Genomic DNA, 72,089 nt, shown 5'->3' on the forward strand with positions numbered 1-72,089 from the left:
TGTCAGCAGTTGATGTGGTTGTGCGGCGGCGTGCACATTCCCAAACGTGTTAATTAAATGTGCCTGGTTCTTGTAATACAGGCTAACTGGGATTTGCTCTTTTCTCAGGCCGATGACATCGCCGTCTTTGAAGGCCGCGCGTATCTGGCTCCGGTTATAACCAGCTGTTAAGATCCTTTTGTGATTAAGCAGCTCTCGATCAATCCAATGATCTACTGACTGTACTGCTAAATGTGATTTGCCATTAGCGTGGTCATACTGTAATTAGATCACAGAATGAGAGAGAGCTCTGAGCTTTACGTGATGTCAAACACATTTTTCTCCGGATGAAAACGCACAAGGTCCGACGGCTCGAACACACAGAGCTTGAACATGGCGACTCCGGAGAAAACCTCTGCAGTTTGTTGTCGTTCAGAGTCGCTCTGCAGCATTTTGCCCAATATCATTAAGACTTAATGAACAATATGGTGATTGAGATCATGATGTTCAAAGTCACCTTTCCCCCCTAATCTGTAGGAGTGCCCAGCCAGCATCCAGGACTCAGCGATGGAGTGAATCTAATATGTGACCCCCCTCGTGACACTTTGTTCATCTTCTCCGTCTCCCACTGCCACCGCTCTCCATCTATGCCACGTTCCTCTCCTTATCCTCCCTCTCCATAGCGTCTCAGTGGGAGTGGGACTGTAATTATGCAGTCAGACGGTGTTTACAGACGCAAAAGCGCTTTAATTTATTCCAACAGTTAGCAGTAATTCCCCATTTTAATTTATAGCTCCTCCACCCAGTGGGAAAAGGAGAGAAGCAGATAGCGAGAGCGAGGAGGAGGGGAACATATGGACTTTATATTACTGAGTACAGTAGAGTACAACTTCTACGCAGGCATACGCACATGTAATAGCCATCACCACGGGTTTTACTGCACATTCAAGTTGTTCTTTTCCAGTCAGCATCGGATTGTGACTTTTTGCATAATGGAAGGAATAGGAAAAAAAATGCCTGTATCATTTGTAACTGAAAGCCATTGCAGTGTTAGTGTTTGGTTATAAGTATCATCCTGCTCTTTTATAAATAAATAATTTCTATCAATCAATAATTCACCATAACATGCGTGTTACACTTCTCTATTTCTGGAAAGGGTTTGAGCCTGTTTGGGCTGATTTACACGAACACATGGAGTCGCTGCAGCCAAATGTGCATTTACTCCTGTGTTTTCTCAACTTAGGCCCTAAAGCCTTTTGTAATGCTGTGAACACTGGTGGGAAAAATGGCATTGATTACATGCATAGCGCCGCCTCACAACAGCCTCTGTGGTTCTTATTGACTTGCCATGTGAGGTAAGTACAAAATCTTAATGACCGCACAGAAAAAAGATGTATGCTGAGATACCCTAAGACCTGCAGTGGCTGCCGTGAAAACAACATGCTGGAAAGTGCAGTATTGACGGTAGTTTGAAGCAGGAGCAAGTCAGAGGGCCATCACTAAAATTTGAAAGCGAGAAACCTTACAGGAAATGTTTGCTGGTGCAGTCACTAGTAAAAACTGTCTATTTGGAGTGGTCCGTTTTCATTGTCCTGCGTTTATGCTGTAGAGTTACTTCAGAATTCTTCCTCGTCATTAGTGAGTCCTCCTCAAACAGTTCTACAATATACTGTCACTCTTTATTGTTTTTGTACTTGACGTTGTGTGCAGAGCTTTTTATAAAACAGTCTATGGTATTTTTTGTATACATTATATGTCGGCAATTTCAGAGGTCTGTTACGAAATCGACACATCTTCAGACCCAAGTTCACAACTTAAGGTAAAAGCTCTGTAATTCAGGCCCATATAAAGCATTACAGCGACAAAACAAAGCAACAAAACAAAGCATTGTGCTTTTACTTGCTGAAGAGGAAGTGATTCTTGTTGTTGCCATGACAGAGATCAGCACCCATGGCACCCGTGGCTGTCTGTGTCAGTCCAATATAGAGAAATGAAAATGATGAGGCAATAAAGTTTGTGAAGACAATTAGATAAACTGTTGGCAAAATATTCATTCCACAAACAGACAGGGAGAGGTTTGTTTGATAGAGACACTAAATGTCAGAATCCTGCACTGTATCCTCCCCTCCATGATCCTGTTTGCCATCATCATGCAGGAAACAAATACTGATAAATCTAAATGCATCCCCGCAATAAACAATCCTGATTCGCCTTTAATCATTCACCTTAGGTTTTCATACATAAAGCAAATTAAAGCGTAACGCTAGAATGAGCCTAAACTGCTGGAGAGCCAAACATTACAGCAAAGCATTAATAGGACCATTAGTAGGAGAGCAAGAGTCAAAGCCACAGGGCCCCCGATAATGAACGTAGCAAACCCACGTGTGGTGCCAGAATGGTCAATGCAAGAGGGAGGAAGAGGATTTATTATGTACAGTGGAGTGGGGAGGGGCGAAGTTCAGAGGAGAGAGGACATGTAAATATTGGATTTTAGGTGAAAACAGAAGATGCTGATTAAGACCATGACGCTGACTCCACCAATGATGAACCACTAATGAGGAGCTGATGTGGCGTTGGGTGGAGCCACGGTTCTGTGGCCACAGGGGGGAAAACAAGCGAGAGAGAGAGAGAGAGAGAGAGAGAGAACTAACCAGAGAGCAAACGCACAAACAAGCTGGAGTCTGCATCAAAATAATTAAGTGCACTTCAGCAAATAAGCTGCATCTGTCACGGGTCACAGCAAAAACCACTCCACACAGGCAGAGAGTGAGCACGCCTGGCAAGTTTCTACAGTGTTTACGGTGAACTGCATGATATCAGTGGGTCGTCACGATGAGCCAGTGGGCAACACACACACACACACACGCACACGCACACACACACACACACACACACACACACACACACACCATGTAGCTGTGACCTGCTTTAAAACCGACTGTGAACTTGTCAAATTTCATCTTCCTCTTAAAGAGACCAGGGAGAACAGAACAAAGCGTGTGTTTATTTGTGTTTATTAAAGACGCTGACAATCCAAAGTGCTCCATAACAAGATTTTAAAAACAGACTCAAGATACATTTTATATATAACAATTGTTTTCTATTCCCAAAGGACTCTCTCACTCTGTAACGTCAACTTCTGCTCGTATGTGGTTGATATTTATTGCAGGTAATTTGCAGTAAAACATTTTAAATTGAGGCAAACCAAACGGAGCTGTCAAAAAAAGATCAGGGATGGGATGTGGTTTGTTTCTATCACTTAATTTAAGAGTACTGATTCACCCATTATATTTCCACAAAGTAGCAAAGTATACGGAATCAAACATATTGCTCTCCACTTTAAATTTCAACCCGGAGAACCCCTGTTTCGCTCCCAAAGAATATCATCATGATGGACACCAACATTAAACACAACTCAACTTGATTCACTCCACAGATTTAGGTATTTTACGCTAAGTAGCAGCTAAAAGCCACAAAGCCTCCAGCAGAGATGAGGAGCGAGCTACAGGCCCTTGGCACCACCTCACTCAGATTTCCTTTCATTTTCAAACTTGAAGTCTTCTATCAGATGCACACTCAGGTGACACAGCTTGAAGGCATTAATCGGGGGTTTTTTGGAGCTTTATCCGGAGCCAAAACAAAGCTTTGGGTAACATATGTCGTACTTATTACTACTGTAAACACACGTTGTAAAATCAGCGGATTTCCCCCTCATGCGTATCCATGCACCCGTTATGTATACAGCCTAACCTTTTGTGGGCCGGGGGGGGAGACAATCCCAGCTGACATTGGGCGACAGACGAGGAACACCCTGGACAGGTCGCCAGCGTATCACAGGACCAACATACAGAGACAAACAACCATTCACACTCACGTTCACAGTCTCCAATTAACCTAACCCCGAATAACATGTCTTTGGACTGTGGGAAAAAGCTGGAGTACCAAGAGAAAACCGACGCAGACACGGGGGGGGGGGACATGTGAGCTACACACAGAACTACTCAAGCCAAACCGGGTTTTGAACCAGAAACCTTTCTGTGCTGCCCTCATGCACATTCAAGGTGACATTTCAGAAAATTAGGCACATGAACTGAGCACATGAAGGTCACAAACTGAAACTACCCTCTCTTCAGCCAAAAGAAATTTTCAAATACACACACACACACACACACACACACCAGTACTTTTCATAAAGCTCCTGCAGTCTTTCTGTGTTCTTCTTAAACTCTAAATCTGCAACAGCCCGCAGCCTGTGCAGTGACATCCTCTGCATAACCTCTAACATTTTACACAACAAGACTTGTGTCACCAAAATGCTCCCACCCATTTGAATGAATTATTGCACAACACAGTTTTAAGAGCTATTTGTCAAATGACTTGGAAACCAAATCTAACGGAAGACACACACTGCAGCCATTACTTCACTCAATGCCGTGCGGAGTCATTTGAGGACGATTCAGCTCTGAAACTTTGCTCGTCTGATGAAGACCCACGTGACCGATGACAGTCACTTCCTGACTGTAATGTTAATACTGATACACTGCAGTGATAGAGTGAGATCAGTCTTATGTCCAAGTTGGGGAGGATTTTTTTGGGGGATGCTGTGGCTCTTAAAACTTTTACAGTCTTTTAGAGAAACCCAGGAATGGAATTAAAAAACAGGTATAAATCACTGCAGAATATTTCCACAAAAACCTCAAGACCCAATGCACAGTAAGTAGCTCATAAAGCACGATCAAAGACTAATGTGTGGATAATAACTTCAGCGTTGCAGTCTGCGAAATTTGCAACAGTGGTCCACGTCGCAGCCAGTTCTACTATAAATGGCTCAAAGACTTCTTCATCTTTAACACATTTACATATTTGGAATTTAATCAGTAGAAAAGATTAAAGAAAGACAGAGCAGCATTTTCTCTAACTGTCACATCACCAAACTTTAAAAGAGTGAGGAAAGCGTGTGGCGTTCAAAGGACTCCTAATAACTGCCGGAAAATTCTCACTCATGTGAAAGTAAATGGGTTTTGTGAGAACCATAACAGTGTTTCAGCCATACAACCTTTCTACGGAGCCTCAGCCCTTAAACACGTCATCTACACAAACATTTCAGTGTTCATCATCCCTCTTAACATTTTCTGTCTTAAGCAATGTGTAATCAGTACTTGAATTAGAACAAAAGGATATTTTTTATTCTCATGTATAGAAAGGGGTGAAAAACAGGCGCGATGGGAAGGAAAGAAAGAACTGAAAAACAAGTCAACAAACTGCACTCCAAAAGGAAGTGATGCATAAAAATAATTTTGACTAGATGAGCAGATTCAGACCGCTCAGCTAAATCCGAAGCAGCTGTCGAATTCAACATAAGTGACACGAGCCACTAACCAATAAATCCTCACTGCTCTGTAGTTTTCCTCCGTCCTTGTGGGTTATTTTATAATATTTATAAAAGGGATGTTGGTCCCATCTATTACGTTCGTCCTTGTTTCCCCTACTTCACTAAATACTCCTGGGATCTTCTCCCTGCCAGTGTTGTTGGGGGGGTGGGAGGAATTACTGTAATGCTGGACTCTTTCAGATTGCAGCGGGAGTCAGCACTTCAGTTATGTTGCTATATAGACCAAGGTAACCCCGGCTCCCTCGCTCCCAGGACTCACCAACCAAATATTTACAGAGGCACATATTTTAAAACCCACATCGCAGCCATCATTCGTGCCCTGCAGAGGCAGATGTGAGGTATTGTTGGCACGGAGCAGGTTGGCACAGCGGGGCGAGCGAGTTAGAGGGGAAATGAAAGGAAGGGTGAGAGAGACTCTGGGTTAAGGTGTTTGGGCACAGCGTCAAACACAAGTCTGCGGGGTCAGTAGCAGCAATAAGTCAGTTTTTATTTTGCTTTCCTTGTTTTCAGTTAATCCCATCCAAGCACTAAAAGCAGAAATGAATTGATCAAACTCACACGTATTGCCTGAGCCTGATCCATCGTATTCCCTTGTGTCTTAACACAGTGTGTGCTGTCAAATCCTATTGGAAATGCCGCTGTGAGCTACACTGTTGCACTGTATGACATGTTCCTTCATGAACAAGTGGACTGTAGCTTATATTCAATCGATCCCACTCACACTGTTCTGTGTATATCCGGCTGCAAGTTGCTTCGGATGAAAGCCTCTGCCAAGTGGCTAAATGTCAATGCAGATGTGAATATACGCAATAGGCGGGGAAATGGTGTGTGAAATGGATGTATACTGGGTGACTGACTGGTGATGAGGTGCAGGTCTGGTGAGTGCAGTGGCGGGAAACTGAACAATGGGAGGAAGTGAAGCTGGAGTCCAGTGAAAAACAAAATCAAACAGGAAGTGACTAAAACGCATGATCGGTTGTTTTTTCCTTCCGCTGTTTGTAGTGGTCACTCGTAACGGATCACGCTTGTTCATTGTCATTTGATGCGTAACATGAATAGAACTTTGACACATCACCTCGTCTGTGAACACCATTTGCATTAGGTGGATTTTCTTCGGCAATGGTGGTGAAAACAACAACTCCCATTATCCCACACTGCTTCATGGCATCATCAAACCAGGTCTTTTGTTATTGTTTTGATTGAGAGACGAAAGGAGCCTGTCCTGTCTTTATGCTAACAATGATATACATATATATATATATATACTGTATATATATATATGATTCTTACCCTCTTTGTTTAGTTTTTCCATGAGCTTTGACAAACAGAATTAACATGCCAGCCTTCTACTTTACTACCTTTAATAGACTACAGAGGGTGAGTAATTTGCAGTATAAAGCTCATCCAGCACAACCACTGAAGATTCACTAAATTACTTATCAATGATACCGTGTTGATGGTTCCCAATTAATGATCTAATTTTCCACACCGCTGGGCTGACTTACTGTGTCCCGCAGCATAAGGGACAGAAACACTGGAGGCAGGGATGATCAAATCACCTCAGATGCATATTCTTGAGGGGGTGTGAACGAGTATGGAGAGGGATCCTCTATCCTCTGTCCTCCCACCTCACCAGTACCTCCCTTCCATGCACAGTATATTGTTTATAGTTCAGTGTGAACATCACAGATTTAAGAGGAGATTTCAGTCATGTACAAAATTACCTTTGCAAATGCATATCTGGCTTTTTACTGCAGACAAAAGTACTAACGTTCAAATGCCTGCTACCACGTGCTACAAAGAGCGTGTGCTGGTTCAGAGCTGTTTCAACCTGCAAACCTTCAAAGAACCAGTTTGCTTTTCCACGGGCTAGAGCCGGCCTAGAGCCAGGTCATTATGTCACCGTATACATGACTGTCATGTCTCCACGCCTCAACTCAAAGAACTGGTTCCAGATCAGGCACTCGCTCCGACCTGACCCTGGAACTACCTTGTTGGAAAAGGCCCTTAGGTGGCGCTTTTAGGGGCAACTGCATTAATTTGGGGCCCTTTTATTTATTGATTTTAAAATTGTTTTGTTATTGTTTATTTATCCTGTGTAAGGTTTTGGTTTTTGAATAAATGTAAATTTTTTGTAAGTTTATTATGAGGAGCTCTATTAGTTTTGATGCAGTGCAGGATTCACAGCTAATGTCATATTTAAATAAATGAAAACTAAAATCCATATGCCCTCCATACCTCCAACAAGAGGAAATCAATGAAACCATTAATCCAACATTTGAATAAAAATAAATTGATTCAGATTTGGAAACATTTACAACAATAATGCTGAAATATTCGCCAGTAACAGCTTCATTCATGCAAAGACTGATTTTCTGTTTTGTATTATTCGAAAGTGAACTTGTTGAGAGCTATGACCATTGACTGAGGCACATTATGTCTCAGATATCACTTGAGACTGTTGACTTGTGAAAAGCAGGGTAAGGGTTAGGGTTATGCCACTAGTTTAAAATCACTTATTCATCAATACAGAAGCCCAAACTTCTAACTATCTACATGTCACATAACAAATCAAAAGATCTAATTCAGGCACGCAGATATAAATATCAGTATGATGTATGCCAACTGATACTGTGCTATATATGTATCTGCTATATATCTCATTTGCTGAGATGTGATTGTCCTTTTGTGATTTCCTTTGTTGCACAACAAAATATGTTAGTTTCTATTTCTAAAGTTTGAATTTGAGTCTTCTTTACACTTTGGCATTTGTAGTTGAGTACGAATTAAGAAGCGATTTTTGGTCCAGGAATCCATAAAATAGCCCCAGCCTATAGTAAAGTGAATGGCAATAACCACCCAAGAGATAATAAATAGGATTTGAATGTGTTAACCTGAAAGACATGAGAGGGTGCAGGTGTAGCAGGAAGCTAATAACTAAGTTAAATGAAAATGAGTCTTGGGTTGTGGGGTGTTGAAATATACGGTCCCTTTGAAACTGCTTTAGTTGAAGGAACAGCTTCAGTTACAGCCCTCGCTTCGCCAGTGAGAGCCACGGGGGGGGGGGGGAGAAAGTGAGGGCAGCCATCGATCCAGTGATCTGCTCTGCATCTGGAGAGTCATGAGTGCAACACAGTCCTTTATTTCCACTAACCTACATAAAACTGTTTTATGGCATGGAGGCACAAAAGCCCCAGAGTCTGCACGGAGGTCAGAGCGGCGTCCAGCTCCCTGGTGCAGTAAATGGCTTCATGCCAACGCTGGATGCTGCTGCTGCTGTTGATTTTCTGTCACACCTTTCTCATCTGTCCTGCCCAGTGCGACATCTGCCACATCTTCTGCTCCGTCAAAAAGGTCACCAAGGACAGATGTTCCCCTTTTCAATACCTGAACGTTTACAGCAAATGACCTTTGTGCTCAAATTGTCGTTTCCGACTAAACTTTTCAAATTAAATTAAACATGACCTTATCTAAATCAAACAAGTTTGCCATATCCAATCATGTTAAAGGATAAGGCCGCCATCTGACAGTATCTTTCAAGTGGTCAACAAATTCCATGAAAAGACCAAAACCTACAATGTGTTGGTTCATCTCTCGATACTTTTCCAACTCCCCTTCTGTGTCTGTGTCACTGAAGTAAGATATAAATCTGTAAAAACTTCTCTAACACATACACACATAGTGTTGTTTCAAAAAACTGAGTGCTGTAGTTGTAGGTTGGGATTACTCAAATTAAATGGTATATATCTGGGGACAATTTTCAGCTGTGGATTTAAACAGATTTGGTTTGAAGCATTTTTTTATATTTCCAACAGGAAAGTAAATGTGGGAGTTATTTAATATAAACTATACAGTCGCCATGGTGATAATAATTCAACAACATATCATCAGATGCAACAGTGATGTATTCTTAGACGGCAATAGAATGGAACAGACTAAGGATTACACAAGCACTACAGGACGGCTTACCAGGACATTTGGTGGAAGGATGTGGTTTGTGTCGGGGAAGAACCCATCAAATTTTGGTGTGGCTCTGGATCCGCAGGCAGAATTCATTTAAATGTTAATCAATCAGACTTTTATTTGTGTTGCGTGAAACAGAGCGCGTCAAGAAAATGAAAATATTAACAACATTCATGAGAAAAGAAAGTGTCCACATTGAGGTGGTATCAACTTTTTGTTCAGAAGAAAATGTCTGACAGAGATGAAGGAGGCAGTAATGACAATTGCAATGAGAGCTGTATTACCATTTCATAATGGGCCTGTAGAGCCTTGGCGGAGGTATGTGCTCTACTGAGTGCCATTCTAGTTCTCTAATAACGAAATGCAATGGCTCTGCATCAATATCAAATGGGTTCTTCCTTGACTTATACCGAATCCTTCCCCCCCAAGTTTCATGTAATCTGTCACAAAAACATAAAATATAAAAAATATATGTCACTGGAAACATGTTATTATTATTAAATATATAAATATATATATATATATAAATATTTCTAATTTCATTTTGTTTTTCATTGATGAACAAATCTGAATATTACAATATCAAAGCTGCTCCACTTCATCCTACTGAAAACTAAACATACACCTTCATCCTGGATGCCGGAAAGTTCACTACACACACGCGGTGTACGTATCATGCATTTGTACAACCTGTGCATGTACATCCAGGAATGAAAACGACTGTGAGATATCGCACGAGGACAAACTAAATTAATAATAGAGCTACCGCAGCACATCTGTATCCCCCCCCCCCCCACCACCTCAACAGCTCGTCCTGCACTCAGCAGACGAAGCCTCTCAGTGGTATTTATTATGCCTTGCTGCTTGTGCAAAAGGACAGGAATGCATTTCATGTCTCCTTCAGCAGCTTGTGCCCGTGGCAGCACATATGTGACCCGCGAACGCATTGCTGCTGCCGTGAGGCTTGAGTGATAGCTGCAGGCGCTCTGATAGCTGCTGTACATTTGTACGCCTCAGCTATAAGAGCCATTTAGCAGGCCGTTAATAAGAGCAGCACACGCTCCACAATAGGCTTGATTGTGTTTCCTGTGGAACGTTGGCCCTGTGTACCGCATGTGGGTCTCGCATGTGCCTGTAAACACACTCATGCATTACAAGGGCTTGACCCAGATCACAGATAGACGTAATAATGCATGACAGGTCGTCCTTTTGAAAGCCCCGTGTCCTAAAAGGCAAGGCTGGCCATTTACAGCCTCCATGTCTGATACCCTGACGACAAAAGGAAGAGTCTGCTGTGAGCTCACTTCATGTTTATTTTAAATCTATAGCCTGAAACAAACCCACACAGTATCAGAACATGCCTTTTCCAATATTCATCAAGGCTGCAGTATGTGATGCTAACCGTGGGTGAAATGTTCAAACACCAGATACCAATGTTTTTTTATGACTGGACCCTTCCAGCAAATGGGAGCAGATTAAGAGGTTTTGTGAACTGCACGACACAAATCTCCCTACTGTTTGTCTGTTTGTCTCTTTGTGGAATGCATATCTCGCAAACTGTTCATCTAAACGGCTTCACACTTGACATGTCTAAAGTAAGTTGCCCCAGAAAGTGCAGAGCCGATTTGGTTGCGATTTGGACACAGGATACGTTCAACATTTATAAAAATGTAAATAAACACCAACCAGTGCTCTCTAGCAGTCAGTGGGCCTTCAGCCTGTGGACGGAGTTGAACAACCTCTTCTACGTCCTCCGATGAATAATAGCAACGGTCGGCAACTGGGTCAAACTGCCGGTAAAAATCACAACTGGATCGTTTTGATTAGCAATTTTTTTTATTTCAGCAGTTTTATCTCTATCATGACATCAACATATTGCATCAATTCCTGTCTGGCAATTTGTCTTCAAATTGCTATTTTCCCCATTGTGGGACTAATAAAGGATTATCTTATCTTATCAAAGTAAAAGCACAATGTTCATTTCGTCGCTGTGAAGTTTTGATCTTGGTTCTGAAGATTGTGTTAAATGATTAATAGACCTCTGAAACAGCCGAAATGAAAAGTATAAAAAAACAACAATGAAATCGAATCTTCATTGTAAATAAACCAGGTAGGATGAATGACAAGGAATAATGAATTAAAGTCCTGAGCATTAACAAGCCATTCCCAACAGGCTGGTTCACAATGGGTACTGTTCCTATAAAATCAATGTACATAAAGATTGCCTGTTCAGCATCATTCTTTTTTTAATCATACCTTAAATCAAGCACTGACTTAGAGGCACGTGCGTCTCTGACTTTGCACATGTGAGCATCATATGCATCAAAAACCTGAGCCAAGATCTCATTCCAGTCATTCCACAAGAAGCTCTAAAACTACTCTTGGTATGTGCTCACATGCCAGGATGACAACTTAAGCACAGTTTCCATGGCATCTCCGAGCACATTCCCATTATATTTATTCATTATACATGGGGACGTGTGAGCGCGACATTAAAGATGCATACAAACAGCTCATCCCAGAGACTTTAAAGACGCTCCTCGCCAAACAAACAAAGACAATGTATTATTCAGACATTCCCGTGTTGCGAGACTGTACCACAAATTCTTCTGCTTCCAGTTGTGCTGCGTTAATGAGGCTGAATTTATCCTCTGCGCCGTGTCACCTGAAGGACACACGCTCCCGTGATGAGAGGGGGGTGACAGTTCATCCTGGTAGAACACGAGATGATGAGTCGAAGTGACCTCAAGAATGGTAATTTCGCAGTTTGGCTCAGGTCGGTGATCTTTAGCCAATGCGATTTTCCTTTATTCTCATTGTTGTGCAGTTATTAATGCTGCCAGTGGCATGAGCAGGCCCTGCAGGGCACGGAAAACCGGGGGCTGGACCCCTCCCCATCTTCCACTGCGAGCATGCTAGAGGAAAGTATTCCACTTGAGTGTTTTTCTCATTTCAAATTCACCTCTCAGAAACGCAGATGGTGAAAAATGACAGCTGCCCTAATTTAAGTTTGAAAGAGGTGCATCTTCCCCTCATGAAGGAGCAGTACGAGCCTCATATTGTTCTGCTGTTAACGAGCTCGCTAGAAATGTATCCACGACGGTGTCTAATGTTCTAGTTGGATCTATAGTATGTGCTGGTTAGCATTCATCTCTCTCCATGGTTTTTGCCCGTTAGCGCTTCTGGCTGTCTCCTCTAGCGTTTAACCTTGTCAGAGATAGGCTGGGATCCATTAAGATTTCCTGAAAGGGTTGAGCATCACGGCCTCATTTAGAGTGACTTCCATTTTTAATAAACTGCTCACAGCCCCTGCAGATCAGATACCGAGGAGGTGCACTTAACAATGCCGGAGAGATAGATATGCCTCATAATTTATACGACACAAAAGCTTAGGAAATCATACCCGTGCACCATCCATGGCTTTCCCCCCCCCTCTTTCATTTTGCTCCTTCCTCCTCTTTTGTGGAAGCTCTTTTCACGCCACGCATGCTTAGTTTGACACATTCAGCGCGGTTAAAAGCTGCCTCGTCATCTTTTCACATTTGCCCCGCTGATGCTCTGGTGTGATTTCTCTTTATACGCTGTAATAATGTTTACCTTTTTTAATAGACTTGGATTATTTGTTTGTACATGGCACCGCCGCTGCCAGCTGAATCTATAACAGTCTGAACAGGCTTATTAAAGTGGATCACTGGCAGGGAAGCCATCCTGTGGATATTAACACTGGCGATTTAAAATTTTTACAACCCACCGAAGATCACAGTTTGTATCACTGCACAATCGGGCCTAAAGATGGACGTGCACGGAAAGGTGATGATGGTGTCTCAGCTGGAGCAGAAATGATGGGAGGAGAATAAAGCGAACAGGGTTAACAGACGGTGAGAGGGGTGATGGGTGCCAGAGGGGAGGGTGAGGTTAATGGAATTGGAGGAGTAAAAAGTGTCGGGATGGCTGTTTAATTAGTCCATGAATAGAAAATGGCTTTTCAGCTGTTGAATCAATACAGAGATTCTTTTTTCTTCTGATAACCTGTTGGTTAGTGAAGGTATTTTACCACTGAGGTGAGATAAACATGAATTTAACACCTTTTTATCCACAACGTGCCTGAGACACATTATCATATTCATAATTAATCTCTTTTAAAAAAAAATTGTATTGAGTGATGAGGGTGTGAATACAATATTAAAACAAAATGTCATCATGTCACATAATCTTCAAGTAATCAACTTTCATGATTTACACCTATTTGAGAACCACAAATTACATTTTCACATACAGTTGTGATCACAAGTGCAATTGCCCCCCCCCCCCCCCCCCCCCAACACTCTCATACATGTACACACTTATCACATACTCACGGACACACACACATGCATGCACACATACACCCTTACACAGGTACACATATATCACACACACACACATACATTCTTAGCACATACACACTTATCACACACGCATCGACACACACACAAACACACACACACACACACACACACACACACACACACACACACACACACACACACACACACACACACACACACACGCACATAGACACATAGACACACACGCACACACAACAAAGTAACATACAAGACAAAGCTTGCCTTATAGTTTTTGAAAGCAGGGTGAATGTACTGTCCCTCCTGTGCTACAGAGGTTTGGAGGCTGTGCTCCAAATGTGAAATTGTTGTTTTTCTTTGTTGCTGCCCTCAGACATTGTCTTCTTGACATTCAAGTACTATTTCATTCACGTTTTCCATTTTTGAAATGCTGGTGCTTTCTTATTTTTCTAGTTTTGTATTATGAGCTTCTCATAAATGGAAGAAGAAAAAGTGATTTGCCATGAAGTCAGACACCTTACTTTTTAAAACATTTTGAAAAAGGTGAAAATGTAGCTTTACAGTCACCAATTCTTTTCTCCGTCCCTCAATGTCTTCCCGAGTTTTTCGAATTTTCTCAGAAGGAATGAATGAGAGAGTCTCTCTGAGTGCAGCATTTTAAACCTATCTGAGGAGGTGGCATCAAACCTTTTATATCTGAGTTGTAAACATTATAAGGGCATTGTAAAAAAAAAAGTTTTCATTCATAACAAGTTATTTTTTTCTTTCTAAAATCTAAAGATGTTAACTCCAGTGATATCTATCAATACATTTTGCAAAAAGAAAAATGCTGCTGGAGAAATGGAGAGTGGAGGCAGCTCTGTGTGCACCACATGAGTCAGTTTTCTGAGATCTATTCCCGGATCTTAGGTCCTGCTAGATTGAAGTTGCTTGTGTAAATGCCACAGAGTCAGAGGACAAATGGAAGAGGGAGGACGTGGACATGCACAAGGCGGATGGCCAACGGAGGAACTTGCAGCCATGTTCCTCAACAGTGATATTAATACAATGAGAGAGAGATGTTTTCCCTCGTTAGCTGGAACATATTAATTAACTTACTGCTGTTAAGTTACAAACTGTTTCTGCCAGGTGAAACCTTTTAACTGGTTATTTCTAACTTCAATTAAAGTAAGCTGTGGGCTTTGAAAACATACTGACCGTCAGGTTAATGAAGCCTCTTCACACCAATCACATAAGGTCCAGCAGAATAATGCAGGTCGTCCAGTTCAAACCTTCATCCCTGACATCACGGAGATGAACAGGTCGTGCACAAAGCCCAGTTTCATGTTTAATCATCCCTCTCGCTTGACTGATAAAAACAGAGAAGAAGGACTTTTGTCTAGAGAGCCATCACACCTAATTAATATTTCCCCCTTCTTGTCCAATGGGATGACCTGAGAGGCGGACCTTCTGTGGTGTTGACACCAAGTTAACAGTTGCTTGGAAACAACAACCACCAAGGAGAATCAAGTGGTTGAAATAATGATACTGTCCAGATCTGTTTACTCTGTTACAACATCGCAGTTAAGGCAAAGGTCAGGTGATTTAAAAATGTCATCATGACATCATCAGATGATGAGTTTTCCCCTCATGCTTTAAAGGTCCAGTGTGCAAGATTTAGGTGAAAGGGATCTATTGACAGAAATTTAATATAAATAATCCTAGTGATTTTTTCATCTAAATTATACAAATTGCTTTATTTACCCTAGAATGGCCCTTTATATTGAAATATTTACATCAGGGGGGTCTTCTCTATGGAGGCCGCCATGTTTCTTGTAGTAGCGCAGACTGGACAAACTAAACACCCTTTGAGTTTTTATGAAAACTGAAGGTTACCACAGGTTTTCTTTCATGTTTGGAAGGGGAGGGTGAGGTGAGGGGTGTTCAGCTGCAACATGTAACTTCACCACTAGATGTCACTAAATTCTACACACTGCAACTTTAAAAAGATCAGAGCAACATAATATATATATATATTTCTGAAACACATTTTATCTTATTTGTTGAAATCCTCTTCAGGTCCCGACAGCCATCAATAAATAAGGTAATTTAATATAAAAAAGAAAAATGATCCAGTGTCCCGGTCTTCGCAGGACTTAAACAATAATAATAATAATAATAATAAATAATTTCATTGGCAATAACCTTCCTGCATCCTGCCCGTGCTCTCACTGCGCATGACCAAGGTCTTCACAATCCAAAGAGACATACACTGCTGAAGCCGAGACGATATTCAGAAGTTAGCAAGCAGAAAGTCGTCCTCTAGCAGTTAGCAGTCAATTCAGGTTCATGTGTTATGGGGCCTAGCATTGATGAGAGGGTGGTGGGAGGGGAGGGGATGTGTCAGTTGCATTTTGACAAAATGTAGCCTGCTCTTGCTGGATTTTCCAGGATTACCAACCCTAGCTTTAACATGCCGGGCCGTTCTTCTAATGATGAGTAAACTGCCCTTTATGGATAAAATCACTGGAGTGTCACTTTAAATATCTCCTTGTCCCATGAATCTTACATTATAATTAATGTACACGTTGTACCACAGAGCAGGAGGGTCCTGATGCCCCTTACGTCCCCATGGAGACCAACTCAAACACACTGAACTGTTATGACTTCATCTCTGCAGTGGAAGCTCATCAGCTGAATTCCTGCAGCACGGTGGCAGCACCAGCGAACACACTTCTCTGTGTGTGCGCTGCTGACTGAAGGAAGCGCTCTCCGTTCTTGGGTCACTTCCAAACCGTGCCGCTCGTAATTGATGACACTGAGCCGAGTGCTCCTTCCAGATCTGTCTTTGTCATGCTCAATATATTACATTCGGCCTGTGCAAATCAATCGCCCGGGCATTGATTTGATTAATGACTCAATGACACATTATATTCATGTTATCCATCGCTTCTCAATTGGTCATTGTGGTTCTGGTGCTGTCAGTGCCAAGCCCCCTACTGACCCCCGGTGGTGTGGAATTTATAGTGCAGTGCAGGACCATGGACAGCGTCAGAGTTCATGGAGCTCATCATAGTGCACCATGGGATCTGGATCAGCAATATTTAGTGACTGTACATATTACCATGATCCACATATTTTAATAGGCTGTTAAATATTTCATTAAGCACTCTCATTTTGATGTACAGTTTTTTATCATAAACCTTCCGCTAGATCGCTGTACAAGGGCGGCCGTGGCTCAGTAGGTAGAGCGGGTCGGCCACTAGCCAGAGGGTCGGAGATTCGATTCCAGTCTCTCCTATTTCGTGGGTCCTTGGGCTAGATGTTCAAACCCAAATTGCCCCCTGATGGTTGTGCTGACAGTGTGTGAGTGATAAAGAAAGGGATGCGCTGTAGAAATGTGTGTGAATGGTGAATGGTAAATCTGTACTGTAAAGCACCCTGAGTGGAAAGACTAGAAAAACTCTATATGTGATCTTGTGATGTCTATTGCTTCTACTATCTGTATCTTTATTATTGTTATATTTGTTTTGTTATAAAGCACTTTGCTCCTTGTATTGAAAAGTGCTATATAAATAAAGTTGTGATTATTATATAAATACTGACCAATTACCATAAGATAAACAGCCGTTCTCCCATACTTATTCTTTGAAGATGCAGGGTCTCAAACATTAAAGAAAATGAGCTCAGTACAAAAACTATCCACAACTGTATTGTTACTGCAAAGCATATAAAAGTTTTCATTGTGCTTTCAGGAAAATCTGTGGAGCTGTTAATGTGCTTAAGATAATGTCTTTATTCCACCTCCTTATAAATATCCAACCCCTATATGACCACATTTTGCTGGCTTTCATTCTGGTTCTGTATGACAGTGTGATCTTTTACAAGTAAACACTTGTTCCTTCCTGCAGAGACAAAAGTCCTGCCCTTCAGAAAGTGCAGCCATTTGTAAGCGATTTGGCGCCGATAACAGCGGGCTGTGCTGCGGCACACAATCTGTAGAATACGTGAAGCAAAGAGTTTGATTGGCCCAGAGGTTCAGCGGGGGGATTCATCTGCTGCCAGCGATCAATGAGCAGCCTGCGAAGCATGCCAATCACTTTTATTGGTTTCTCCTTGCTTTTGAGTTATCACATGCATCGTCACCACTGCCACTATAATACAAGCTTTTGTGGCTCCAAGGGTGGAGATGTATGTTGTGTCAATACACCACTTTTGGTCTCGACTGAAATATCTCATTAGCTCTAAGGGATTTCTGTGAAATGTCTTCATGGTGCAGAGGCTGTTTCCTTGAGAGCTACCAGCAGGTCAAGATTTCTGAGTGATATCTAAACATCTTCCAGATGTATCTGCACAGCCGTTCACCTTCAGGTCATAGTGAGACACTCTGGCCTGCGTAGTGCTACTTCAGGTTTGTTTTGGTCTGCACTGGAATCCATCTTCCCACAACGCTGACAATTTAAACAGTGAAAGCTCTAAGTCCCCCGATTCTACCTGTGAAGCAAGGAGAGAGCCCTGAGAGCATTTGTATTAAAAACAAAAAAAGACAGAAGTATAATAAATAAAACATAAATGTGGAGATTATTACATATTATATTATTTATATTTAAAAAAAAAAAGTTTGCAATGACATGGGATATTTTTTGTATTTCTATATTAATATTATAAATTGATTCATTTCTGCATTACCTCATATCACACCAACTAGTGTTTTCTATTTACAAAGGTTCTACTGCAGGCCTTATATTTCCCTTTATTTGGCATTTGCTGCATGGTTGGCTACATTCATGTCAGGCTTAGGTGCGACTGGTTACAAGTAAACACTCTACCTGCCAAACAGAGATGTTAGCATGACTGCAGACCTGTTGTACAATACCTGCCATCGTCTAGTTATGAGGTTGTGTTATTGTTCGTTCTGTGTTGTTTGTTAGCAGGATTACACAAAAACAACTGGCTGGATTTCCACAAATACTAGTGGAAGGATGCGGTATGTGTCAGGAAGGAACCCATTCAATTTTGGTGCAGACCGGGATCAGGGAGCGGATCCATGAACTGCATTTTACTTTCTTTAACATTGTGAGGTAGAGCGTTTTTCAACATTATTGTTGATTTCTCAAAGAATTTATAAAATACAATAGCTACAATGGCCCTGTATTAAACAATTTCCTTACTTCTGCATTTCCCAGTAGCAAATAAGATAAAATGTAAACTATATAAGAGAGGGTGTAATTTAGTTTAATGAATGTCTTGTAATATTTCGTTGACACCGTGTCCTTCCCCGTCCTGCCCTGTGTCGGCTGGTCCTTGTGTTGATTTATGTCTCAGACATTCATGCGACCTCGTGGACCTGATGGGGACATGTAGCAGGAAACAGCCTGATTCAAGTGGCACTCACTTGTATCATATAACACGTCATTTAGATTACATTCACCGAAAAATCAAGTAATGCCATTTCTGGCATTTCAGAAACAGCACAAAATTGATTTTATGTTGAGCACACTGGCATATTAATATCTTCCACTTTAGGAACGAGATGAGACCAGGGACACCTGACACAGGACAAGATGCAGGGACAGATAAAACAGGACACTGAGGACACAGGACAGCACACAGAAGCCCCCTAATGGTACGATAAACCCATTACACAGTGTGGGATATTGCAGCACCCTGCAAGCAACAGAGAAATAGAGCTGAAGGGTAATTAAGCCGTGTGTGTACGTGTGTGTGTGTGTGTGTGTGTGTGTGTGTGTGTGCAGAGAGATTATGGATTAGAACCTAAAACAAATTAGAAAGTCATCTTTGGTGGAATAACATGAGTAGGGGAAATAACATGAGGAAAAACAACAGTACTAAAGATTCAGTACAGTGCAATATATGGTAATAACAAGTACTATAACTGAAATGACCATCTACCTTTGCAAAACAGCTCGGACGAACTCTAAGGTCAGTGGGATGAGCAGTAACAAGAAAACGGAGCCATTCTATTCACTGACAGAAAGTCGAACAGTTAAGAGACTCAGGAGTTTCAAGGACATCGAGGTCAAGTGTAAGAACAGAAGCACACAGACACTGAATAAAGCTCGACGCTATGCGACAGAGCTGCCTCTTGTCTGCAGGGTCAAACACCCCCGTGAAACTAACTTAAATCATCCCAATCGTTTTCTGGAAACAGATGCTGTTAATTCGAGTGGGGAATTAAAGGGGAATTTCAATGGATTGAGTTTATGAATGGTGATAAAATAAAAAAAAATCGAATTACATGTGGTCACACTTCTTGTCCTGGCAATTGTACAAGCAGCATTTCAGAAGGAGCTGATTGAAAACTTCTCACGTTGTTTCGACATTAATTAAAGCATCACTAGAGTTAAATGAGAATGTGTCTGTTTTTATGAGCAGGTTTATGTTGGTATTACTTAAGTCACAAACAGGGAGTGGTATCTAATTTGCTGTGTAATTTGATGTGTTTGCATTAAGTACAAACTTTCAGCTGTCTGCGCTGACAGTGCTCACATTACTGAGGTCTCAATCACAGGTGGCGGCCATTTTCCTCTGATGTCTCACTCATGCTGGGAAGCTCAAATCATTATCAGAGAAATACTGCACTGCTGTGATCCAGCTTTATAAGTCATATAAAAACAGAAAATCTGACTAAATGTTTTAATATGACAATAGACAGTTAAAATATAAAGAGACATAGGACATTTTTGAAGGTTCAAGTTTTAAGCTGGCTTCCATTGGACAACAGCTAACATTAGCTTTCAATCACTTGCTTGCCAACATCAAAGACATTTTAATCCGGAAATATCAATGCACGTCTTTGGACACAATTATTAAAGCCTATAAGTAAAATTCACTGGAGTCAACCTTGCAAGCTAGATCCAATGCTAAAGGGCTTGAAACAATTCACAGAACATGTGACATAACGTTAGCGACTTAACCTGAATATTGGCTAGCTAGGTTAACGTTAGCTTTTGTCTTATGTAGCTAAGGAGCTATTAAATATGTTTAACCTTGAAATATGGTCCCATGTCCCAATTGTAACATGTGAAATTAAACCAGTTTGTCAGATTCTCTGTTTAAATGACTTATAAACCTGGATCACAGGTTATTATTCTGAATAGTATTTGCGTTTCCCACCCTAAGCGTGACATCGGAGGAAAACGGCCATCGTGTGGTCTATTTAAAGAACAGTTGCAACACTCGAAAGAAAAAGAACACAAAGCCATCTATTTAAAAGTAATGTTTATTTTGCACCAACCGAAACAAAATCCTGGTGCAAAAGATAAATTCCCAGTTACGACATCAGTGACAGTGCAGCTCAGTAAAATAGTAAATCCTCAACAAAAGAAAAAGGGAAAAATATCATTTACTACATCAAAAAGAATATAAACACCAATAAAAGCACAGGTTCATAAGTAAAAATTAAATGTTCAAACACAAACAACCAGTTACCTTAAAAGAGACAAAGGCGGCAAACGACAAGAAAATAAAACCGCAACTTGCAATAATGCTTCATCTGGTATAGAAAGAGCAGAACAACCAATCTCCCAGTGACACACATACATACACACACACACTAACACACACACACACACACACACACCCCCAAACAGTGCTGGTTCAAAACAGGAGCCGAATGATCATAATCCCATTACCACAGCATTAAAATCAACTACATGTAATAAATATCAGTAAAAGCACCTTTAAAGCTGAAATGTGTTTAATTGATCATCTGACTGTGCAACAAGTAGAAAAAAAACGTCCAATAAAAGCATAATTACATCAGGAGACTGATATATCATTTAAACATTTTTCAAATCATAACATACATCGTTGTGTTTTTTGCTTTAAATCAATGATGAGTATTTACACAACAGACCTCGCAGGATGGTCTGAAAAGAGCCATTTTATTGTTAAGTCTTTATTAAACGTTTCATTCTGTAACACAATTTGAATTTCAAAAGCTATACGACGTTTTAAAACCACTTATGTAAAAAGACAAATGGGTGACGTTTGCAGCCCAAGCTGAGCTTAATCGACGGGAGCAAGTAATTCACTGTATCGAATAAGATGGTATTAGTGGGAGCGGCATGTGGTGCTGGTCTGACGGACCAGCGGAGAACTGAAACACCCTTTTAAAATTCACAAGCCCAAGGCGGTGTACACTCAGGATCAGCGAGAATGGATTTTACTCCACTAGAGCTGCACTTCGTAGCATTAAAAACATTCTGGGTAACATTTCCTTAGTAAGCCCGAGATACCAAAAAATATAGAAAAACATTCTTATAGTTGATCATCACGAGAGATTAGCATGCTAGACCAGCACGATGATGCAAGTAATTTACAGCAAAGTATGACAAGGAAAATCACACTGTAGATTCAGGACCGCCTCTGTGTGTTCTTACAGCTGCTACTGTTGGACACCTGGTCGGTTCTGTGAAAACTTCAAACTCTGATGGTTTATTGAAACACTAACCATCTATCATTGCGTTCAGTGGGAGCTGCAGCGTTGGTCGTGTACTGGAGGTGCAATCCTCTGGACTACAGATCATCACACATTGGAATCTGTATCAAATACTAATAAGAAGACTTTGACTATGATTTTTTTGCATCCTGCCAAATCTCTAAAGGTGTAGACAGACCACAGGGATTTCCCTCTGTGCTCAGTCCTTCCAGAAAATTGATTTTTTCTTTTTACAATTTGATCCTTTATATTTACATCCTCCACAAAAAGTGCTATATTTATGCCCAAACTAAATAAAAAGCAACTAAACAGTTTTCACAAAACTGTTATTTGTTGCAGAAGAGTGCCCACATGAGGCACACCACATTTTGCTGCCGATCAATGTATGTGTGGCAAAGTTAAAAATACAATCAAGGAATTAGGTTAGCAAATTCCTGGAAGGACCGCTTATTTGCTTTGTGCAAATGCATGTGTAATCACAACGGCTCAATTCATATATTCACTGCTTCGCTGCTTAAATATGGCTTCTGCTCGTTTATGGCTCCTTTTTCCCTTTAACCCTATAAAGCCAGGCACTGTTTCTTACCCACAGTGAAAATAGGTAAATGTCTCGTTTTTAACTTTTAGTGTGTGATGTCACCAAATATGGTGAGAGAATACTGAATAAGTGTAAATTGGTCAAAAGGCCACAGATTTCTGTATATCTCAAAGATAGAAAACTAGACCTCTAAAATCTCCTCTAACTTCTTCTCCGTCCACTAGAGGACAATACATGCTCGGTTTGGGGAAAATATGACACTGGTAAAATGTGGAATTCAATTCTGTATTGAAACCTTAACACTAACCTTAACCAGTCTTTTGGTTTTATTGGTATGTTTTCTGAAAGCGAGTGAGCCAATCACAACCGGAGGACTTCATGTCGTTATTGTAAACACATACCGCTTCGTTTCCCAGCTCTTCTCTCTGCTGCCATTCAGGCTAGCTCTCCTTCGGGGTCACAGTTTGTTTTGGCTGTACTTTGGACGCCGTTGCAGCGGCAGAGGCAGTGGCAGAGGCAGAGGACGACGTGGAAGAAGAGGAGGAGGAAGAGGATGAGCTCCATCGGGTCTCGACGCCTGTACTCGTCATCTTCAGCTTCCGTCGTTTCGCGAGTGGAGCATTGTCTACGCTTTTCAGAAAGAAGCCCTCTCGCTTACCGCGGTTGAAAGCCTAGTGAAAGAAGAAGATGACAAAAGAGGAGGAAACAACAGGAAGAAGAAGCACATGAGGGACGGGCACTAACATCCATTCTTACGCCCCTCTCCACACTAATGTGGATATTTTGCAAAACAAACATTTTCCTCTGCATTTGGGCCCCTCATCCACAAGCAAAAAGCATTTGAAGTCATTAAAACTGTCATTTTTACAAACACCTTCAAGAGTGACGAATTTCAAAAATTCTAGTTTCTGTCTTTCTGTGTGTTTAAAAGTAGATCGAGTAGGTGGAAATATCTGTTAAATAATATCCATAGTAGTGTAGACGGGGCTTAAGAGTTGTTATAAATGTAGCATGATGCTATTACCTTGTAGGTAGCATTAACATAGGTGCGAACGGTGGGCCCACTGGACTCCAGCACATCTGGAGTGCACAACGGAGTAGTGGACATGGATGCGCCACCCTGCAGCCAGCTGTTCTCCTTCAGATCAGAAAGTTTGAGACGACTCTCTGGATCCACTGTTAATAGGCCTTTACATCACAGAGGGAGGCGAAAACACAGAAACAGGAGAACAAGATATTAGGGACTCAGATAAAAAAAAAAAGAATAAGTGGTGTAGTGAGTCTCGAAACCATCCGCCATCTCATTCTCATTTGTAGCATGTACTAGTGTTAGTCATGTAACGTCGCCCTGTTAACTGAATCAAACGTGTCACTTAATTCACATACCTTTAACAAGCTCTTTAGCGTCTTCTGATACACCTTTCCAGGCCTCCCCATCCAATGAGAAATCGCCTTCTTTTATTTTCTGCATGATGTCAGCAGCGTACGATGACGTCATTCCCCGTTGCTCACTCTGAAATGGCACCTGGCCTGACAGCATGGTGTACTGTAGAAAACATGCAGAGTCAATAACACTTCACTTGATTGATGGTGACAAGAGTTTGAGGCTGAAATTACCAGGATGACTCCAAGACTCCAGAGGTCACAGGACTTGTCGTATCCTGCGCGTTCAAAAAGTTCAGGTGCAGCGTACTGCAGCGTGAAGCAGGGGGTCTGCAGGGGGGCGCTGCCTGCAGGGCACAGCCGGGCAAATCCGAAGTCTATTACTTTCAGCACAGAGTCTTCCCCCTCATCGGCAAACAGCACGTTCTGGAAGGTAAACAAGAAAACATGCTTGATCCACTCTCTTAGTATACCACTAGTCAACAGAACTGCTACTACGAAATACTACAGGTTGGTGTGTTCCTGACCTTGACATATGCATTTCCCATGTTTGTGCATGTGGCCAAAAGATTCACACGAGGCACCACCATATTTGGCAATAATTAGATAAGATGCCAGGAGACAACGATCTCTCAATGATACTCACACACTATGAACTGTCGAACTAAAACTTAAAATTTTACTATGTGTCATTAACAGCTCTTTCTTACTATACAAGAGTGAATTATATCCCACAGCCATCTGAAAATGGATGCATGTGTGATAAATCTGCAGCCTTCAAGTGCTGAGCAGCAACATTTTGCTCCGTTAACTGCTGTGTTCACTTTATCTAAAACATGTAGAAACATTGCTGCAAAATGATCACAGTGATGTCCACATGCATCAAAGTGGTCTGTATTCTGCCAGTTTAAGCGAGACAACCTCATAGGACACATGCACTTCACTGAGACGATTAAATATTCATTCTCTTTCTCAACACATTACTGGAGCCAATAAAAAACACACATTACATCGTCATTTTTAACTTCTCTGGCACAGCTTTCATCTTTAATTATTGAAATTAATTTCAAATTTCAATATGAGGTGTTTTAGTAGGATTATCACTCTAAAGCTGCTTTCAGACATGGCACTGCACTCCGGATCACCTCCTGAAATGATCCACATGAGGTACATGTGAGAACCGGGTCAGAAGAACACAGAACACAGCAGGAAATATATGGGCCAACGCCGGTCTCAATATACTGTAAACAAAAACATGCCTCATGTCCTCGGCTGAATTAATATGTTATATCCGGCCTCCTGCATGCTGTACTATTTCTATTTCTTTTTATTGCTTGAACACTCCAGAGACTTTTGTGTTGTTGTAAACGCCTCTGTGAGGAAAATCCCCTGCTACTTTCTTTATTTTGAAAGGCAAACTCTAGAGAAGTTCATGTCTGAAAACTCCTAATAGTGTTTGACTTTGACTGACTTTTATATAAGCATCATCATACTACATTGCTACATATACTGTATTTCTTAAGTTGGAGATTCTGTATAATATCAGGATATAAATCAAGTCATCAAATCACAGCCCACCTCTGGTTTGAGGTCTCTGTGCACGACTCCGGCCTCGTGCATGAAGCTGACAGCTGAGACCAGGCTCTGTAACAGCTGACTGGCCTCCGCCTCCCCGAAAAGTTTCTTTCTCTTGATCCTTTCAAGCAACTCGCCACCTCGCAGCAGCTCCATCACCAAGTATGTGTGGTACTGATAGAGAAGCACAAAGGGAAAGACAAATGTGGCTTATTATCCAGCATTAAGTGCTTGAAAGTACACACAGTATATACACGGTTTGTTGTGCTACTGCTATGTCAGTGTACATGTCATCTTTCCTCTATTGTACCTGATCAGTAAAGACGTCATGTAGCTTGACAATGTTGGGGTGAGCCTCACATTGCCTTAAAGCAGCAATCTCCCTCTGAGTGTTTGCCTCCATTCTAAAAAAAAGACAAAAGGAATATTAACACGCACATTCTGGCACTTAGTGATACAAATATAAACAAAGAGCACAACAAATTAAGCACACAAACAAGGCTGTTACAAAGACTGTGTAGCAGCATCACATCTCCACTCACCTGCGGCTCACAATCTTCACGGCATACTCGTTTCCACTTTGCTTGTGTCTGCACTTCCTGCACACAGAGAAACTACCCTCGCCTAAGGGTGGCCCGTGGAGACACAGCTCATAGCTGTGAAAAAACTGTGATTCCTAAAAAAAAAAAGGACAATAGCGTGAGTGACACTGAAAGAGATTTTTTTGTTTTGTTGTCCTTGTACAAAGGCACATTTAGGCTTAAAGTATACATAGATAAATGGGGAGAAAAAATCTGTCTGTACCCTGCATTCATTGAATCCGAACTGAGTTTATAAAGACAGAGGAAATGAAGCAATATCACTGGAAAATATTAGTCGCCAATATTTCAAGTAGGACAAAAGCATAGAGTCTAAACTGACCCTTAAGTTTTCAAACACACTATAATACTGTATAATGATATTACAACAAGGTATCCTGATGTTGTTATGTTCCTCTATATTGCTGAGTGCTTGATAAAATGTGATAAAACCTACTGTGAAATATAGTAAGCGAAATTTGGCGACGAATATGCGCTAAATAAGCTAGTTTCTCTTCCTCTCCTTCTCCCTTTCCTGTGTCTTGATTAACAAACTTTGCAGAGCATTTTCCAATGTTATTTAACATCTCTAGATTACAGTAGGGTGTTTTAAAAAAACAAGACAAGATACTTTATGTCACAACGGTTATATCGCAGTGGTTTTGGAAGAATGCTTCTCCGTAGCTAAATAAAGAACAACACTAAGATAAGTTTCAAACGCAACCACAAACAGATTTATAAGCAAAGATCCACTGTTTGATGATCTTGAAGAATCCGTACCTCTAACATCGCACTGCGCTGGACAGAGGCCGACCCTGGTCGATCAGCACCAATCTGGCTTTCGACAAAGTCTCCCATGACTGCGTTTTTATTGAAGAGGATGGATGGAGCAATGAAGGAGTAGCCCTGAAATAACAGACGAGAGAATACGTTTTGAGCTGTTTGGTTTGAGTGAGAGGGAGAAAAACACTGGCTGAAGAATTGAGTTAACAGAAAATAAACATATAAGAGATCTAAAGTAAATTCATACTTTACTAGTCTACTTGATCCAAATGTAGTTTTTTGAGATAGGGGTTCCAGGAATTGCATTTTTATAATACTAATTTTATAAGGGTTATGGGTGAGACGGAGGACTGACCTGGAACAGGCGGCCCGTGCTTGGTGGTGTGCTCGCCGGGGAGTAGACAGGATCCATCCCAGTGAACTCCTCTGCAAAGTTTCCCACGTCCAGTTCACTCTTCAGCTCTGGTTTGAATGGACTTGGCAACTTCTTCTCTGCTAGGTCAGCCCAGTTCAGTCCCTGTTGGAAACAAAAGGCATCTGGGAGTTATGGCGGAATGAAGAGAGGATATCATAGTAAATGGAAGCTGAGCAGAATAGGACCTTGAAGAAGGGATGTGCTTTAATATCATCAGCCCCTCGCGGCCCGGAGCCCAGTCTCCTGTGGGGATCTTTCACCAACAATTTCCTCAGCAGATCCTGAGCAGTCGATGCGATCATCGAAGGGAACGGTGGATCACAGCGCAAAATACGCCTTGAGTTTAGATAAAGGATAAGATAGAGAAAAGAAAAAAATTCTAATTAGTCTTTAAGGTGTTCACCAATGATCATTTTCCTAACTGCAAGTTAAATGGCATCTAGAACACAGTGGCTAAAGGAATGTTTATGAATTGGAGAATTAGCCTGAGATTTAAATACACATTCTTTGTAGACTGAATCAGCAGCACTCACTTTGACACTTCACTCTGGGAGTTCCTCTCTCCCTCTAAGGTAAAGGGAGACGCTCCTGTCAGCAGCTCAAACATCAGGATCCCAAGGCTCCACCAATCAACCGACTTAAGTAAGAGACGTGTTGCAAACATAAAAGGAAAGAGAACAACATATGTTCAGACGAGGTACTCGCTGTGTATTAATTCTGCCAGTGCTGGGATGTCTGTCGTGATACTGAATGCAAGAATTCACAATTGAAATTTTGATCTGATATATGGTAAATCAAAGTGTTAGCCAAAGTTACCCAATGCGCTGAGACTTCCAGCACTTGGTATTTAACCTCTAGGTAAATGTTAAAGCCGTAATGGATCTCAAACATCTAGATATAAATAAAATGTTATTTGATCATCACTTTACAGTTCCTGATGAGAGACCGTGAAACTCTTATACCATTACAAAATGATCTGAACAATGAACACCAGTGCTTGCTGCTTTAGAGCAGGCGAATGATAACGTATAACCGCTTGCTGAATGTGGGCAGTGCAGGATGTGATGCACACGGAAATCAAATCAGTTGTGTGATCAGTTCGTTTGAAGTTGTCTGACGAGAAGGTTTTTGAGTTGAAAGAAAACGTGCAGTGAAGAACAGAGAAAGATGCTGGCGTTGTTGTTGGCGAGAAGGAAGATCGCGTGTGTGCGACTGTGACCTGACTCTCACATATCTACCTTGCCATGCCCCGACTTGCCCCTGATGATTTCAGGTGCCATGTACTCAATGGTGCCACAGAAAGAGTAGGTCCTCTCCTTCTGTAATTAGGAGAAAGGGGAGTTTGAGCTTATTTCTAAAAGAATATTCTCATATGAACAAAATACTGTTATAGCATAACAATACACACATTCCATGTAACATTTTCCACATTCATACCTCTTTCTCCAGAAACTCTTTGCTGAGTCCAAAGTCTGTCAACACCACGTGGCCTTCATTGTCTAGAAGAATGTTTTCCAATTTGACGTCTCGGTACACGATCCCAAGCTGCACATGTGAACAGTATGTGAACACAGAGGACATCCAGCATATGCAGTAAAATGTTAACATTTTTACATTCAAAGAAGATACAAATGACCTCTTTTCAGGTGGTTATTTACAGTAATCACAGCACCTTTTAAGCCCATTCACTAGTTCTAATTATCCCTAAACTTGTCACAGTAAACAAGTGCTCAGACAGCAGCGCAAAAAACACAAACTAATTACAACAATACCTCAGGAAATGAGAATACTGCTCACCGAAGGTGTTATTGCGTCAATGGTTTTTATCTGATGCTACCCGAGAAGAAAAACTCAATAAGTCAACATAATTGTTTTCAGCCTATTTGAACAATTTGTTTGAATGATGGTTTTTTTCCATAAGCAGCCAGTTTTCAATTATTTCAATGCAGGATTGTTCATCTAGTCTTAGTCATAACTTTTCAATAACACAAACCTCATCAGTGTACTCAAAATGTTCTCCAAACAATTATCAATATGTGCACACAAACTTTCTACATCCCTCTGTGCAGTGGGTTTGAGCGCATGCTAGAAGACATACGGATCTTTCAATGCCTCAGTTGTTTGCCTGAGAGCAGAACAAAATCTAGTGTTGTAGAGAGTATTTCAAGCCCTTCCAGCCCAGCACCAAATCACAGACACATAGACCCCATTCAGACATGGTATTAACATTCGTCCTGAGTGATGCGATCACAAGTGGTAAACACGAGTACAGGCACCAGGAGGTGTGACGCACTAAAATGCATCCTGAACGTGTCTTGAGATCCAATCACTCAAACCACATTTGAAGGTGGTCTGAGACACACGAGTGATTGGATCTCTTCGCTGTATGCACACGAATGCATCCTGGGCCATATATGACTTCCTATTCAGCTGACGTCTCTGGCCCGCTACAGTTTCACAACGAGCTGAACGTATTTGTACACTTCTCAGTGCCCACACATTAATCAGCTTGTGGTCACAATAATCAACACTGACCACCACATAAACGATTGATTCTTTTCTTAAATTGGTAAAATCGTTTTTCATAGTGGAGCTGCATGAGTTTCATTCAGCCCCTCCTGAGTCCTCTTTCGCTCGCTCATACCAACACACACAAACACCCACACAAACACCCACACACAAACCCAGTAACATCAGACACATCTTTAAACTCAGACTGGGTAAAAAAAATCATAATTCCATCTTCGCAGACAGAAATGACGTACGTGATTAATGGCAAGTAGAGCGGGGATGTGAGATCCGATAACAAGTGGTCCCAGGAGACACATTCAGGATGCATTTTAATACCGTGTGTGAGCACACATACTTAACGCTGTCCACTTACGATCAGATCTCTCAGAATGGATTGTTAATACCAGGATTGAGCGGGGCTACACATAGTAACTATCTGGATGTCCTAACCATAATATTTTGTCAGTTATACACCTATTTCATTTTTTCTCAGTGGCTAAACCCCAGCTAAAAGTCTTACATTTGTATGATAGCAAGAGTTGCAAATCAAATAGGATGATGACATTGCTCTGTGTCTTGTAAATTACTGTTAATAGGCAGCTGCTAGCTATAACATCAGCTATAACAACTTTGTAAAAAGGTACTAAATCAGTGCAGTGGCTCTGTAAGCTTGCATTGTCCTCCTTCTGCCCCCTAGCACAAAAACATAATCAATAAATGTAGCTTGAAGTCATGGAGCTGGAAGGAGCAACACCCACCTTGTGCAGGTGCTCCAAAGCCAGGATTATTTCCCCAATATAAATCCGCACCGCCTCCTCAGGAAAATGATCCTGCTGGTACAAATGAGTGAACATCTCCCCGCCGCTCACATAGTCTGTACTCACACACAGACAAATACACAGGGAGCTTAAATAGACTTGATACAAAAGTTGCACACAAACACAGTGCACATTCGGCCTACAGACAAACATACAGCAATAGATAGAAACATAAAGAGAACATCTATTCAGTGCTTTGAACCTGAAGAGACAAGAATTCCCTGTATTTGGTTCTAAGGCTTCATCACTCACCCAGGATGAGATGTAGTTTGCTCTGTGTCTGAAAGGCATAGTGAAGCGTGACCAGGAAGGGAGACTCGCGGATGTGCTCGAGCACCTGCCTCTCAGTGCGGGTATGTTCTGTTGTCTTGGCCTTTTGAACAATAGCTGCTTTCTTTAACACCTAGGATAACAATTAAAATAAAATTTACTTAAACTCAGACATCATGAATAATTCTCTTAAAAATAATACACTGAATTAATCATGTGTCCATATAACAGCAAAAAGTGAGGTCCCATATCTGCTAAAAATGGTTCATTAACTCCATTCTGTAGAGTTTCAATGAATGAATGCACAGTTAATCTTGACTTGGTCACATATTATTTGGCATTACATCTTATAATGTGCTGTGTAAGTATTAATGTAAGCATTCATTTGATTTTTAAATAAAGCAAAATCAGTGGAAGGTTTTGATAAAACATTTTTAAAATGTTTCCCATAATAAATTAAAAACTTTGCCCAAAGATTAAAATTTGTATCCAAGATACACATTTTGTTCAGCGCTTCAACAAATGGTCTCACCTTCATGGCGTATAGCTGGCCTGCATCATGACCACTGTTCTTCCTGACCAAGAACACTTTTCCATAAGCTAGACAAAGAGAAATGAACATTCCCTCAAGTCATTCATGCCACTTAGAAAGACAAACAAATACCAGCAATCAAAGAAACACCATCAGACTGTGTTTTGTTTTGCTCAGGGGCCACAGCAAAAGATGGAAAATGGAAAAAAGACCTAAAGTGTCATTGAAATCAGCTGAAAGCACGCAAAAACATGTCTGCCTAAGTCAAATCACACATTGTTGGCAGAAGCAGCCCTATGTATTCAAAGTGGATGACATCTAATAACAGAGGCAGTGGGTGTATATGTACCCTGTAAACATGCACTTACAACTCACTGCCATGATGATTTGAAACTGACATGACTGATAAACACTTTGTCCTCAAGATACTTGACCTTGACAGCAGACTGCATCCTACCGCCCATTCTTTCACTCAGAATGACATTTTTAGTTTTAGTTTTTAAGTTTTCTGCAGGTGTAACAACAACTATTTCTCATATGTTCCATGCTTGATGTAGACACATACCTCCTGTGCCCAAGACTTTAAGAAGCTCAAAGTTCTCCATGCCGACCTTCTCAGTGTGACCTGTGAGGTTAGCTGGTGACAGAGAGAAAATACAACAACGGACACACACAGGATAAAGAGTGTGCTTAAATGTTTTAAAAGCTGCCTGGTATCAAGAGATTTGTGAGCAAATGTATTGTTTGGCTTCCAGTATTCTACACAAAAAAGACAAAGTAATGCATTTTTTTTCCTCAAATGTTCACAAAAAGAAAAAAAATACATGAAATATAAACATGTTATCAATTATCTGGCACATGGCTGGCTAAGATCTTGTTTAGCAGATTACTTGAGTGCAAACTAAAGGCAATGAAATCGACGAAATCCATGAAAAACAGAAACACCTGTCTGATGTCAGGCAATACAATAGTTAACTTTTGTATTTTTTTTATTGAAATGCAGAGTAACATTAAATCCAATGGCACACAGCACTGCACTGTGCACTTCTCTGCCAACGCCTCAGCGATTAGAAATGATCTGTCACAAATGTATTGGTTAACTGGTGGATTTAATTACAGGGGACGGTGAATACACTTGACTTACCATTGGTGATGTGATGCTTGACGGTACAGGCCTTTTCACTTGTTTTGGAATCGGACTCATCACTGCTGCTGGATGTGTCCCCAGACATAACGCAAAGAAAAGTGGACCACAGCCTGGAGACTGCCTATCTGCGATCAGCTGAGGGGCCAAATGTTGTATCGAAGTATAACACTACACTAAGCACTTCAGTACAAATCTAGCGCCGCTGCATTACTAAGTACACGAGGATTACCGAGCTGTGTTTTCTAGACAATATTGCTGTCCCGGCGTTAATCCCCACGTCTTTATCATTCTGTTGTTTCGCATCGTTTATCTCATGATGTGTTTGGATCAATCACAAAACACAAGCGTGCAGTCGTTCACACTGACAGTGTTCACAATCAAAACAATAAATCGACTCTCAGAGAAATCATCTAGGATTTCGATCAACCGTGTTCGTGACTGAGAGTTTAAGTGCAACTCCCACTATTTAAATGGCTACTGTTAGCATTAGCAGCTCGACCGTAGCGTCTGTCATTGCCAGTAAGTTGGTGGACGCCACTTTGTAAAAACGCTTAACGCTGTATTTACTTGGACAAAAACCAAACTGTCAACAGCCGCGGAGCTAGTTAGTTAGCATAACTACTACAACAACAAGGCGTGTTACCTAGCTAGCCGCTGCGGTAGTAGTACATTTGCAAACTAGCAGCTAGCTGTCGAATCGCTGCAGTTTCCCCGTCAAAGTTTGAACGTCGGCTAAAGCTAAGGTTTAGTCCGCTGTGTAAACTGTCCTCTCCGGGTGCCAGCGGTCAGAGCATGTCGGCAAAGGCCCGTGCAGGCAGGTCCGTGTCTTCGGTCTCCGCTAGAGTCGAGTTAGTGCTTCGCTCATGACGGAGATATTGACACCTTACTTTGAGTTTATTGTCAGAGGCTAGCTGGATGCTAACACCAGGATGCTTTCGACACAACCTGGGCGACGGTCGGTCACGTGAACAGTCATTGTGGGCGGGGCGACGTCTGATGGGGACCTCAGAGATCACATCCTGCTTTTATACATGCAGGAAGGCTTTCTGTTCATTTGATCACCTTCACGTTAAGAACATGTTTATTCACCATATAAATCTAAACACTTTTAATTTCACTGACGTTTAAAGCTATTGGTGTTAGTGCATCACATCCAGAGGTGAGGGTGGTGCAGCTGTGGGCCCCTGGATCCTCAGCACCTCTTCAGTACAGTCATCAGATGATTCACAGTACAAGTGCATTCATCAGTTTGTCTTGCACTTTCAAAACAACACAGACCTTTGTGACATTAGTTTTTACATTCAACTTTAATTTTGCACCACAGATATCTGTTAACAATACACTTAAGGTGTTATTCGATGCTTCGTTTGTGGAATGTATGACTACGCACACACGTTAATATGAAGAATCTCTACACTGTATGTTGTACTGGTGTCTAAAGCACATTGAGTAGGAGTCAATGTTTTGTCTTGGACAAAAAAATGAGTCACCATCAACCTTTGTAATTCACTGAAGATACTGTATATTTCACTGTGCAGCTAATTCCCATCAGTACATTACATGTCTTGAAGCGGTTTATTTTTATATCATGCGAGAGTTACACATTTGTTGCGTGTAATTAATTATTACATTGGACATATTGGTTTCTGTCGTGTTGTGTGTCACATGTCTTAGAGAATTGTTTTATTTATTTTTTTCAATTTTAGAATTGTGAAAACAAAAGGTAATTTCTGACATATTCAAATTCAAAACTAAGCACTGCAATAACTATGCGATGTGGTGACTCTTGAGGTATCTGAGGCCACACATGGCCTAATGGTCAATAGTATAATATCAACATTTATATGAACTTCCTCTCTGGAACACAAACTGAGCAATCTACTGCTGTAGGAGAACCATTTCCACCACTGAAGCCATTGAATTACAGAGCGTTACAATTCAAATCAGAAAAGGCTGGCACAATTTACCTGAAGAATTGCCTTGATGAGTGAAGTACATATTAGAAAGAATTGACAGGTAGCACTGGGGTCTCAGTACAAGACTGATTACCTACCCCAAGGAGGTTGTGTTTTCGCCAGTCCAAGGGTTTTTGTTTGTTTGATTGTAAGCAAGATTACACAAGAACTACAGAACAGATAACCACAAAACTTGTTGGAAGGTTGTGGTATAAGTCAGGAAAGAATCCTTATAATTTTGGAGCACGTCTGGAACAGGGGACGGATGCAGGATTTTTTTTCCCACTTTCTTTTAACATTGCCAGATGGGGTGTTTTTTTTATAAATTTCCAGATTTCCCAGGGAATAATTCATGGATTTTGATGAAGAAAATCAGGCATATATAGGGGACTGAATAGGAGTGTGTTAAATTTGGTGCAGCTTGATTGAAATAGACGGGACTATTGGTCCTTGGCAGAGGTATGTGCTCTAGCGAGTGTCATTCTATTTGACTATTTAACCAATAACTGCGAGCTTAGAAAGGTAAATCCACCCTTTAACCATCACATTATTCCGATTTGGAAATATTCAGGCCAAGCAATTTTTCCCCATTTTGTAAAACCACCCTCTAGTTTCATGTTTAGTTTTGCTCATCAACATGGCTCCTTAACAAAATAAAAACCTGAGCCACAAAATCATGACTGTGCAAGGTCACCACATTGTGTTTTTGCTCACAGAGCAGATTATCAATAACATTCTTGTCACTTTTTTCTGACCGCGTGATATTTCCCCTGGCACAAGAGCTCAGACTCAAAGGATCTAAAAAGCAATGGAAAGTATCTTTCTAGTCACAATTTGTCGAGATCTATCCTCACTCCACTGCAATCACAGAATCACTTTCCTGATATGAGCTGGACACAAATATCAAGCAGACAGAAGGCCGCCTTAAAGATAACAATATAAAAGTGTTGACAATTTCAATTTGTGATCAACTTATAAGAATAAAAGTCTAGAAATAATTTTTTTTTTTTTTTTTAATCTTTCATTCCTTTCACAACACTTTCATATCGCGACAGGAATGTGTGAACTGCTTTAGGGTGGATTTCCCCTTTAAACACTGAACATACTGGTGCACTGCATTGAGACGTTTATTTTAAGATGTAATTAAGCATCTGTTCACATAAATCCAGATTTTACTGGAGTTTTCAAGATTTCCAGATGACAACAAGATGCGTTCTTAGATACAATGTAAAAGTTGTGAAGTTTAAAAAAAACATAACATACACACTTATTCTCTGTGAGATTAAGGACAATATAATTTTGAATTTGAAGGCAAGAAAATAGGATGTAATATTTCAGAGGGTTTTGCATGTTGTTCCACTTTAGCCTTGGGAGTTTCTTCACACATCTGGCGCATCTCTCATCAACGAATGGCTATCAGTCCAACATCAATGAGTTTCTGAATCTTCTGAGCGATAACTGGATTCTTTAAGTGGCTGAGGAACAAATGGGAAGCAAACACTTAGTTATTAATGCGTTTCTGTACTACACTGAGCAAAGGCAGAGGCAGAAACTGACACTCAAGTTAAACTTACTCGCTGAGTGCCTGGGGGTCCTTCTGCATTTGCTCAAGGATCATGCGCATGGCCGGGTCGGACATTATCTGCTGCACCTCGGGGTCTGACATCGCCCTTTTCTTCACGTCCTCAGGGCTGTCGTTCCTCGTGGTGTGACTGACCATACAGCGCTGAATGCCTTCTGTGGCTTCCTGAAGGATGACAAGGTAAAGAATTATTAAATACCCAGTGAATATAGTTGAGTCGTGATATAAAAAGACGCATACTTTAATACTCAAATTTCTTGATTTGTAATAATATTTGTGTGCCAGTATTTGCTCAGATTTTACATCAACGGTAATCTAGGGCGGCACGATATGACAATAAATTATATATTTTTTAAATTGTTTTTGTCGGCAGATATCAATAATTATCATGATAAATGTCACGTTAATTCTTTTAAGTTTTAAGAGTGATTTTTGCTCCCCACGTAACTGTTCTTTATGAACAGAAAATTACAAACACTTGATAAACAGCAAAACCTTTTACAAATCTGAGGTCGATTAATTATGTGCTACACCTCACCTGCACCTCACTGTGCTTGCACAATGCATAAACATATTAAAATGTATTTTAAAACTTTATTATACTGCTATTGATACTATTAATGTCAGTATATATGGCAGTTACACTATTTATCACCAATACTGATAAAGTGGATTGGCAGCTTGAACCTTGAACTCTTTGTCATGAACTATTTTTCATGACGCCTGGAGAGCCTTGGGCACCCATGACCCTGTTGCCAGTTCACCTGTTGCTCCTTCTTGGACCATTTTAAGATTGTTCTGACCACTGCACACCAGGAACACCCCACAAGACCTGCCATTTTACATAAGCTCTGATAATCTGGCCCTTGTAAAAGTCTTTACCTGCTTACAATACATAAACTTCAAGAACTGACAGATCCCTTCCTGCCAAGGTCTCAATATTAACTTTACCCGTCACTGGGTTTGATGTTGTGGCTATTCAGTGTATCGATACTTTGAAATGCCTGGGATTTCCAGATATGTTTTCCTGTCATTTTTCCAGTTCTAGACATTTATGAAACCTGTAAAGTACCTTTGAGGAAGAGTCCAGCTCCATTGCCTTCTGGTAAGCATCCATAGCTTTGGAATAATCTTTCATGGCTTCCAAAGCACCTCCTTTACGTGTGTAGCCTTTTACTGTGGGATGATGTGTTATATTAATTACAAAATCAGGGTGATATATCCAGAAGCTAAAAGGTCATTAGTATTTGAACAAATTATTAATATTGTCTATTAGTATTGGTGTAATATTGCATAATCAAAATTAAATAAAAATACTGCTTAAAATGAATTAGTATTTTTAATATATTTCTATTTTATAACTTTTTTCACAACTTAGAATGTATTTAATGAAACATTTCCTACTTACTGAATGCGGGCTCAAGTCTGATGCAGTCTTCACAATCCTGTAAAAAAAAAATTATAATGTAAAAGTTTACACGCAAACTTTTTTTCTCAGGTTCAATCAACTGATTCATTAAGATTGTAGGTAAGGAAGAACGGTACCTTGAGGGCAAGTGGAAACTCCAACAGCTTTGTGTAGCAGGCGGCTCTGTTACTGAAGAGTTTGGCATCATTTGGGTTTCTCTTGATCGCCTCAGAGTAATGTCTCATGGCTAAGGGATAGTCACCTGTGGGAAAGAATAGAAAAATGTAACCTCTTACAACATTCCTAAAAAATCTGATTATAATCAACCAGCAAGCACAACGACGATTACACACACACCTTTCTGGAAGGCATCGTTTCCCTTGGTCTTCTCTTCCAGGGCTAGATCTGGGTTCATGTAGGCAATTTTCTCCTGCTCCTTCACAATCTTTTCTGCCTGTAGAAGCAATTATAAGTATCAAGATGTAAGTAACATTAACTGTCCACCTGTAGGTCTACTGTACTGTGATTCAAATATCAGCTTGTACTGCACCTGCTGACACTTCTTCAAGACGTCAGGAGTACGATGCTCCGTCAAACTCTTGTTGAAATACTGAACCGCTTCTTTGTATTTTTCCTGCTTAAAGTATGAATTTCCAATCCGAGCCAAGGCCCTAAAACAGAGGACAATTATAAATGGTAAACATGACTTTACATCAGATGATCTGACATTCTTGTTTTCTCAACAAAAAAAACTCAAAAGCAAACAACTCAGAATGAGAAAATGTTTCACCAAAGGACAGGGCAGTTTAGTTGAGTGAGACACTATATCAAATTAGGTCGGTTTGTTGTGAAAAGCAACAGAGGAACACTGTCCCCTAGTGGAGCTTGTATATCACAAATGCCTACGGCCAATATGTCTATCAGAAGTATTTGTGGGGGTTGGGTTCCAAATCCTTTCAACAATCTGACACACTGTTCAGACGATGATTTCTGAGGGGGGTGATGGACCCATACAAACAATCTAATCTTCCCTTTTAGCTTATCGGAAGAAGATGCATAAATTCACTTGGGCTTAAACCAAAAATAGAAGAAAAAAACTAAACTCAAATTATAAGAAATATTTGTAATATTTAAGAACTCACTTTGCAATTTGTCTGTAGTCTTCTCGGTTCTCTCTGCCAACATCAATGGCCTTCTCACACAGCTCTCGGCACTTGTCAAAATCTCCCTTTTCAAAGTAGACAGCTGAAGGGATGATAGGAAGAAGTACAGATTTGACATGTTAAAGTACAAATTTAAATGGTAAATCTAATTTCAGTTGAACTAAACTGTAGCCAGTAAAGGAAAAGATGGTTGGATCAATACTTCAGTTTTTTTAGTGTCTGAAGGACTTACTAAGTAGCCAATACACCCACATAAATTAGCATTTTAAAAATCCCTCCAGCTCCCTTAAATGTATGAGGCTGGGGATTGTTTTCGCATGTGAGGATAGGTACCTGCTTGATTAGAGATGTACATCATGTTGGTGGGGTCGTGTTTGATTGCCTCTTCATAGTGTTTCAGCGCTGCGTCAAAGTCCTTATTCTTATAAGCAGCATTCCCAAGTTCTTTTTCCTTCAAGGCCTGAAAACAAAATGTAAATAAGAGGATTAACAAACTGAAGAACAGTGATTAATTAGAGGGCGCCAAATGGTTGGAAGCTACACTGATGGATTTATTTACCTGTCTCTTGTTTTCTGGGAGGTCTTCCTCTTTGGGTTGAGGAGGCTGAGTCTCTTTGGGTTTGGGCGGAGGAGGTGGGGTGGGCTCATCTTCTTCCTCCATCTCAGACAGGTTGAGTCCCAGCAGCACAGAGAGTGTGGTCATCACTCTGGGATCCTGCAGCTTTCTGCAAAACAGTCAAATGATTTTCTTAATACCATAGTAAATAAGGCTAATACACATTTTCCTAAAAAACACAATTTTTTGAAATTCAGATTACAGTACTGATAATGCCCAAAACCATTCCCATAGACTATTGTGCAATCTACTCAAAGTAACTTCCTCTGACCATATATTTTTGTATCTAATTACAGCCTCAAACCATAGCACTTTAGTATTATATCAGAAAATGAAAATTATGACGATGCACATACGTCCCAAGCTCTGATGGTTTGTTCCTGAGCTGCTCCAGCAGTTCTCTGTAGGTGGGATCTGACAATAACTCCCGCGTCCGAGCATCATTCTCCAGCTTCTGATACAAGTTGGGCATAGCGAAGGGGTTCATCATGGATTTCTCTGGTGACGCAAGAAGGATGTTATTAGTGTAATTCCAACAAAGTCTTCAGAACACCCATCCATCCTGCCCTAGTACTTGTCCACTGAATGAATCATGACACTCAGGTGGACTGTCCTCTCCTCATTTGAAAACTTGAGCACAATGTGATTTTGTTTTGATCCTTAGTTTAGTCTATTTCACACAACATACATCAACATTAATAATTGAAAAGTAATTTTAAGTATGTGGGGTGTGGTAAAAAACAGTAATGTGTATATGAAAATTATAGCAGATGTTAGGGACATAACAGTTGTGTACCTTAGCATCATCAAGTGTTTTGGCCTTGTAATCAATGATACAGGCCAAACTTGAGAGTACACTGAGGCTAAAGGTTAATCTGACTGGCTACTGTCAGATTTACCTTTAATGTATTAGTATTAAAGAGAAAATTTTACATATTAGTAGAATAGAAAGAAAAAAAAAAAGAGAGTGATGCTATACAGTATGAATAACAGAATCCAAAAGAGCTCATTTTCACTGTAAATTAAATGTTCAAACAGCAGAGCATTTCTAATTCTCTTTTGTTACATGGACAATGACACATCCTGTTAGCAGCCATCTGCAGAGCCTCTACCCACATAGGAGGAAAAAAATGAGACACAATTTTCAAATCACAATGCCACATTCTGTAGAGACAAAAAAACGCATCACAAATTGAACTGTATCTACCTGCGAGGCGGGCTTCAATGTTCTGTAAACCCTCTTTCAGCTGCTGGTTATTTGACTCTTGTCGGAGTCCCTCGTGGTAAGTTCCTTTAGCATCCTCCAATCGGCCGAGAAATTCCAAAGCCGCAGCTTTGCGGGAGTAGCCCTGGTAGATCAAAATGACAGATTATTACCGTCTCAATTTTATGACAACATATCTGGTCATCAGAATAACGGTAGAACAGATGGTATCTCACCTTTCCCCAGTCAGGCTTGATCTTGATGGTCTGACAGGCATCCTGGAGAGCATTCTCATAGTTGCCTTTCTTGGCGTAGGCAGCAGATCGGTTACTGAACAGGACATGGTTTGAAGGGTCGAGGGCCAAGGCTTCAGTGTAGAACCGCACGGCCTCGTCAATGTTTCCTGCACTCAGTGCCTTGTTGCCCTGGTCTTTCAATACTGAAACCTACGAGGCAGGAAGATATGATCAATACAGAGATGTTCTCATCACTAACGCTCACCTGCTCTCCAATTTGTATCACTCTTACACAAATACACACAATCCTCAATATAGATCAGACTAAAGAAAAGACATCTTCAGATATAACAGTAACTTGGTAGCAGTTTTCCCAGCAACTGCATACAGGTTAGCATGGTTAACCTGCCTGCTAGCTGAAGCCCTGTTCAGACAGACACAGGCATCAAGCACGTAAAGGATTGTAAACATGTGGGAGTGTTCAAATTCCTCATCACTCGTTGGTGGTTTGATTCAGTTTGACAAGTTATGATTATGTCTATCTACAGTATGTGACAGAGTCTATTACACACTGAGCAGGGGGGAAAAGAACCACTATGTTCTAGAAAGACACCACCTGTGGCATCATTCAACACTTAAAAGTGCAGTAACAATTACCCTGAGAGTTGACTGACATAGCTTTCCCTTCACAGTCACCAAACGTAATCCACTGTGACCACCTGAATCATGTGCACACATAAAGATCATAGCAACATCAAAAACTCTCAGTAAATCTTCCAGTTGTCGGATTTGTTTTTTGTTTGTTTTTTAAAAAGATGAGTAAAAGAGGTTTAATAAATCCTATATATCACAATTCTTTCCTTCATCACCCAAGGAGCTGCAACTCAAATATAATAAATCACTGAAAAGCCATGGGATCAGCAGCCCACTTGGAAAATCAAGGCTGTATTCAGAAATTATGAGAATTAGGGCTCTGCAATATGACCAAAATCAAAGTTACTCGCTCACCCTACTTTTTCTTGGCTGTGTACATTTTGGGACCATGTAAAGTTGCAACGGCTGGCATTGCCCCCTTCCAATTTTGTGATTCTTTGCCATATGGTGTGCTGTGGGCAAAAGCCTCTTGTGACTTCTGACTTTGGGGTTTGCTTTGAGCGTTCAACTGATCTTTTGTGGTTGTCATGTGTGGACTCTCTCCATATATGGTTTGAAATGATCCACACATAGGTGGTAAACGAGTTTGGTGGTGGTGTGCGGGTAGGGACAGTGTGATAATTTGCTAAATGTGTCTGGGCTGGTCCTTCTCCTATCCTGAATTACCTCGCTCTGTCACATTTACTCTCCTCCATGTTTGACTGTGTTGCCCTCATCCAAATGTCCTGCCTGCATCCATGTTGTGTGGACGAACACAAAGCATCATCCAAGTGGCCAACATAATCTGTGCAAAGCATGATTAGTGCCATTACTCTAATGGGAATACACTAAGACAACACACTATTAAAAGACAATATATTTCAGTGAGGTCTAGTTGTTACTAATGATGCTTTCTTCTCAATATGATCACTGATGTATTATGAAATCCAAGTACACTTAATTTAAATCAGCGAGAACACACACAGGCCATTTATAAAAGATAGGAGAAAAATGTAACTCTACGCTGTAGAGGATAAGTGACACTATAGATTTTATTAGAGAAAGCTGGTCACATATGTGTGAATAAGACAGAGTGTGCATCAAGCCTCACTCCTCTTAAAATATTACCTCCGAGGTAAAGTTTGTTTGTAAGCAAGATTTCACAAAAACAACGGAACAGATTTCAACCAAACTTGGTGGAGAGATGTGATATGGGTTAAGACAGAACCCATTGAATGTTGGTGCAGATCTGGATCAGGATTTCTTTTCTCCACTATCTTTAACATTGCAAGATAGCTTTTCAACATTTTTAACATTTTCCCAGGGAATAACTCATGGATCGCACTGAAAGAAATTAGGTATGCGCTCTGCTGAGTGCCATTCTAGTTATTAATCAAATCCTTAATGTGAGCAGTAATTTTAATTTGTACGTCATAATGATGAGGTAACTGTGATACACTAAGAATATGACAAGTAAGAAACAGGCTGCAGAACAGAGTCTGCTCTGTTCCCTTTAAATTATACAATAAATAACCTTGTTAAAACATGAAGTCCTCAGTGCATCAGCATAATTGTAACCACATAGTGCCCCCTCCTGGCCAAAAGTGTGTACCACACTTGCTGAATGTAATGGTAAGTGGTTTTGCAGGTTATGACGAGTGGCCACCCTAAGGCGTGGTAATAACATTTTAGAGAAAAGCAAGTGCTGTCACAGAAAATTGGGAGCATCTTCAGTTTTGAAAATCTCGTTCTGTTTTCGGTGTGTACAACTGGTATTTAAGATCATTCCCAATGCTGCTCCACCACCTCTGAGGAGCTTTCTTCAGCTCTGCTCAGAGCAAATGAGCAGAACATCTCGATCTGCTCTAAATTCAGACTGAAACATCAGTCTGTGGCAAACTGCCTTGGCAGAATCTGCTTTCTCATTTACAGGCCTAGAACGTTTGCTTCCAGCTGAGCTTAAAGCTTGCACAGACTTCCCCTCTTTTTCCAGTGGTGTACAGAAAAAATGGAGTTTGTGAAACCAGTCACGTCAACATTAATTTGACTGTGATTCCGATTTTTCGAAATATTGAATGAATGTGCTGGTATATGTTGATGTGTACACGTGGATTTGTCTGTGTTGCCGTTTGTGTGATGGAGACTTTGATGGTGTTGGGTATAAATTAATGTTTTAGATTTAGTGTGTGTACCTGCCCAAGGACTGCAGATGGAGATACGCTGATATCTAAATCATCTCTTCTCATTTTGAGATGAGTTTTTGTGCATTGTCAAAAAAGAAAAATCCGCAGTAGATTCGATAGGAAGCGGCAGTAGAGCACAAACTGCGGCTTTGGCCGTGACAGCTGCACCGTGTGCGTCTAGAAAGATCCTCCGGTGTGAGAGCACGCTGCCGGGGACAACGATCCCAAAATACTCCCGCAGCATGTGCTGCTGACGGACTGCCGCACTTCAAGCTGTCCGTCCTCACGGCGCGTTTAAAACAGAGGCTGTAATTACGTCTCTCGGTTTTCCATCACCTCATTGATGATAGCATTCACCATGCAAGCTAATATTAGCTGTTAAATATTAGCCGTCTTAGCTCTGGGATTTCTTATTCGCAGTAAATCACCGGTGACGTGCTTGTGGGTTAGCGAGCTGCTTTGTTAGATCGAGGCGAGCGTTGCAGAGGCAGGAAAAGTTCACTGCAGCAGCGGAGACACATTACAATCATGCATGTTAGCTTAACAGTTAGCTAACCACGTCGGGTGCAAGCGTGAACATATGACCGGGCAGTTAGCCTAGCTAAGTTTGCCCCTCTGAGATTTAATGTTAGCTAAGCAGCTACGCAGCGGAGCGGCGGTGTGGAAACACGTCTTGTTCGGAGTTAACAGCTCGAAACCCAACCACACAACACGGGCCAGGCAGCTACTGCACATTACTACCGGGCTGACGTTCAGATAACTAGCTAGCTAGCTCTGTGATGTGAGCAAACACTGGAGTCCGGGTGTAAGGAGGCTAACTCCATTAACATTTACACATTTATACTCTAACGAGGCTTAAAGTAGATGATAAATAATGAATAAGTCCGTGTTGTTTAAATGTGAATATTTGATGGTTATAATAATGAAGAGTAGCTGCACACTCACTTTGTCCATGATACCAGCATGAGGTTCCTTCCAGAAACTACTGCGGACTAGCGCCTCCCACTGAACAACATGAAGGTTGCCAGGTCTGGGACAGAGAATCCGTAATCAATGCTCAGATTTGTGTTTCTTATTCTGGGAGGAACTTATAGACAGTGGTGTGTTAAGTACTTGAAAGTCCTACTTGAGTAAAAGTACAGATATCATACCTGAAAGTTAAAGTCACCCGTAAGAAGATGACTTGAGTCAAAGTCTTAAAGTAGCTCATACTAAACGTACTTAAGTATCAAAAGTATGTGGTGTTGAAATGTAGTTAAGTATCAAAAGTAAATGTACAAGTACCACAATTAAAAATGAAAAGTACTTTTCATAGTAGGCCTACACACAAACAAAATAATCAAAAATTGTTCTATCCAGGCTTTATTTCAGGTGACTGAAAAAAGATAACAAAAGATATACATATACTGTATAATTTTACAAATTTTGAACCCCAGTGGCTGAGGTTCAAATAGTAATGGACTTATATTCAGATTTTAATTAGTAACGAGTAACGAGGTGTCCAATGTCAATGTGACGGAGTTTAAAAGTGTATATTTTTTCTTTCAAATGTAGTGGAGTAAAAGTGGAAGACCTGATGAATATAAATACTCAAGGGAAGTATAGATTCTCCCAAAAACGACTTAAGTACTGTAACAGAGTACTTTTACTCCGTTACTTTACACCACTGCGTATAGACATCGTTGACATAAATACACCACAAACATATATACACCACAAACATATACACTCCACAAACATATACACATTACAAATATATATTCAACACAAACATATACACACCACAAACACATACACACCACAAACATATACACACCACAAACACATACACACCACAAACATATACACACCACAAACACATACACACCACAAACATATACACACCACAAACATATATACAACACAAACATATACACACCACAAACAGATATACACCGCAATCTGTGCTACATGCTCATCAGGCTGTACAGTGGAACTTGGAGAATAGATGAGCTGGAAGCGAGAAGACAAATCTCAACACTTAAACTTCGAACCTGTCACAGTATGTAGTTAGTCACTCCAAATGCTAAGCGCCAGGGCCCAGATATTAATAGTCTGTTGAATCATTCAAGAATAAATACTGTAAAATTGTAAAATATATGAGCTTTTATGGGATCTTGTTGAATATGATCCCATCATAAACAGTTGTTAGCATACATGCCATCATTAAATTACCATATATTTGTTTTCCACTGTTTTACTCTCATAACTAAATAAAGAAAACACTCAGTAGAGCTCATGTCTCCATCGACACCCAGCAGTACCCTGCACCAAACTTCTTATAATCATAAAAATCAGTTCCCTAAGCCTGACTTTTTTTTTTTTTATCAAGATCCATGAATCATTTCTTGGGAAACCTGTGACAATGTAGAATAGCACCCTATCGCACAATGTTAATGATAGTGGGAAATATAAATCCTGGATTTACACCCTGATCCGGATCTGCACCATAATTTAATGAGTTCCTTCCTTACACATACCGCATCCTTCCACCACATTTCATGGGAATCCATCCAGTAGTTTTTCTGTTTTTCTTGCTTACAATCAAATCAACCAACAAATAAACGGACAGGGCTGAAAACACAAGGTGATCTCACTGTCTGGTGTTAGAAAATCTATTTGCCTCATTGGCAGATTCAGAGATTTTCAACATGGAGTTTACACACTGTACACAATGTCTTATAGTCCAAATATAAGTGTTACTTAACCAAAGTCATACCAGACCATCTGTGGACACATAAAAACATAAAGTTAATACATGTAATAAAGATGCAGTTTCTCTGATTAGTAGGCCGTCCTGAACAGAGTAATCATGCTACTGTTGCCATGGAATGACAGACCCAGGAAACATAAGAAACCATGTGTGCCACAATCACAGAGTGGCCTTCAGACTCTCACAGTGGCCGTCATGCGTCACTTTATCTGCAGGCTCCGTGCACAACAAAGTGCAGAGCAGGTAGTCCTGCAGCCTTGTCCTCATCTTACCTTAACCCAAGATTACCGCTATTCAGTTTATTCAAATTAATCTCCTGAAACACCACGAGGAGTCTGGTGAGGTAGCGTGACAAATAAAATGAAACTTTCAATGTGCAGATGGGAAATCTTTGTTTTCCTGGCTTTCTATCAGAGATGAGAGAGAGGGGGACTGATGCTGGTTTCGAATCGTAAGGTAAATAGTCTCACAGAAACTCTACTGGCTGTGGTTTTGATACGTCTCTTTCTTAACCTCCCTGCTCCAGTTTAACATGGCTGACAAAAGCAGAGGATAGAAGAATCATCACACCAATGTACATTATTATTTAGTATTAGTATTAGTATTCTGTGAGTCAGTTTGTCACTCTGTCATAATTACACTTTGTTAGAAGGTCTTTATGTCCAAAACTGGTCAAAACAGATGTAAACCTTTTCAAATCAAAGCAGAGAATTTGGAACCTTAATGCAGAATCCAATTCTTAACTTCAAATTGAATGTGCTTATAGACAGTGCCTGAAGAATCTAAGCTGTCAAAAATACTTGTTGTCTGGACTTAAAGGTTCAGTGTGTAGAATTTAGTGGTGAAGTTGCATGTTGCAGCTGAATACCCCTCACCTCACCCTTTCCTTCCAAAAGTGAAAGAGGACCTGTGGTAGCCTTCAGTTGTCATAAGAACTCAAAAGGTGTTTAGTTTGTCCAGTCTGGGCTACTGTAAAAACATGGAAGCCTCCGTAGAAGTGCCCATTCTCGGGTAAAGAAAACAATTCCTACAATTTAGATGAAACACACTGGGATTATTTTATATTCAATTTCTGCCAATAGATCCCTTTCTATAGAAAGACAGACAGACAGACAGTTAGATAGATAGATAGATAGATAGATAGATAGATAGATAGATAGATAGATAGATAGATAGATAGATAGATAGATAGATAGATAGATGATAGATAGATAGCAATACTGCAGCAAGGTATCAGGCACATAACACACCCTAAAACATATAAAAACAACATACTCCAGAAAACGATACGAATTGTAAAGAATTAAAAAATATATGAAACATTGACAGAATATAATCTAATGACAATGAAAACTAGGGCTACGTTGTAGCACTAACGGGCCCGAGCACATGCATTTTGAAGCCTGTTGCGGTTAGTGGAGAGAGCGATCAATGACCAAGCGCACGTCTCTGCGTTGCGCACTGCAGCAAGGATAAACGCTTCACTTCCTGCGTCCGTCACGCGATGTCGATCCTTGCCTGCTAACTGCTCATTACGGTCCACGCTATCAAATGCACATCACACTGTGAAAATGTTATGTAAATTGAATGATAGTTGTAAAACAAAGCTTATTTCCTGTTGCTGACTAATAGATCTGTTCAAGTAGGGGCTCTGATGTAGCGTGAGCAATTTTGTGTCAATTGGACAATGTTACAACAACTTCATTTTCACACTGATCAGTAGGTGGCGCTATGACCCTGCACTAATATTAATATATGGAGCTGGTCAGGTCAGGATTGTGATCATAGGTCAGTAGTTTGGGGCTGGTTGGATAATGCAGAGTGGATTCACAAAGTACTTCCTGTTTCATGGCGAATCAGTAGGTGGCGCTATGACACTGAGGAAATATTGACACATAGAGCTGTTCAGGCTTGGTCTCTGATCATGAGACAGAAGTTTGGTAGTGATAGGACAATGCACAGTGGAGTTATGACAACATCGTGTCCTTTGGTGAAGGATGAACCTTCGCCGCACCTCAATGTTTACAGGGTTTGAGGAAATGTCACAATTCTGACCATGGTCCAATGACTTGACTGAGCTCTTTTGAGCTGTATATTGTAAAGCAGCCAGGAGCAGTTCATCAAAGTATAAAACATGTCACTTCCTGTAGCCAGCAGGGGGCGCTGTGATTTTAAGTCATGATTTCTGTGTAGATGTCATCAGGCCGGGACTCTTGTCTAACATGTCTAGTTTGGACTCGATTGGACCAAATATGTCCGAGATACAGAACCTCGTGTTTTGATGGCGTGTAATCAAACTTTGACGCAAGGCCACGGTCACACCGTGTGATGAAATCAAATATACCGAGGTAGTTTATATCTCCATCTTGTTGAGATGACATTCCCAGAAGTTGAAGTTGATCTGATGAAAGCCCTACGACACGTTCATCAGAGTAAAAATGTGGAAAATGGCCAATATGGCCACTAAAGTCAAAATGGCGGACTTCCTGTTGCTTTTTTCCAATTGCACCTCTGACCTTTTTTGTTTGTCTTGTCATGATACACCTGGGCTACGATCTTTGTGAAGATCGGTGAAAGCTAACTGAGGGGCTTTTCCTTAGATGGCGATGTTGAGCCATTTTTCCACGCCCATTCCAAATTACTCCAGAATACAATTACTTTTTGGGGTTTTGAATTCCCTGCAAACATTGGTAACAATTTGAGTATGTCTAGGCCTGAAAAAGCCCCAAAAGGGAAATACAAATCCTTCGAATTTCAATAGGGCCTCCCACTGTCGGTGCTCGGGCCCTAACGAGATGCTCCCTCTACAAAAACTACACTTAAGTACAGATTTACACTCTGCCTAATTATTTCCACATAACTTCACATCAACTACAATTGAGGCAAATGCTGCTGTTTTTACCCAACTAGGGCTACATTTATTTGATAATTGTGCATAGTCCACTTTGTAGATTAAAAATATACAATTTAAAAATAAAAAACAATAAATAATAGTGTCTCTGCATAATATATTTAATGTAACATAATGTTTACATAATATACACTGAAAAAAAATGTTGAAAAGTATAGACAGTACAAATAAAATAGCTTAAATGTAATATGGGACAATAAAACTGGAAGAGATAAAGAGAAAAATCTAAAATCTAAATGTCATACTTTTAAAGTATAACAGCCAATAATGTCTCAGGTGTTTATTTGTTTATGGGACTATCACATGTGTATGTGTGTTGTTTACAAATATAACAGTGATCGAGAATCATTCTATATCATTTCAAAATAGAAAACTAGTTGTGTGACTCTATCATGTCTCTAATTATTTTTCAAAAATGTGTCCTATATAGTAACACTGGAGTAAATATTATCTTTAAAACCCCCAGCAGATGGTGTGTGTGTGTACGTGTTCTTGTTTGTGTATTGGTTTTTGTTTCCTATTCAAGACCTTTTCCAGCAAACACACTAATCTTGTCAGGACCAGTGGACCTCATGGGGACCAAAAGAGGCAAGACATGATTTCTGACCTCTTGGATAAGGTTAGTGGTGAGATGTGAATTGTGGTTAGGTTAAGGTTATATGTTATAGCCATGAAATGGTCATAGTTAATGTTAGGGATAATGTTTTCGTTTGGGCTGCACGATAAAAAATCTATCATCATCGCGATATCAACATGGGTGATAGACATATCGCAAATGGCGGCAAAAACTGTGATAAATGGTGTTCGATGCGCCACGCATTCACACTCTGCGTGTCAATATATTTGGCCAATCAGATGAAGCCCTGCTACCCTAGATGATAAATTAAAGAAATTCATATCATTGACGGGTTTTTCTGTCAATGAATTATTGTCAAAAGACTAGAGAGAAAACAGATTATTTGAAAAACAGAGATATGACGGAGCCGTGTCGCTCCGTCAAATCTCGCTCTGCCTCCTCCACTGTGGAAACCTCAAGTGATCTCGTTTGTCCCCGGTCAGATTCATCATTATGATAAACGTGTGCATGTCTATCTATAGTTTTGAGGCCAAATTTTGGTCCGATACCATCATTGTGAGGACATTTTGGCTGTTCCTCACAAATTCAAAGGACTGTTTGAAGGTTAAGAATTAGTTTTAAGGTTAGGGTTGGATTTAGGTTTAGATTTGGGCCCGAACCGACTCATTTACCTGCTCCGTCCTATCCGCAAAAACTAAAACCTGAGAGCCCGTCCTATGTGGACTTGTGGTGCAGATGCCAATGTTGATAGTGGGGAGTAAAAAATCCAATACCAATATATTGGCAAATATATCTATGAACATTAAAATAACTCAGACATAGCTAAACATAATGAATACTTTGTATGTAATATTTTAACGTATTTAAGACTTTAAATTCAGATTATGGAATTTTAGACTTTTCCAACCAGCAGTAATTGTGGATTCACAGTTTTATTTCACTGTCTTAAACAATGTGAGACAAAAGATTTCTTTTACATTTTCACTGATTTCACAGAGAATAATTCATGGATCTTGATGAGAATAATAATACATTTAAAGGACTTATTAATCTAGATTTTTGCATTTTGTGATGAAATATGACTATGAAATATATTGAAAGTAAACATGCAAAAATAAAGAAATCAAGGAATAAATGGAATGTTCCGGAAGAAGAGGACTGTTTGGGGCGGCGTATAGCCTAACTGGTAGAGCTGCTGCCCCAAAGAGGAAAGCCTTCAACCCGCAGACGCCCCGGGTTAGATTCCGACCCACGGCTATTTATGCATGTCCTCCCCCACTCTCTCCATGTCCCCCTTTCACAACTAAGCCTTGTCCTATAAAAATAAATAAATAAAGGTTATAAAAAGCCCCAAAAATACATTTAAAAGAAAAGGACTGTTTAAAATCAAAGACACGTTTAATGTTAAAGATTAAAGACATGTTCAATTTTCTATATCAAACGCTCATGCTCTTTGATCTTAAATGTTCCTTGAATACATTTTATCATTAGGTGTCTAATATATAGCAACAATAAGAGGAAGGAGATATACCATCCGTACAAAGGATAATGCGACATTGATTTCAGAAAGTGACACCCCACTGTGAGAGAGGGAAAACTTCTACTGACGCAGAAATCTGTTCAGAATAATTGTAACTTTCTATTTCAAACTAAATAGATTAAACCAGTGATGGAAGGTTTTTTTACCCTAAACGTGGGGACTAGTCAAACCCCAGGTTTGATTCAGCAGAACTCTATTTGTATGTCTCAACAAATAAGCTACCTCATAGATCTGCTGGCCAAGGAGAGGGCCTACCTTAGTACAGAGTACCACTGGAGGATCCAACTGGGGCAAGAGTTGGAGGAGCACAAACAAGAGCTGGTTCGACAGAAAAAGCTAAAGGAAATGTTCATTAACAGAGGAAAGGAAACAAAGCAAGAGCTTGAGATATTACAAAAGTACAGCAATGCAGAAGCCCTCAGCGCCACAAAGATCGCCTCTCAGGTAAACAACACCATCAAGAGGAAGAAGAAAAAAGACCTTCAGAAAGATTACGAGGAGCTGAAGGTGGCACACATCATCAACCAGGAGAAGTTTAACAATGAGGTTCAGCTGGAGAAGGATAAAAACAAGCTTCTCCAAGAAGAGATGGAGAACCTCATAGCTTCCTTTGATGAATTCTACCAAAGTCATGCAACCAATCAGGAGAAGTTCAACACCGAGCTTCAGGAGGAGAAGACGAAGAACAACTCTCTCCAAGAAATGCTAGGGAAGCTCAGAGCTTCTTACCAGTATATGAGCGAAAGCTATGAAGCTGATGTTCTCACTGCCGAGCTGCAGGTTGACCACTACCAGCATGAGCTTGCGATGCAAATAAGGTTCCATGACGAGAGAGTGTTACAGGATGAGCTCCTGATGAAATACCTGAGGGATGAGCAGGACTCTCTCCGTCGGCAGATGGATGAAATGAGACTCATGCAGCAAAACGCTTCTGAGCAGGAAACCATTTTGCAGCAAGGGATGGAGGAGCTGAAAACTCAGTTCTATACTGAGTTATGTGGTGAGAGTCAGGGGGTTAACACTGAAGTGAAGTGGTCTCTCTCCAATCTTCTCTGTGTTCCAGCCCAAGAAGAGCTGGAGAAGATCAAAGCTTCTCATCATGAGGTCTGCCAAAGTCATTCAACAAACCAGGAGAAGTTCAACACCAAGTTCCAGGAGGAGAAGAAGAAGAAGAACCATCTCCAAGAAGAGTTGGAGAATCTCAAAGCTTCTTATCACAAGGTCTACCAAAGTCACACAACCAACCAGGGGAAGTTGAACACCGAGCTCGAGGAGGAGAAGAAGAAGAAGATCGTTCTCCAAGAAGAGCTGAAGCATCTCAAAGCTTCTTATCATGAGGTCTGCCAAAGTCATACAACCAACCAGGAGAAGTTGAACACCGAGCTCCAGGAGGAGATGAAGCAGAAAAACATTCTCCAAGAAGAGCTGAAGAGGCTCAAAGATTTTTATCACGAGATATGCCAAAGTCATACAACCAACCAAGAGAAGTTCAACAGCGAGCTCCAGGAGGAGAAGAAGAAGAAGAACGATTTCCAAGAAGAGCTGGAGAAGCTCAAAGCTTTTAATCATGAGGTCTGCCAAAGTCATACAACCAACCAGGAGAAGTTCAACACCGAGCTCCAGGAGGAGAAGAAGAAAAAGATCGTTCTCCAAGAAGAGCTGAAGAAGCTCAAAGCTTCTTATCATGAGGTCTGCCAAAGTCATACAACCAACCAGGAGAAGGTAAACACCGAGCTCCAGGAGGAGAAGAAGAAGAAGATCGTTTTCCAAGAAGAGCTGAAGAAGCTCAAAGCTTCTTATCATGAGGTCTGCCAAAGTCATACAACCAACCAGGAGAAGTTGAACACCGAGCTCCAGGAGGAAATGAAGCAGAAAAACGTTCACCAAGAAGAGCTGAAGAGGCTCAAAGTTTTTAATCATGAGGTCTGCCAAAGTCATACAAGCAACCAGGAGAAGTTCAACAGCGAGCTCCAGGAGGAGAAGAAGAAGAAGATCGTTCTCCAAAAAGAGCTAAAGAAGCTTAAAGCTTCTTATCATGAGGTCTGCCAAAGTCATATAACCAACCAGGAGAAGGTAAACACCGAGCTCCAGGAGGAGAAGAAGAAGAAGAACGTTCTCCACGAAGAGCTGAAGAAGATCAAAGCTTCTCATCAGGAGGTCTACCATAGTCATGCAAACAACCAGGAGAAGTTCAACACCGAGCTCCAGGAGGAGAAGAAGAAGAAGAACGATCTCCAAGAAGAGCTGGAGAAGCTCAAAGCTTTTAATCACGAGGTCTGCCAAAGTCATACAACCAACCAGGAGAAGTTCAACACCGAGCTCCAGGAGGAGAAGAACAAGAAGAATGTTCTCCAAGAAGAGCTGAAGAATCTCAAAGCTTCTTATCATGAGGTCTGCCAAAGTCATACAACCAACCAGGAGAAGTTGAACACCGAGCTCCAGGAGGAGAAGAAGAAGAAGAACGTTCTCCACGAAGAGCTGAAGAAGATCAAAGCTTCTCATCAGGAGGTCTGCCAAAGTCATGCAACCAACCAGGAAAAGTTCAACACCGAGCTCCAGGAGGAGAAGAAGAAGAAGAACATTCTCCAAGAAGAGCTGGAGAAGCTCAAAGCTTTTAATCATGAGGTCTGCCAAAGTCATACAACCAACCAGGAGAAGTTCAACACCGAGCTCCAGGAGGAGAAGAAGAAAAATATCGTTCTCCAAGAAGAGCTGAAGAAGCTCACAGCTTCTTATCATGAGGTCTGCCAAAGTCATACAACCAACCAGGAGAAGGTAAACACCGAGCTCCAGGAGGAGAAGAAGAAGAAGATCGTTCTCCAAGAAGAGCTGAAGAATCTCAAAGCTTCTTATCATGAGGTCTGCCAAAGTCATACAACCAACCAGGAGAAGTTGAACACCGAGCTCCAGGAGGAGATGAAGCAGAAAAACGTTCACCAAGAAGAGCTGAAGAGGCTCAAAGCTTTTAATCATGAGGTCTGCCAAAGTCATACAAGCAACCAGGAGAAGTTCAACAGCGAGCTCCAGGAGGAGAAGAAGAAGAAGATCGTTCTCCAAAAAGAGCTGAAGAAGCTCAAAGCTTCTTATCATGAGGTCTGCCAAAGTCATATAACCAACCAGGAGAAGGTAAACACCGAGCTCCAGGAGGAGAAGAAGAAGAAGAACGTTCTCCACGAAGAGCTGAAGAAGATCAAAGCTTCTCATCAGGAGGTCTACCATAGTCATGCAAACAACCAGGAGAAGTTCAACAGCGAGCTCCAGGAGGAGAAGAAGAAGAAGAACGATCTCCAAGAAGAGCTGGAGAAGCTCAAAGCTTTTAATCACGAGGTTTGCCAAAGTCATACAAGCAACCAGGAGAAGTTCAACACCGAGCTCCAGGAGGAGAAGAACAAGAAGAATGTTCTCCAAGAAGAGCTGAAGAATCTCAAAGCTTCTTATCACAAGGTCTGCCAAAGTCACACAACCAACCAGGGGAAGTTGAACACCGAGCTCGAGGAGGAGAAGAAGAAGAAGATCGTTCTCCAAGAAGAGCTGAAGCATCTCAAAGCTTCTTATCATGAGGTCTGCCAAAGTCATACAACCAACCAGGAGAAGTTGAACACCGAGCTCCAGGAGGAGAAGAAGAAGAATAACGTTCTCCATGAAGAGCTGAAGAAGATCAAAGCTTTTAATCATGAGGTCTGCCAAAGTCATAAAACCAACCAGGAGAAGTTCAACAGTGAGCTCCAGGAGGAGAAGAAGAAAAAGATCGTTCTCCAAGAAGAGCTGAAGAATCTCAAAGCTTCTTATCACGAGGTCTGCCAAAGTCATACAACCAACCAGGAGAAGGTAAACACCGAGCTCCAGGAGGAGAAGAAGAAGAAGAACGTTCTCCACGAAGAGCTGAAGAAGCTCAAAGCTTCTCATCAGGAGGCCTGCCATAGTCATGCAAACAACCAGGAGAAGTTCAACAGCGAGCTCCAGGAGGAGAAGAAGAAGAAGAATGATCTCCAAGAAGTGCTGGAGAATTTCATAGCTTCTTATCACGAGGTCTGCCAAAGTCATGCAAACAACCAGGAGAAGTTCAACACAGAGCTCCAGGAGGAGAAGAGGAAGAAGAACGTTCTCCAAGAAGAGCTGGAGAATCCCAAATCTTCTATTCACGAGGTCTGCCAGATTCATACAACCAACCAGAAGAAGTTCAACACCGAGCTCCGGGAGGAGAAGAAGAAGAAGAATGTTCTCCTAGAAAAGCTGGAGAAGCTCAGCGCTACTTATGATGAGGTCTTCCAAAGATATATACCTGATGTTTCCAGCACTGAGCTCACTGAGGACGAGTCTCTCTCCAATGTTCTCCCTGATCCCAAACCCAAGGAGACGGGGCTGCCTGAGAAGACAGAGAAACCAAAGAATGCTACATTCTGGAAGAGAGTCCGCCACTTTGTGGGGTTGAGAAGGAGGTTGAAGAAGGAGGTGGAAGAAGGAGGTGGAAGAAGGAGGTGGAAGAAGGAGGTGGAAGAAGTCAGCGGCGCCAACATCCCCCAGTAACTGTGCTGACTTTACCTTCTTCACCTGCTGTGAGGACTGTCAAGGTTAATGGAGGGATTTACAATTTGATTACCAAACATCATGAAAAATAATAATGTTCTCACAATGATGGTATCGCACCAAATAAAACGATAACAAAATTAATTTCTTGCATATGTTGATGTATTTAGGATAAGATAAGATAAGATGTACCTTTATTTATCCTCCGTAGAGGAAATTCACAAATGACACAGCAGCAGAAGAAAGTGAGAAACATCCTCCTGCAGAACCGTTCCAGATGTACACATGCAAGAGTCATGGAACCACAGTTTAGGCCTGTGCATGCACCACCAGTTTGGTTCTCATGGTTTTCCAGGTATGCATATGTCAAACTCTATCAAAGCTGCCAACATTATTAAAACAATATATATATATATATATATATATATGTATATCAAATTTTCTTCTCTTCTATAAAATGTTTGTGGATAGAGATTTTTTTTATCAATATAAACATTTATTAAGTTAACACAGCCATAACCCTACATAATAAACATTCATCAAAAACAGCTGTATGCCTGCACACATGCAAATAAAAATATACAGACACTGATATCTATATCTATACAGACTTTATACAGATTTTGTGAGTTTTTTCAAGGAAACATAAACTTGAAGAGCTTTTGTTCACCTTCGTTTGGGCACAGCCATGGAAATCTGACTGGAGATATAGAGTGCTACTTAAAGCTGTTCACTATGCCACCAGTATATGTATTTGTCTATCATAGAGTGCTGGAATTAATATTCTGCCTTGATGATGTTAGATTGAATACTAGATGTTCAGTTTACTTCTCTTAGTGGGTTTGGAACTCGTGCATGCGTAGGTCTAAAATGGTGGAGAACAGGGGCTCTCCGGCTCTGAAGGTCGATGATAATAAAGAAAGTAACAGCTCAAGTGGAAAATATAGTAAGACTAAAAATATGAGTGAATATAGAAATATATACAAAAGTAGGGATAATTCTATATATACACAAGGCTATTTAAAAAAAAATGGCAATATAGAGATGGGATCAGAGTTGTGTTCATGTGCAATTTGACCATTCTTTGGGCCTGAGGTGCTGTGGGACGATCCTCTTAAAGGTTTTCATGACATGTGACATTAAAAACACAGGTCCGAAGTCGTTTGCAGCACTGGGACGCTCCTTCTTGGGCACAGGGACGATGCAGGATGTCTTCCAGATCTTGGGCAGCCTCAGCAAGAGGTTGTATAGATGCTCCACACACACCTTGAAGACCTTGGGGTCGATGTTGTCCGGACCTCTAGTCTTATTCATCCTGGTTTTGGTGAGCTGTCATCTCACCTGGCTGGTCTTGATTTTCGGGGTAGTTTGGGGCGTGGTGGGGGACAGACTGGGGGAGGTGACAGTAACTACGATGGTGGCTGAAAACTACAGATATTGTTCGTCCATCTTGTTGTTGAGTCATTCCCCATGACGACTAAAGGGAGACGGGACTTGAATCTCCATCTTATCTCTATCCTCATATTTTCTCACCATCCTTGCTGCTTGTGATCCTTGTCTCCTAACTCTCCGCTCCCCAGGGATCTTTGTGCTTTGGGAGCTGCTCACGGGAGTAGACCACGGTGCAGTGTTGCTGTTATGGTTAGGCATTTAGTTGTGATGGTTAAAAGTTCAGTGTTTAGAATTTATTGACATCTAGTGGTGAAATTGCATGCTGCAGCTGAATACCCCTCACCTCACCCTCCGCTTCCAAACATGAAAGAGAACCTGTGGTAGCCTTCAGTTATCATAAAAACTCAAAAGATGTTGAGTTTGTCCAGTCTAGGCTCCTGTAAAAAAAACATGGTGGCCTCCGTAGAGAGAACCCACTCCAGATGTACATGTAAAGTATTTAAATATAGAGGCCCATTCTAGGGTAAAGAAAACAACAATTTGTGCAATAAAAAAAAAACAACAACATTGAAAACATCAATAGGATTATTTTATATTCAATTTCTGCCAATAGATCCATTGTGTGTGTCTGTGTGGGTGTGTGTGTCTGTGTAGGGGGCGTGTCAACACGGGGATAATTGCCCTTCCCCTTTGCTCACTACATAAACTTCATCAACAGCTCCACCGGCTAATGCTCGTGTCCGTCCTCCGAGTGCGCAGCAGAGTGCACGAGTCAAGCAGCGACGGTCAGCTCGGTCACACTTGTCTCCACAAACAGGGACAATGACAGGGAACCACTGGGGATATGGAAAGGAGGATTGTAAGATCTCACACATGCATCCTGCAGCTCCAGGCATGCATCCTCTCTGTGTATAGGCTGCACAATGGATTCTTGCTGTCCCTTGGTTTTGCTGGAGGGGGTTTATTGCATTGCGTGTTTTATCCAGAGGAGTAACCTAGATGTTAAAATGTCTGTTAATGCGAGATTAGCCCCGAGCTTAAAGGGATGGCCGTTATAACCTTAACCTGGCTTTTGCCCTGATTTGTCCCTCAGAGAGAAAACATGGCTTTGTATCAGTTTCCTCACTGAGCTGTTTTATCAGGAGCCTCAGTGCACCTGCTTTTTCACTCCATTCAATTTTTCAATCAGCCAATCAGCTGAGCAATGCGTGAATCCTCCCAGATGCAGGTCAGACGCCTCAGTTAACGTGATTATGTCAACACGTTGTGTAATGCATGCCATAAAGAATCAAGGCTGCTTGAGAGAAAAGGGAGGAACCTCCCAGAAATGGTAAATAATAAATAAAGTGCTTTGTTCCATTGTTCATTGTGATTAAGAAACAAGATGGTCTTCTCACTGATACATTTTTTATATTTAATCCTTTTTAAATAAACCTGATTGTTGCCTCAGAAGAAAGACATGCTTTTAAATATATAAATAAATGTTATTTATTATATTTAACAAAACTAAAGCTTTAACCTATTGAAAGAACTTTCCCTGCAGTGAGAGCTGTTTTTTTTGTTTGAGCTATCACGAGGCACAAGGACAGAAGTGGATATATCAAATTTCGTGTGTCACGGCGAGTTGATGAACTTTGACGCCACGCTACTATTATGGCGTTTGACGAAAAGTCACAGTAATCTTATGTCTACATTATCAATGTCTTGAGACCCATTTGACATAGTTTGACATGGTTGCGGTCAGTGGATGAGGAGGAATACATCCAAGTGTAAGACATGCAAAAAACAAGACATTTCCCGTTGCCACCAGGGGGCGCTGTGATTTTAAGTCGTGATTTCTGTGTAGATGTCATCAGGCTGGGACTCTTGTCTTACATGTCTAGTTTGGACTCGATTGGACCATGTATGTCCAAGATACAGAACCTCGTGTTTTGATGGCGTGTAATCAAACTTTGACGCAAGGCCACGGTCACACCGTGTGATGAAATCAAATATACCGAGGTAGTTTATATCTCCATCTTGTTGAGATGACATTCCCAGAAGTTGAAGTTTGAACAAACTTTGACGCCGCGCCACGGTCACACCATGTGACGAAAAGTTGAAATTCGACGTAGTTTATATCTCCATCTTGTTGTGATGACACTCATCTCAATTTGAAGTTGATCTGATGAAAGCCCTAGGACAAGTTCGTCAAAGTAAAAATGTGGAATATGGCCAAAATGGCCACTAAATGCAAAATGGCGGGCTTCCTGTTGCGTTTTTCAAAATGCACTGAGAGACTTTTATGTTTTTCTGGTCATGATACACCTGTTTACCGATTTTGGTGAAGATGGGTCGAGGGCAAACCTAGGGGCTACGTTCCAGGTGGCGCTGTTGAGCCATTTTGCCACGTCCATTTCTAAATACTCCAGAATACGTACATTTTCACCACTTTCTAACTTTCTGCAAACTTTGGTTACCATTTGAGCATGTTGAAGCCCTCAAAAAGCCCTGTCTTTTGTCGGAAAAATAATAATAAGAAAAATCCTTACAATTTCAATAGGGCCTCCCACCGTCGGTGCCCGGGCCCTAATGATAATATATTGTATAATTATTACTGGAGTGTTTTGTTTTAGGGACAAATCTACCACCGCGTGCTTTGATCTCCACTGTGCAGTGCTAGGATTTCCGTGTTTACTACGGAACCATGAATGTTACATTGGTTACTTGTGGCGCCAGTCTCTTTCCACGGTGCTGGACCGGAAACACCTTGTCCTCATTAGTTTAACTCACCAGAGAGCGTGAGTAACTAATAAACTACGTTCACAGCTAATACATTGATTTATTGTTGATTTTTTTGTTGTTGCAATAATTACCACTGGTAGCTGTACATTGAGCTACATTTGTAATGTAGTGGCTTCTTTTTGGCAGCTAACTAGCTAGACACGCTATCTGAAAGTTTAGCTTCTAGGCTAACAAATTAGCCAGCTGACTTACACCTCTTTGCTAAAACGACAAGACACTAAAACAACATATCAGCTGTGTTAACACGTTTTTAAATGTGAGTTAAATAACAAATTTTCACTATGAATCCAAGTGAGTGACCAACACTAAACAGGTAAAATGTCCTCTCCACTGTTCCTCTGGTACAGCCCTCTGTGTAGCTAACAGGAGCAGCTAACAGGAGCAGCTAACAGGAGCAGCTAACAGGAGCAGCTAACAGGAGCAGCTAACAGGAGCAGCTAGCTGCTTTTTCTAAGTCACCACAATGAGGAGACAGGAAAACCAGCCACCAAGGCCGACAGCAGGTTCGTAAACAAGTCCATTCATTTCCTCTTTGCCAAAGGATTCATGGCATAGTTCACAATTCATGCCAAGTTCAGGTGTCTTGTGGAATAATGAAATCAAGCTGTGTGTGTGTTGCATTGGGGTTCCAGTTTGCTTTTTGTGGTGAAGTACCATATCCAACAGTCCCCTTATGAAACAACGTTTTTAATTCACTAGATCCATATTTTTATTTGGATCTGCAACAACTTGCACACACTCATAAATATCAGCCCCCTACATAGGCCTTTTGTTTTCTTTAAGGTCCATGAATTACTGTCTGAGAAATCAGGGTCTGTTTAAAAATGCCCAATCTCATATTGTGAAAGAAAGAGGGAAAATAAAGGGTATGTATATTACACATGTATATCTTGTATTCATTTGTTTTCCCTCTGTCTACACCAGGCTGCCTCCCTGTGCCGCTGTTTAACCAGAAGAAAAGAAACAGGGTTCCTCTGACATCTGCTCCTTCAGTGAATGAATTCTTCTCCCACAGTGAATACATGGCAAACAGCAGCTCAGCTCCATCTCACACCATCACACCAGGTGAAGCAGTCACTCTCTTTAGGTGTCTGGTTTATTTCAGACACTGGGGGGCAGTATACCAAAAGACAAATCTAAATGAACTACAAAACAATACCTCACCGTGATTGAGATGTTCTTTCCCTCCGTAGCATGGCTCAACGGTGTGAGGACATCTAAATGTCTTTAACGATCAACTGCCTATTGGATGATGTTTAACTGTTCAAATCACAATCTTAGGGTGAACATGAAAGCAAGACCATTGTTTTATATTGAGAGCATTTTGTTTTTAATTTTGTGTTATTACATGAAAGAAAAAGGACAATAATGTCAAGTATCTCCCTTGGAATTAAGACACTTCACAGCTTTAAACAGTGGAAGCTGCTGTACTATGTAAATGGTCTGTCAAAGCATTTTATACTAAAGTCAGACACATTCATAAAGTAGTACTATACTGTTCTGCAGTAAACCCGCATCAGTTGTTCATCACCATGGGCACTTTTGGGTTTCAGTATCTTCCCCCATCTTTCACAGGTACCTATGGATGCTACCAGGGCTCAGGTTCGTCATTTGGTGCCTCACAAAGTGACCAGTGGTTTCAACAGGCTGTCCCACAATCACCTCAGTCTCAGCAGTTTGACAGCAACAGACCTTCTCCTCGACCTGCTCCTAAAACGAGAGCATATGCACCCATATCACATCCATATAAAGGTGGAAACACCAGGTATGTTTTGTCAGGTTTAACCCATTTTTCTATAGTGTTATAATATGAAAAATGCCTGCAAATCCACAATGTCAGACCCAAAAGCTGTTTAAGTTGGACAGTTTTTTATTATGATTCTGAATAAAACCATAGCTAACCAAACAGACACCTGAGAAACATGTGAGAAAGTTGAAATAAATATTGGACATCACCACTTTATGTCCAGGAGCAACATGCAGCAAACAAGTGAAGGTTTGAGCCAGGATTTTACTGTGACTTGTTCATTCAAGAAGAGTGAATGCGTATCTGACTTGCACGGACAAAAACATACATCGACAAAAGAAATTCAGATGTTGTCCTCTCAGATCCCAATATGTGAAACAGAATGTTTATTTTCATTTCAGCACTACGACGGGGCAGCCCAGTTACCCAGTCAGACCACAGGATTCCAGCTACAGCGATACTTCCAACAAATATCAAAGTCCTCCCAGCACTCAGCGTGCACAAAACAAGCCATCACCCAACCCTGGGTTCTCTCATATGAGTCAACAGTCGTCTTACAGACCTACTTCCTCGCCTCAGTATCCCCAACAGTCTCGACCTCTGCCCCCTCCTGTTCCACCTCCCAGCAAACCTCTAGCTCGTGCAGCGCAGCCACAAAACAACACCTGGAAATTTACCAACAGCTTTGGGCCACAGGGTTCCCCCTCTGACGGAAAAAGAAGCTCAAATCAACCTCAGACTGCACGACCAACTCAAACTCGGGTAGGAGTAGATATGGAAAATCTGTACTAAATACACAACGATGTTTAAAGTTTGCCAATAATCCTTCATGATATTGTTTGTGATGAGTGTGGCATCTTTATTTATGCGCAGCAGGAGCCGCCTCCAATGAAACCAGCCAACGAAAACTCACTGAGGATCCTGACTGCAGTTATCGATGGCATGAGACACTGGAGCCAGTTTAAAGACAAAGCCCCGTACCTGTTTGAGATATTTGGTCAGTTTATTAGGAGTTGATGTTCTTTTTGTTATGTACTGTATTCTTAATTATGCTGGAAGTATTGGTACTGATCGGGGCTATAGCACCCCCTATTGGTGAGGGACAGCCACTGCAAGGCAAAGAAATCAGTTAAAGAAACTTTGTGTATTTTCTGTTGAGCCTACTGGATGCAAAAAATGTCAATTAGATGACGTTAGACTAGAACTGAACAAATTATGGATTTTTGTTGGTAATAGTGGGTCAAATTTGTCTCAAAAATGATCTCTGAGGTTCTGAAGTCAATTTTACTGAATGTTAGCTTTCCTAAAATTGTGATAAATTATTGTTGGTCATTCAGACTTTATCTTAGCACCCTCAACTCTGACTGACTTCCAGCATCCCTGTGTACTCTAGCATTTTAAAGCATCATTCATCTCACTGGCTGTTCTCCCTTAGCCACTCTTGACTCTGCAGTTACTTTGGGTCGCCATGGAGCCAAGACCTTCCTCATGAGAGATGGAAAAAAGGCTGTGCAGTGTGTCTTCTATGAAACTGTGAGGAAAAAATACGTCTCTAGAGAAAAATTCCAAATAATGAAAGCAATTTTTCCTGAGTTGATCAATGTCAATTTTCCCACATTTACTTGCTCTGATACATATTTTTAATGGTGATAATGATGCACTTTGGTTATACTGTATATTCACTGTACAAGTAAAGGCAAGTAAACAGGGGCATTTCCCAAATATGAAAAAATATTACCAATAGAAAATCCAGCATTGCGATCTCACTTGAATTGACTTCCTTTCTGCATCTTGTCCAACAGGAGCAGGAACTGCCCCGTCTGATCCGGGGTCAAGTTCACCGCTGCGTGGGGAACTATGACCGCAGCAGAGATGTCCTCATGTGTGTGTCCATCAGGCCCGGTCTACCCTCAGAGCTGCGGAACGCCTACGAGGCTGTGAAAGCATCTGACGCAGAAATGAGGGCACTGATCAAATCACTCAATGAGATCTGAGCACGAGTAGGTATCTTCAGCTGTAGGAAAGGAAATAGTGTTTGATGATAGTCCATGACAGACAAGTTTACGTCAATTTGTTAATACACACAGTTTGTTATAACATAGAAGTTCCTTTGGTTTTAAAAAGCGTGTTTGAGCACTTTTTGACCTGTAGGGGCGATGTTGTCTTAAGTTTTGCATTTGTATTTAAACAGTTGAATTCCCTCACGTTACTGGATACGTGTTTTTGTTTTTGTTATTTATTCGTGAAATGGTAACTTAACCAAACTGTTAATGGAAAGTAAAGCTTCTCTTGTTGTAAGTTCTGAAGTATTTTTTATTACAAAGAAAAAGTCACAGAACAGCAGACATTGTTTGGAGGTGAATTCAGGTAAAGCAAACACGATGAGGTAATATCTCAAAATATATCTTTGAAAAACGGGGCAGTTAAGAATAACATGTGATATCAAGTACAGTTAGTTTATTTACAGTCAAACATCACAATGGAAAAGAAACGCAATGGTCTACTCTACCAGAAAACAGTTTCACCAGTGCTGAGACTTTACACACAATGGTCCAACGAATAAAGGGAACAAGTCCAGTGCAGTCACGCCAATCATTCCCACAGCCGAGCACAGTATGAGGTCCAATACAATACCAAAATTTATATCCTGACCGTTCAAATATGGCAACATAATCATAGTCATTTTCCAAATGTCAGGATATGATTGTGGGAAAACCCAAATGTTTGGAATATTTAAAATGTTACCCATTGGCAGACTCCAAACCATTATTAAAACACAAATACGCACATAAACACACACTAGAAAAGGGAGTCCAGCTTAATTCAATTGGCAGTGTACAGGGACAGGAAGTGGAGATGTGGACAGTTTGTCCTCAGAACATGACAGGAACGGTGCCAGCGCTCAAAAGGAGACGTGGGTTGACAAACAAACACACCAACACATTTTGCTTACATGAGGAGTTAATTATTTTAAGCCACGTTTTACACATGATGTGAGTAATGTGTCAGCTCAGCACAGATGACAACAGGCGATGTTCAATTTGTACAGCCACTTCCTCCAACACTTCAAATTCTAAATCACATAAGACAAGGATGCCAGGAATTAATCTGTTAGCTGCATGTCACAACCTTTTAATAAAGCGATTCAAGTGAACTAACGCTTCTAGATAATTGGAAAAAAATATCTCAGGGCATAATTTGAATCTGAGTGCACCGCTTTCCTTTTTTTTCCTTCTCTGCCATTACCTCCGAGGATTAGAACCCCCCCCCCCCCCGCCAGAACATTTTTCTCAAGTTAATGAGATCATTCTGCATCAAGTACACGAGAAACACTTTGCCTCTGAGAGGAAAAATTATAAGAGGAAAAAAAGAAAAACAATCAATCACTTCACACAACAGGATCCACAGTTTTTCAGCAGAAAAAGATGTCAACCTGATAATTGTATTTAACACTTGTCTTGGTTATGTTAAAAGGCACAAGTTGGTCAGATCACATTTAAAATCTAGATCAATTGTTCTACCATTAACAAAGCCCATCTTTATCATGCATTTCTGACAAAATTCCTACAGCTCCCTGCCTTTTGCAATCTTTTTTTTTTCCTGATTTAGTGTTAAGTATTGTAGTGTGTTGCAGGCAAAAAGTTGTTCATGTTAAACAAGCAAGTCACATCACACAAACAATTCTGGGGAGAGGGTTAACAAAAAGATGTAATATCACAACATAAATGTTTTTGACAACACTCCAGGTTCATCATTATTCACTTTGCTGTTATGAGAAGATATTCTGACTTGTCCTCTCGGCAGGTCTGATGCTGTGTTTATCGTCCCTTTCTTCTCGACTCCCACAGGAAAAGTCTGAAGAGAAAAAAATCCCTCAAAGTGTCGGAGTTCACTTTTCAATCAATCCACATTTTGAAATCTCAAACATTAGCTCTGTTAAACCAGGACCCCATATATATATACATACAGTCCAAAACACCATATGTACAGTCAAAATGCACAGATGCATTTCGACCAATAAAAAGTGTCTCTCTCTCTCTGAGTCACAACCTCGTGCTGAAACGTTACTTGATTGTTCGAGTCGAGCCAGAAAACCTTGTCTGAGTCGTGTCTTTACTTCCAGTCTGTTTTGGAATGTGTCGTACTGAATGTTGACTTGTTTCCACAACGGAGCAGAAAAAGAAAAAAAACAACAAAAATTTAAGCAGGTACTTGAGGACATTTTCTTAAATTGCTTGAAATGGGGTTATTACTCTTTGCAGCCTCTGGCACGAAGAAAAACAAATAAGTCAAACTGTAGAAACCTTGTGACAGACTGCAGGATAAAAATAATAACCACAGGGTTTTATTGTAACATAAAACATTCCATTTAAAATAACGATAATGATGGAGGAAGACAGTGTTTGTTGCTTCACTGAGTAGGGCTTCCCAAACAGCATCAATATGCAGCATTAAAAATGGATGATGCAGGCGTCTCTCCGTGACATCACGTCCAGGTCAGAGAGTGTTGTCAGGAGGGAAAAAAGAAACCACAAGACTTCATTTCCATGCACTATAACAGCGTGGGCAAAGGGGTGGGGGACAGCTGCTCCTTCGGTGCATATTTGGCAAAAAAGGGCAGGAAAAGAGTGAGCATGACTCCGACAATAGCCAGCATGTAGCCCCAGCCGATCTGGCACTCGCCGGCGTAGTAGATGTCGGAGTCCCCGCAGAAGGACCTGACCAGAGAAGAGTTCAGGCCGAAGGGGTAGACCAGCAATCCGGCAGCCATGATGAACACTGCAGAGAAGATGTGAGACACATTAGACAGTGAACAGTACATTCATTACAGGCTGCTGGAGGAAGGGTGGAAACAGATGCTGCGTACACTGCTAAAATCACATGTTGATTCTTACGGTAAGATTCAGTTTTAAAGAAGAATTGTATTTACAGTGAAATAGAAACTCTTTTAAGATGTTTTTCTAATTGCATGTAGCAATTCAGATATTTTTGGTATTAATTATCTAGTTTTTAAGATCTGTTTTTGCTTTCACCCATATACAATGGGTTTTGTTGTGTTTACAGCATTGAAAATAAACAGTCGTGTCCCTGTTGTTTTGGTTAGTCCACAGACCTCACAGTTTTCACTCTGTGCCAAATCAGGCAGAATCCAAAAACGGTTAAATCACCATCACAGGATTTGTCCACAGTTTGTTGCCATTGGGATCTTGATCGCTCACTGGAACAATTAAGAATCCATTTTTGTTTGAGCATCCAGCAAATGAGTGAGACCCAGAGTGAGGGCACTACTCAACCTTGTTATAGCCACGAGGACCATGATAAGGAAAGACTATTCTTGCTTAGTTTCACGTTCTGATTTCACAAACTTATTTGGTCTGTCCCTGGTCTATATAATGTTTGCATCCTGAAACAAGTCTGGAGTCTAAAGTAATATTTTGGCCAAATACCCCTTTTTTGGGGGTTCTTGATATCTTTTAATTTCACTCTCAAAAATGCCTCATCTGTAAATCCACAGTTGGGTATCTTGAAAAGGGTTATTCCTCGTTTCAACAAACTTCATAGGATGGAAGACAAACATGCTCTCAGAATGACTAACATTTAAGGTCTGTAGTGCATGTCGTTTTATTTTTATAAGAACTAACATTTGGAGAAACTCTTGTGCAAGAATGATATTTGGGTATTTTTCATCTTTTGGCACTCTCTGAATCAATATTATCTTCAAAGCTATTTCATTTTTTATTTGTACCAATATTTGAGGTGTCTACCACTACTGGACATAGGGGCATTATGAATAAAACAGCATATTGTGGTATATAGGTTAGTAGAAACATAAAGATGTCCACATCAGGATTACATTCTTTGCCTCAGTGTCTTCAGCAAACTGAAAACAAATATTTCTTTACTACAATCAATATTTCAGAGGCTGAGACACACAGGACCAAAATAGCATGTGGGCTGGAGGGAACATGGAAATGTGGAAACGGTCTAATGTGTGGTCACTTACTGCCAATGTCCTTCCATGTTCTCTTCATAAATATATATACACAGGCCAAGTTGAAGGCATTGTTTTACCTCTAGGAAATAAAAGCATCCATAATGAAGCAGCCGGGATTTTCCCTTATTATCTCTTATGTGTGTCACAGCCTATGAAATATTGATTGTTTTCCGTAGCCTGGAGAGATAGTGAAATAAAAATGTGATCCGGGAATGGATGTTTTTTTCCCCTGCGATAGGTAAAATATCTCCCAAATCTTTGTCTGGGTTTGTATGAAGCAATGAATGAAGGATATTGTACTTTGTAACCAAACATCAAGCAATTTCCATGAACATAATTATATCCCTACTTTATGATAATTCTACTACACCTTGTCTCATCCTTAATATTCATTATGTCCAATGGTGGTAGAGACCCAAGATATTGATAAAATAATTATTAAAGGTTGTATCTGCAGAAAATATGAATTGACATCATATTGGTGCAAGTATGTGGGTTTTCAATAGCCTCAATATCATTTTTGTCCAGGATTTTCTTTTCCAAATCTAGGGCCTCAGAAGTTTGCTAAGGATAGGCACAATACTTGCCAAAATAATAACTCATATAAAATCATACGAAGGGCTGATTCGATTTTTGAACCAAATCTGAGACAGTGCTTTGGAAGTCTTATCCGATTTTATTCCAAATGAATCAAGTGGAAATACTTTTTTAACCAAATAAATTAAAAAGACTCATGGCAAGATATATCACAACAACATGGCAAACCCAAAAATCATATGCATAGATAGATTTCAATAGATTTGAGTGAGAAAGAGTTTGTTTGTTTTTCATAAGTTGAGGGAATCAACGATTTAACTTCCCTAATGGCTTGATATACAGTATATACCACCGCGATATACCCACTGAGTGCCACTTGGTGGCAGTAGACGTTTTGGAAAGAAAGTCTGACTCAGACTCAAGTGTGTAATGACACTTCATCACTGCTGAAGTAGATTCATTTGCACTGAGACTGAGTCTTGTGTTATATATAGAAAAATAAATCATGTCTGAATCATTTTTATAAGTCCGGTATTGGCAGTACAGAGCTTTATTGTATTGAACAACAAAAGCACTGATGACCTGTAATTGACAGAACCTTCTAACGCAAAATGATTCATGTCTCTTTAAATCCATTTGCACTCCTCATTTCAAAACATCAGGTCTTCGGGGGAAAAGAAGCTCACTCTGCAACTTCTGTGGCATCAGCTTTCTCCGGCGTACTCCTCTGTGCCCCTGCAGCCGGAGAGCGGCTCACTTTTACAAATTGAGTCAAGTCTCCCTGCCTGAGCTGCCAAGCAGTTATCGACTGCTCTACGGGCTTTCATTGCTGCTCTTATTTATTCTGAGTGCCGGCTGGATTTCCATTACAATGCCAGGTGTCATGGTTGTTTTAGCTGTGGAGAGCCGGGCCCGCTGCAGAAGCTTGAACTCGCGATAGTGAGTAGTTATTAAGCTGCATTGATTTCCGGGAGATGTTGGTTTTCACTCTTTCCAAGGGCAGCCACCTCATGGTCAGAGGGAAACGTCGCTCTCATGAGAGCTTCAATGCAACAGCTGCGTGAGAATCCAATCGATGGTTAGTGTGGGCAGTGGAGGGCCGCGCTAGTCGAGCAACAACGAAGAGGTGGGAAGCGTTTGCTGATGTTCTCGCTGCACGCCGGGGGCTTTTGGGAGTGACTGTTCGGGAGATAAAAGCAGGGGGATGAGGAGGACACACAAGCGGTGTGAACGGAGTGAGGAGAGGGAGCTCTCGGGTGTAGTGTCCTCTCTGCGGAGTTCACAGAGGGGCTCACATATCACAACCCCGCAGACAGCTCTCACAGTGCGGCTCTGCGTTTTATCTGCGGGGCCCGGTGCCACAGATCTCACAACCTAATGAGACTTTAATGACCTTCTTTATCAAACTACCCTTGGCTTTTGTGGAAGAAACACAAAGACACAGCAGCACACTTCCAACCCAAGGCTGCTTCCCTCCTCCAATGAAATGAAGAGTAACCTCGGACAAAAATAAAACTAGAATGAACAACAACGCAGCTTTGCTCCCAAATAATCAATACAGGAATGTAATCCAGACTGCGTCTCGCACCCAGGTGTCAGGTAAGCAGGGTGAGGGCTGGATATTATCAACCAGACCAGGAGGGTATACTGTCTGCATCAGATAAGCTGCAGCTCGGCCTGACTGGATCTCTGCCAGCCGTTAATAAGAGGTGAACTGTCAAAAAACTGTCAAATCTAAACCCCGATCCATGGTTTGAATTACGGGGGGGCTAAGGTGAGCTCGTCTCCCCTGAAAAGCCCATGCCCCCCCCTGGAAGCTGACTTTCTGAAACATTGTCTATTTTTGTTGTTGGTTACAGACTTTTATTTTCTATGCAACGAGTTTCCTGAAATAAATAATAATGGCAATAAAATATGTCAATGTTTGTTTTTCACTCAATAAAATACCAATTTTGAACATATCTCTCCACTAATTTAACACAATGCTGTGTCTATTCCTGCTGGTGGCATCCATACTGTACATGGTGGTGCCGCTCTCAAATCACATGTGTTTTAACGTTAAGTCGCCCCTTTGACATTTCCTCCCTGAGTTGACGTGGCTGCAGTATTTGTATTTTTCACAATATTCTGCAATTGGCCACTCTGCCGCACCCCCCCACGTGTCTATGTGTGTCACATGTTTATTAGTACCCCTGGAAAATAAGGCTCCCCCAAAAGCCACTGTAATTCAAACACTGCCCCTATCAGAAGCAACTGATCCTTCAAATCTGAGACGATTGAACCAAACAACAATTTATTTACTATGCATGTCTCAACTTCAAAGATTTTACACATAAAGGTCTGTTTACACGTGTTACCTGAGAGGAAAAGTTGTATGAAACTTTCTGTGGCTGCAGAAGGAGTTGGGATAAAGTGCAAGTGGTGTCACTCAGTCCAGTGGAGATTACAAGTTTGAAAATAAAATGCATATAATGTCGGCACTAGGTAAAGAGTGTGCAGGGTCAAATATTGCTTATCCTGTTTCTATTTAGATCTTTTTTACTGTCCATCACCAGCCTGACAAAGCCGTGGGAAGACAAGGTAAAATGGTGGAGTACTCTTCTCATGACCTAATGTGTGACTGAGTATATTGCAAACTGGATGAAAGAGGATCCTTGCTTCACAGCAGGCTGGACAAACCATAATTCAGCAGGGTGTTACTGTACATGGCCCACTGGTCTAATCCTGTGAGGAATGGACAGTGTGATGAAAGGCTGACATGACATCAAGGTGCTGAACGGACTGAGGACTGAAAGAGTTCTTGTACAACAGACACTACATAGGCAGTGGCGGTTCTAGCTTCCATGGTGCACTGGGCAGACCCCCACAAACCCTCAATTTTTACATATATATAACCATAAATCCACAATTTTATACAATTGCAACAATTATAAATACCAAAAATGAAATATGAGGATGAAGAATAGAAACAATATAACTAAAATACTGAATCAAATGATCACAAATTATTACAAATTGACAATAAACTGGCAGACTTGTCTATGAAATTGCATACTCACACTATAATGAATGAATTGTGGTGTGACTGATTTGACTTATTGCATCAGTTGGCTACTGTACAAATGTAGGTGTGCTGTTTCCCGGCTCCCCCCTTGCTTTCAGAGGTCAACGAAGCCCCGCCCCCCTCCTCATCTACCCTATCCCACAAACTAGTGCTACAGGCCGCCCACTCAGACAAGGTTAATTGACCCACACAGTGACATTTTATCAATGACGTGATGTGCCAATGAGCCATAGAAACCGCTCTGTGCCCCCCTGGGCAAGATGGTGCCCTGGGCGGCGGCCCGTGTTGCCCATATCTAAATACGCCACAGCCACTAGCACAAGGACGGCAACTAAACTTGACAAACTGAGTCTGTTGGTCAGCAAGCGAGTGCTGTGGACATCATATGAGAGCAGAATATCCAATTTCTTACCATGATTGATACGAACAATAAAAAAAATGACTGTAAAAAAAAAACTAGATTGAGCTTTCAAAAGTGTTCAAATCAGCGTCAGGAGAAAAGAACAGCACAGGTCAGACTTGAATTCTTCATTTAAAGGCAATCACAGGGGTTTTCGTTTTAGAGCTGTCCACACAGCCAGCAGGCAGCCAAAAGCTACAAGTGCTTCCA

At 40.9% G+C, this 72,089-nt stretch overlaps 4 protein-coding genes across 5 annotated transcripts in view; 1 reads left to right on the plus strand and 3 right to left on the minus strand.

The window, feature by feature from the left end:
* Positions 1-20,884: 20,884 nt before the first annotated feature.
* rps6ka4 (ribosomal protein S6 kinase, polypeptide 4) lies at positions 20,885-33,642 on the minus strand. Its single transcript, XM_034606059.1, has 18 exons — positions 32,671-33,642; positions 32,092-32,163; positions 31,527-31,594; positions 30,977-31,127; positions 30,665-30,780; positions 28,833-28,940; positions 28,634-28,714; positions 27,929-28,032; positions 27,581-27,731; positions 27,336-27,497; positions 26,978-27,103; positions 26,162-26,295; positions 25,930-26,023; positions 25,623-25,793; positions 24,279-24,470; positions 24,048-24,207; positions 23,686-23,849; positions 20,885-23,332 (listed from the first exon to the last, which is right to left on the minus strand). The coding sequence occupies exons 1-18, from the start codon at positions 32,756-32,758 to the stop codon at positions 23,102-23,104; spliced, it is 2,373 nt and encodes a 790-aa protein (XP_034461950.1). The 5' UTR covers positions 32,759-33,642; the 3' UTR covers positions 20,885-23,101.
* Positions 33,643-35,737: 2,095 nt separating this feature from the next.
* Positions 35,738-44,741, minus strand: stip1 (stress-induced phosphoprotein 1). The gene is made up of 14 exons (XM_034606074.1): positions 44,599-44,741; positions 40,838-41,047; positions 40,605-40,746; positions 39,754-39,895; positions 39,341-39,506; positions 39,115-39,241; positions 38,761-38,863; positions 38,169-38,289; positions 37,976-38,072; positions 37,756-37,880; positions 37,619-37,655; positions 37,283-37,386; positions 36,203-36,375; positions 35,738-36,103 (listed from the first exon to the last, which is right to left on the minus strand). The coding sequence occupies exons 1-14, from the start codon at positions 44,605-44,607 to the stop codon at positions 36,031-36,033; spliced, it is 1,629 nt and encodes a 542-aa protein (XP_034461965.1). The 5' UTR covers positions 44,608-44,741; the 3' UTR covers positions 35,738-36,030.
* Positions 44,742-60,433: 15,692 nt separating this feature from the next.
* LOC117774048 (spermatogenesis-associated protein 22) lies at positions 60,434-64,181 on the plus strand. 2 transcript variants are annotated; one of them, XM_034606091.1, is made up of 8 exons: positions 60,434-60,517; positions 60,574-60,639; positions 61,061-61,201; positions 61,712-61,901; positions 62,285-62,645; positions 62,757-62,880; positions 63,319-63,416; positions 63,686-64,181. In XM_034606091.1, the coding sequence occupies exons 2-8, from the start codon at positions 60,600-60,602 to the stop codon at positions 63,875-63,877; spliced, it is 1,146 nt and encodes a 381-aa protein (XP_034461982.1). In that variant the 5' UTR covers positions 60,434-60,517; positions 60,574-60,599; the 3' UTR covers positions 63,878-64,181. The 2 variants fall into 2 exon arrangements, with proteins under 2 accessions (XP_034461982.1, XP_034461981.1); XM_034606090.1 differs by lacking the exon at positions 60,434-60,517 and having other exon boundaries at positions 60,542-60,639.
* Positions 64,182-64,320: 139 nt separating this feature from the next.
* The window catches only part of LOC117774059 (transmembrane protein 211), a 110,115-nt gene continuing 102,346 nt past the window's right edge, over positions 64,321-72,089 (minus strand). Inside the window, exon 3 of the mRNA XM_034606106.1 lies at positions 64,321-66,662. Coding sequence (XP_034461997.1) covers positions 66,436-66,662 — 227 coding nt within the window. The 3' untranslated portion in view covers positions 64,321-66,435. The remainder of the gene's footprint in view (positions 66,663-72,089) is intronic.

This window comes from Hippoglossus hippoglossus, chromosome 14 (assembly GCF_009819705.1).
Source record: "Hippoglossus hippoglossus isolate fHipHip1 chromosome 14, fHipHip1.pri, whole genome shotgun sequence".
In the NCBI taxonomy this organism is placed as follows: domain Eukaryota; kingdom Metazoa; phylum Chordata; class Actinopteri; order Pleuronectiformes; family Pleuronectidae; genus Hippoglossus; species Hippoglossus hippoglossus.

Coding starts and splice junctions, on each gene's coding strand:
- rps6ka4 (XM_034606059.1), bottom strand. CDS start 32,758: ATGTCTGGGGACACATCCAGCAGCAGTGATGAGTCCGATTCCAAAACA. Junction 31,595..32,091: donor TAAAGTCTTGGGCACAGGAG/GTATGTGTCTAC, acceptor CTCTTTGTCTAG/CTTATGGAAAAGTGTTCTTG. Junction 26,296..26,977: donor AGCGCAGTGCGATGTTAGAG/GTACGGATTCTT, acceptor TTTTTTTTTTAG/GAATCACAGTTTTTTCACAG.
- stip1 (XM_034606074.1), bottom strand. Junction 39,242..39,340: donor TCCCAGAAAACAAGAGACAG/GTAAATAAATCC, acceptor TTTTGTTTTCAG/GCCTTGAAGGAAAAAGAACT. Junction 38,073..38,168: donor TCTTGAAGAAGTGTCAGCAG/GTGCAGTACAAG, acceptor TTGCTTCTACAG/GCAGAAAAGATTGTGAAGGA.
- LOC117774048 (XM_034606091.1), top strand. CDS start 60,600: ATGAGGAGACAGGAAAACCAGCCACCAAGGCCGACAGCAG. Junction 60,640..61,060: donor GCCACCAAGGCCGACAGCAG/GTTCGTAAACAA, acceptor TGTCTACACCAG/GCTGCCTCCCTGTGCCGCTG. Junction 61,202..61,711: donor ATCTCACACCATCACACCAG/GTGAAGCAGTCA, acceptor CATCTTTCACAG/GTACCTATGGATGCTACCAG.